The sequence below is a fragment of the Lygodium microphyllum genome, chromosome 10 (genome assembly GCF_053477565.2).
Source record: "Lygodium microphyllum isolate KBCC chromosome 10, Lygodium_microphyllum_v1.1.10, whole genome shotgun sequence".
NCBI lineage: Eukaryota > Viridiplantae > Streptophyta > Polypodiopsida > Schizaeales > Lygodiaceae > Lygodium > Lygodium microphyllum.
In genome coordinates, this window is record NC_141144.1 from 83,942,416 (window position 1) to 84,014,504 (window position 72,089).

General features: G+C 42.3%; 1 protein-coding gene across 1 annotated transcript; it reads right to left on the reverse strand.

The window, feature by feature from the left end:
* Positions 1-17,788: 17,788 nt before the first annotated feature.
* On the reverse strand, positions 17,789-42,595 carry LOC148030228 (uncharacterized). The gene is made up of 10 exons (XM_087686495.1): positions 42,249-42,595; positions 41,445-41,596; positions 21,133-21,204; positions 20,964-21,044; positions 20,816-20,845; positions 20,645-20,731; positions 19,390-19,450; positions 19,105-19,180; positions 18,922-18,995; positions 17,789-18,476 (listed from the first exon to the last, which is right to left on the reverse strand). The coding sequence occupies exons 1-10, from the start codon at positions 42,442-42,444 to the stop codon at positions 18,349-18,351; spliced, it is 957 nt and encodes a 318-aa protein (XP_087542621.1). The 5' UTR covers positions 42,445-42,595; the 3' UTR covers positions 17,789-18,348.
* Between the last annotated feature and the right edge of the window lie 29,494 nt (positions 42,596-72,089).

Genomic DNA, 72,089 nt, shown 5'->3' on the forward strand with positions numbered 1-72,089 from the left:
TCTTTGAGTTGAAGGTCTTCAGTACTGCGTTAAAAATCTTCAACTCTGCATTGAAATTCTTTAGGCTTGTGGAATCAATAAGCGATCCGTAGATCTTGAGGCATTGGGCATGCATCTTTGGAAGATGAGGTTCCAAGATCTATGCCAATGGCCGACCTATCGTGACTTGGTTCAATCATGGTAGCCATCAGCAGGCAGATGGCTGGACATTGGCACATGGAAAAAGTTTTGGTCATTAAAGGATGCCATGGGTGATCCTCTTCAGCAGAGTAGCCATTTCTTGAAACTTGAACATAACCTGCAAGAAAAGTTGTGCACTCCCTAAGGGGTGTGTCTACCTCTCCGTGCAGTGTGTGGTGTCTGTGGCAGTGGAACTGGGAGATGGGTCTAACCTTGGGCAAGCCCTTGGTAATGTCCCACACTTGAGGACCCAGTTAGTATGTCATTGGAGGTGTGGTGCAGGTCTTAGGGTGACAGGTGTGAAGGTCCTGCCCTTGATGTACCCTAAGCGTGAAGTGGGGAAGGGGCTAGGGAGAACCCTAGGTACAATGATGGTGGTACACGACGAGGCGAAGGGGAATTGCAAGTGGATCTTGCGAAGGTCTCACCGCTTATCTTTACTTAATGGTAGATGCATCCCTTAGCTTTGCTATGCTTCGCTGTCGTCTCTTCTTTCCAGTTCACCCTTTTTTTGTTGTCTTGTGGCTTACTTCTTCTTCTTCTTCTTCTTCTTCTTCTTCCTCTTTTTTTTTTTAATAATAATAAATATAAAGAGGCTTAGACATGGATACATGTGATACAAAGGCATGATGGGAGTTTACTCCTCGTCATCCGAATGGCGGGTAGGGGATGGCAGAGAGCAGGGGGCCTTGTTAAGGAATCTACGACTCAACAAGTAGCCCTTGAGGTTGAGGCGGGTTTTGAGAGTGGTGGTGGAAAGGAAGGGGTGGTTGCACTGGGTGAATTTGCTATTGCTCATATCTTCGAGCAGTGCAACACAGAAGGATGGCAAAAGAGAAGCGCGCATCATGAGCCGAGTCATGGTGCTGCTATCTATGGCGTTGGGGTCGAAGTAGAGGGGTGGGAGGTGGCGTTCTTGAGGTGTGGGCTCTTGGTGGACTAGGACCCTAATTAGTCTAAGATAATTATAAGTGGTTATGAAGGCGAGGTTAGGACAGGAGGTGAACTCACTAAGAAAACTATCTATAGAGCTGTACAAATCAGGGAGGGTAAAGAGAAGGGTGTCCCTATGGGAGGTGCTATTGGCATTATAGATAATGGAAAAGTCGAACATGCCGTGGATGGACGGATGAAAGTTGACCCCTACCCTTCGAGGATACAACATGAAAGTGGGGCCGTTTCTCTCAGAAGGGAGGGTGTTACAAAAAGCCATCCACGCGTCAAGGTTGATGTCAAAAATGCATCTTCTCCAGGTGGGTTGGCAATTATAGCCTTCCACCGATCTAGGCACCTGGAGGACTTTATCCTGCCAAAATTCGCGGTCCTTGGCTCCCCAAGCAGTTGGGTTGGCCTCTCGCTCCGCTAGCCACTTGGCCTTGAGCCTTGCACCCATAGCGATTACATCATTTACAAGTTGAATGGGCATTACTCTATTTAATATAGCGGGAAACTCAAAGCTCAAGTCGAAGGGGTCGCGGTTACATTCCTGCTGTTCCCAGATAATCAACTCGGCATGGAATTCAGTAGGGAGATCTTGAGGACGCGGTAGAAGAGGGGGAGGCTGTCTTGGAACAGGTCTAACATTCAGCTTTTTCCTTGCCTTCTCTACCATTTCTTTCCTGCAGTTAGCCTGGGCTGCTTTCCTCTTAGCAGATGTGTCTAGGGGCTGCACTTCCTCTTGTTGTGGCTGAGGGGGTGGTGGGACGTATTCCTCCTCCTGAGGTCCCAAATCAAACTCCAGTTCACCCCCTTCTGCTTGCATGTCTTCTTGTGCCTTCGCCTCTATGAAGCCGAGTTCGTCTATTTCCTACGTCATCAGTCCTACATGTGCAAGATATCTTCTTTGCTCCTCCACGCTCTACGGCAGGCCTCCTAGCTGCAGTGGCACATGCAGGCGTGCTGTGAGGGCTTTGTGTGCAATGGCTAGCTTCTTCTGCAACAGCTGATCATTGGCTTCGTTTCCTTCCGGTTTGGTGGAGTGGAGCAGTGTATTGAGGAAGGTGTGCTCCTGGGCTATCATGGAGAGCTGGGCCACCTCTGCATGATTCTCAGCCATCACCCTATCTCCTTCAGCTTTGGCCAGCCGGCATGCCAAGTCCCGTATTCTCCCCTCATTGTGATTAGCCCATTCTTTTGCTCTTTTTTCCATATCTTCCAGGCTCTCCCCCTAATGGAGGGTCATAGCCATGAGTTGTTGCTGCTAGGCCTCGAGCTCGCAGTGCATGCGGGACTGCTCCTAGCATTCATCGGCGATCTGTGCGTTGAGCTGGTCTAGCTTCACCTTCATCCTTCGCACCTGCTCTTCTCTTAACTGGTCGAGCTCTGCAGCCTCCTGTCTGATCTTGTCAAGCTGGTTTTGTGCTTCCAGGTTGACTGCCGAGAGCTGGTCGTTCTTGTGCCGCAGGTGAGCATTGGTCTCCCTTTCCCCGTTGAGGCGGTCCATCAAGATTTTTCTCCTTCCTTCCCAAGCAGCGTCACATTCCTTCAGGGCCTTTGATTCCTATGCATCCTTATTGCTGGCTTCCTCCCTGAGCGCAGCGATGTCCCTTTGGTATTCTGTTATCTGCTTTGTTTTCTTCAGCTAGAGAGCGACTCGCGATTCTCATTCTATTGCCACCTCCTCCACGGCTGTTCTCCTTTCTTCCCTGGCCCTTTCTAGCTGCGAGAGCAGCTCCTTAACATATTCATTGTATTGTCCTGCTGGAGGTGGGGGGGGGACACGATGGTGGTGGTGATAGCGGCTTCTATTTTTTGCCTCTTTAGCTCCGACCTTGGCTCCATATCAGCCATGGCTGCCCTTTTGGCTCCTGACGCCGGGGTGACCCTGGCCGCTTCTCTTGCAAACTCCCGTTCCATCAGGAATTGTAGCCAAGTGACCACGTTGCTCTCATCGAATTTTGGGATGGAGCCTTGGGTGGCGGTGGCAGTGGGTGTTGTCATGATAAGAGTAGCTGGTGTGGAAGGTATGAAGAGGGGGGGTTGGCATCATCGATTCTTTGCCTTTTCCCTCTGTCGGGGATGGGGGCGTGATTTCCGGCACGCTGGTACTGGAACCAGGTGCCTCTGTTCGGTGTGGGCTCTCTGCGCCTTCCTCGTCTCTTTTGTGCTGCTCCTCAATGGAGCGACGAGTGGCCAGTGCTATTTCTTTCTCTTCCTTCCTTCTCAGCTCCTCTTTAGTCTTCTTTTTTCTCTCCTCCTCATCCCTGATGACTGATTCCCTTTGAGCCCTCTCCAGATCTTCCTTCTCTTTCTTCTTGTGCTCCTCTTCCCTCTTTCCATGCAGGGCTTTGGTTCGTTGTTCTGCATGCCTCTGTGGGGGGCTTCCTTGAGACTCTCCCTCTTCATCTTTGTCAGTCTCCGTTTCGTCAGGAGACCTATGCTGCTCTTCTATGTGAGACGGGGATTGTGACGGTGACTCGTCACTTCCCTCATCGCCTCTCTCCTTGTTTTCTTCTTCTCGTCCTTGCCCTAGTGCTTCTTAGATTATGGTTGTAAGGACGCCTCCAAACCCTATGGTTGCGGCTTTGGAGGATGATCCCTTGCGGGTTGATCGGGACGATGGGGATTCCCCTCCAGCGGCTCTTCCTCCTGTTGCTAGCGCCTTAGCTGAAGCCTCTATGGTTCTCCTCACAAACCCATTAAGGTTCACCTCGTCCAGCGATTGTGCCGCAATGCTGTCGAGCAGAGGTACGTTGATCCGGCTCATTATGCTGTTGTACGTCTGGCTTGAGAACAAAGCGTATACCATTTTTTCCTGCAGCTGGATTTTTGGGTTTGGGATGTCTACCAGGCTAATCCCATCATTGGTATGGACCTTCACCTTGTCCATTTCCAACATGGCATAGATGTCCCTCTTCAGCTTTCTTTCCACCTTATTCGGCAGCCCTAGTGCCCTTTCCACCAACTCCGGGGTCAGCTCGATCTGCACTTGCCTAGTGGCTTCATTCTCGCGCACCGTGATGGTGCCTCTGTTCCTATTAAAGGTGCACAAGAAGTCAGTGCACTCGGTATAGTCCACCCTCCGGCCCACTGCGTCTAGGTACTTCTACAGATGGCACTAATCTATGATTTGGCGAACTGCCGGCTCTTCGATGGCCACGTCTTCAAGGTTGAAGATGTGATGGAACTTCAATTGGTTGAAGGCTCTCGTCTCCACCCTGAGGCCGTACTTCACTTGCTCCTCCTCCGAGAAGGGGAGTTTGCCCACTTTGTCCTGGCTTGCCATGATCGCTACCTGCAAGTTCAGCCATTTCCACTATTAGTGCTTTTTGACAAATAACTTGCTAAAAGAATAAAAGCGTAACAGATTTTATTGAGCATAGCCTTAACTTTTCTTTTCAGACTTTTACCATTACATCTTACCCTTGCATTTCAATTTTAACTAACGTTTCATGCTTGGTTTACTTTTTAGATTCCACCTTATTACCCCTTCCCCCTTTGGAACGAGAAGAATCCGTCCCAAGATTGGAGGTTGAGAGGCCAAGGGCGTTCAGCATAAAGGGCATCGGTCTATTTGTGCAGGAGCCAAGCATAGAAGTTGGGGTTATACTCTAGCTGAGCGTCCCTGTCTAATTCGAATGAGCGGATACCGACATGCGTGATGTATGTCAGAACATCGGATCGCCAGAATCGACCCAACTTGCAATGTGGAGCTCTTCCTCTATTAAGAGGCGGTCAAGGTAGGGATGCCCCTTGATGTGCTCTTCCATGGGTTGGCCACGAAGAGTGGTTAATACTCAATACGAGGTTGGCACGACATAGGTGGGGTCGTACTCTGCTATTTTGATTGCGCGGTGCTGCTCAGTGTTGGTCATTATGCGGCACCCCTCAACTTCCCATTGCAGCCTAAGAGTGTACCAACGCTTCAAAAACGTGGAGTCTGTATTAGCGAGCTTGGATAACTTAGTGATTTTCTGATCAGTGATAGCAGAAGTGGTTCGCTGATCATAGGATGTGATGAGACATTGTTTAATGGCTTGCTCTTTGGAGATCTCGCTGCTGAGCAACTCAGCAGAGCAGAGCAAGAGCCTTTTGCAAATGCGAATTCAAAAGTCTCCCAAGAACAAGGCATATTGCGCACTTCCGTTGCAAAGGGTTCTTCTAATAGACCCAAGTCCAAGCGGTCATAGTTGAGGGCTAGCGACACGAAGGTGGCATCGAGTCGTTTAATGCAATCGACCACATCATCGCCGGTGTCCTCGGCAAGGTCAGCGGCTAGTGCTAGAAATGTTTTTCGTTCATAGGAGGGTGTAAGGCTGACAGGTGGTCAAGGTTTGCTAGAACTAGAGGCCTTGACAATACATAGTTGCGGTTGGGAGTTTCCTTGAGCCTGCAGTTGGGTTGTTTGGACTATGGGTAGTCAGCCACAACGTATGGCCTGCTGCAGTCAGATTTGCCATGGGGAGTCAGCTTGACTTGGTCGAGTGATGCTGCCTGTGATAGTGGCTGTTGCTTGGGCTGATAGGTTTGTGCGACTCTCTTGGGCTGAAGCGTAGATGAGCCGGATGGCTAGGGCTATGGAGAGCACTGCGGCCTATGGTTTTGAGGCGTTGGGGGACATGGGCTGATCAAGCTTGAGGGTGGCGTATGAATAGTGCCCTTGGCCATGGGGAGCTTAGGGATCCACAGCCAGGTATTTCCCTCGTAGTAGCCTTGCACATGCAAGAGGGATTTAGGGACCCATTTTTGCTTGATCACGCGGCGCTTCTTGTGATTGCGTCTAGGTTCTCTAGGTTTAGAGTTCTAGGTCTTAAGAGGATAGGGGCGTCGACTTCTAGGCGGTTGTTGAGACTGTTTAGGCACCCATTGAAGGCAAGGCTGCTGGGCCCTAGCTTTGGCCGCTATGAATTGCGATTTATGGGAGTCGAGGAGTGGCGGTTGCGCACTAACCCCCTCCTTAGTCTTGCCTACGGATGTTTCTACCGACAGCTTTGCAGACGGTGATAGTATCGCGCAGCCCTTGCTGAAAGCTGTGACAATGCACACGTTGCCTATTGCTAGGTGGATGTGCTGCGACTCGTAATCAATATTGCAGTGAGTCTGCTTTTTGAAGGTTCACCCCAGCAATGACTCCGTACCTGCGTCTGTAGCTCTTGGCAACACGTAAAAAAGCATTGGAACAGTCTCAGACTCGATAGAAACAGCGACTCTGCACTTGCCGAGAAGTGCATATGATTGAGCTCCATATGGGTTTAGCTTGGTAGTTGTGGGTTGAAGTAGTGGTTTGCCAAGTTGGATCCAATGATTGTGGATTAAGACATTGAAGTTTGCTCCCTCGTCGATCAATGATTGTGGGTTATGCTCCCTCGTCGATCAAGGCGTTGAAAGTGCATGTTTGCTTGGCAGTGACCGTGACACGGAGGTAAGCGGGTTCTACATCTTCCTCATCATCTTCGTTGATTTCAATGATTGTACCTGCTCGTATTTTGACCGGCGGTTCTAACATTGGTGGCTCATGCAAAGGATGAGTGGGAGGGAAGTTCTTCTTGACACGACTGCCACTGAAGAAGCCTATTCCTTCACCGTCTAGGGTCTCAAGCTCGACATTGCCGGTTTGGCTGATTGCCTGAACCTTGAAGGGTCCGAGACCTCTGAATTTCATTTTTTGTTTATGCTCTTTAAATAAGTAAAGGAGCACTAAGTCACCCTGTTCAAACTCGCGCTGCTTGACATGCTTGTTAGACCAGCTCTTGCGTCGGACTTTCTCACATATAAGCATGTGGGTGGCTAGAAAACAAGTTTTTGATAAGCATTCCAACTCGACCAAGCATTACGTCCATGCCTCCTTCCCTTCCCATCGTTCTTGAAGTGCTATTCTTAGGCTAGGAATGAAGAATTCTAATGGTAGAATTGCCTCAGTCCCATAGGTCAGCCTAAAGGGGGTTTGGCCGACATCCATTTTATACGCTGTGTGGTAGGCCCACAAGGCTGCCATCAACTTATTGTCCCAGTCGCTTCGTGAGGCTAAGACTACTTTAGGCAAGACGTTGATAAGAATCTTGTTAGTTGATTCTACCTGGCCATTAGCCTGAGGGTAGTATGGTGAGGATTTGCGATGGATGATGAGAAAGGTGGATAGGAGATGTGCTATCACTTCATTGATGAAGTGTGTGCCTTGGTCGCTAACCAGTTCGATGGGGCAACCGAAGTGCGAGATCACTTGCTACCATAAAAACTTGGCATTCGTCCTAGCGTCGTTTTTTCGTGTGTCTCTTGCCTCTACCCATTTTGTGAGGTAATCCGTGGCCACTACGATATACTTGGCTTGTGAGTTCTGCCCCGCAGGACTGATGGGTCCTATGAAGTCAACTCTCCATTTTTCGAAGGGTTGGCGAGAAATAATTGGGGTCAACTCCATTTGATCTTTACGAATCGGGACTTTTGTCCGTTTGGCACTCGTCACAATGCTTGACAAATCGCTTGGCATCGCGGAAAAGTGTGGGTCACCATAGTTGAGACTACAGCACCTTCCGTGTTGTCGTGTCTCCACTAAAGTGTCCTCCCGCAATGCCCAGGGCGGCGCCCAATATTGACATCTCAACTCACACCGACGCCACCGTTGTGCCTTAGCCCATAGCAACACCTTAACTGAACCAAGCAGAGGCAACATAAACATAAGGCTGGATCTTCAGGATCAAGCGCCTAAGTCGGGCCTTTTCTATTGGTCGCTCAGGTAGTCCGTGCTCGAGCACTTGGACTATGTCGTCCGCCCAATATGGCATTAGATCGGCCTTAAATAAATCTCTCTCATTGGATAGGTGGAATAAGTGGGCGTCAAGTAACTCGTCAACGATGCCTTGTCCAGTGGCTTCTCCTGTGGGGATGCATGACATGTGATCAGCCATGTAATGATGTTTTCCCTTTCGTACTACCACGGAGAAATCGAACTCTAGGAGCAGGAGGAGCCATCGAGCTATGTGCCCCGTAGCACAAGTTTTGTTTACTAAATAGAGCAGGGCTTGGTGGTCCACAAAAAAGATGAAGGGTGTGGCCAATAGATAATGCCGAAATTTCTTCACAGCGAACACCATGGCTAATCCCTCCCTTTCTGTTGTTGAGTAATTCATCTCCGTCTCAATGAGTTGTCTGCTAGCAAAGCTCACTGGGTAATCTAAGTTGTGCTCACCAGGTTGGCACAACACTGCCCCCACGGCAAACTTAGAAGCATCGATGTGCACGTGGAAGGTAATGGTCCAATCTGGGGCTCGTAGAATTGGTTTGTTGTTACTGATTTCTACCACGGCCTCCAGATTGGCCTCCTCTACCTCTGCCTCTACCTCTTCCAGCATTTGAGTAGAAGACAGATTCTTTTGAAGTTCCTCCTGAAGAAGATGCACCACCATTTCTCTGCTCCTCAGAAATTAGAAGAGCAATCAGCTCCTCAAAATCAGGAAATCTTTCACGGACGGAAATGGATGTTCGAAACTGTGCATAATCCTTTCCGAGACCATTCAAGGTCACGGAAACTAAATCATCATCTTCCACTGGCGACCCAATGGAAGCAAGTGCATCTGCAATCTTCTTCACCTTCATGTGGTAGTCATTGATGCTCATACTTTCTCTTTGCACATTGTGCAACTCTTGCTTGAGCTGCATTTTCCTGGCTTGCGTATTTGTGCTATATATTTTTGACAAATTATCCCATGCCTCCTTTGGTGTACTTGCATCCTGAATATGCACAATCATAGAGTCTGAAATACTGATAGACAGCTAGTATATAACTTTTATGGCTCTCTCATGCCATCCTTTAAATGCCTGCATTTGCTGTTGATTGGGAGCATCAGGAAGAACTCGTTCTTCTTCATTTCCTGCAACAAATTCCCAATATCCTTTTCCCATAAGGAAATTCGTCATTCTAAACTTCCATGCTTGGAAGTTGTTCTTGTCAAGCTTTTCAGTGATAATCTGTGAAAGAGAATCAGACGCCATTACAGAACACTGCAAAAAATTATGTCACTGTAAAAAAACACAGCTTCAGCCTCACAAAGGCAAATCTGCAAAACTGACGAAAGTGGTATTTGACCACACAGTCACTTCCTAGTGACAATTTTGCATCAATAGGCAACAAGGATGATTCTGTAACTTCCAATCTCTCTGCGCACAGGCATACGATGCAATTTCTACAGTAACTTTTCACCGACTTGTAGAACAGTGGTTGCACAGCATAAAACAGGGCCTTTTCCTGAGTGCGTGCAGAAAACTTCCGCCTCCAAAACAGGCCCCGAAATGGCCTCAAATCAAAAAAACAGAGCAACCAAGGGCTAAAGCCTTGTCCCGCAGCATATACTGTCCTCTTGCTACACCGCGAAGGGTGTCTCAATCTGAGACAATGCACTCTTGCACTTTCTGGCTGTGCTACCTGCAGAGACTTGCTCCCAAAACATAAAAATGAAAGCAACACTGGTCCTCTTACCAGAACACTACGAACTTGGTTTGCTTTCTTGAGCTCCTTACCATGAACAAGGCTCTGATACCATGTCAAGATTGTGGGAGAGAAGGAAGGAGTCTCACTTATAGCTTTCTTGCTTGCATAATGGGGGAATACACACAAAGGTGGAGGCTGAAAACAGTTTTCCTCTTCTTAGTTGTGTAAGCCAAAAAGAACTCACATACAAAGAAATAGAAGAACCCTATATATGGGTCTCAAACCAAACTCAACTAACTAAGTTGGCATACTAACTGAGCCACGAACTAGAGTAGATAAGGATAGCTGTCATCTAGCTATTATTCATGGGTGGTGTACCAACCGCATCTGCAACTAACAAGTCGGTGACATAAATGCACAACGGTCACCCTGGCATACCACGAGTGGAGCTCGATATCTCAACACTTACCACTTTTGAAGGGGTTAGGGATTTAGGATTTTCAGTTTAGGATTTCTGTGATACCAACCTCAACACCATAGCTTCACACCTTGCATTAAAATCGTGACACATTTCTCTCACTACTACTATTGCATTGTCTTCTTTTCTGCTTGATTTCTTATTGTAGCCATGTGACAAGCACAATGAAAAGGCTCATATAAATGTGGTGGCATTGTAACCATTGTAATAGCCTTACACAATGCTTTTTTTCTAACAGTCTAAAGAAGAAAATGTCGTTAATGTAGTATACTCACATCTCACATTCTTACAAGTCCCACAATCTAGCAATCCTATTCAATTATCTTAATCCTAAGGATTTTCCTAAAGAATTTGATTGTCAACATGTAACCAACTCTACCAAATAGAGTTGCCAATCTCAAAGAATACCAATGAATATCTTTCCCAACTATGCCATAAGAGAGATGCATGAGACCATAGCCCCACGTATCACAAAGATACCAACAGTGTGCAATATTGACATCCTTAACAAAAGTCTCGGTTATATTTGTACAAAGTGTGATGCTTGATATCTTGTAACAAATGGGTTGTCATAACTCGAAGCATTCCTCAAAGCCCATGGTAGGAACAAATAAAAAAGGGAACCATGCTACTATTGTACTAAGTTGAGGCATCTTCAATATTTCCAATACATAAAGTCTCTCTCTTTCATTATTCACTACATGATCTTACAAATTATGCCAAATCCTCACAACACAATAACTAAGATCTGTACTAGTGTTTTCACCAAGCATTCACAACCCTACAAACCCAATTTGTTGAATCATTCTCCAAACAATCAATAAGGACAAATCATTGAATATTCTTGAATTACCTATTGCTAGTCTAAATTGCTCCCGAACTACATGGTTGCACCTACATTGCCTATTTTAAGCCTCCACTAAGGATTTGTCCATCCATATGAGCCCCTATAGCTAAATCATTGGCAATTTCCATATCGAAGGCAAGCCTTATGCAAGGGACTCCAGCTATGCTCAATCACGTGTAACCCATGGAAGGTTGACATATACTACATTGGATTTGTTTAGTAGTCTAGAAATGACTAACACACTAGTGGGCTTTTTCAATACACTTGAACTATTACTATCAACATAGATGCATGTCCACAAGTAACACACACCTACGCATTCAAGATAGTGTTAAGTTGTTTCCACCCTAGATGAATTACTTGAAATGTAATTTTTGAAGTTGATTAGCCATCACCTTCACAAATACTTTTAAGGGCCCCATATGATGTTGCTTGCAACACCCTTTGAAAACCTAACCTCCAATCATCTAGCTTAGGTCCAAACTATTTAACATAACTTTTAATGCCTCCAAATGGATATTGACAAATTCACTAACAACTCATCTCAACATAAGCTCTTCCTCATGGGAGATATATTACTAACTATTCTAAACCTCTCTCTCTCTCTCTCTCTCTCTCTCTCTCTCTCTCTCTCTCTCTCTCTCTCTCTCTCTCTCTCTCTCTCTCTCTCTCTCTCTCTCTCTCTCTCTCTCTCTCTCTCTCTCTCTCTCTCTCTCTCTCTCTCTCTCTCTCTCTCTCTCTTTCCATGTGCTTTTTGATTTAGTCTCTAAGCAACTAGGCATCTCTATCGCATGTGATAGTACCAATTAGGATCTATTGTTTGCATTAGCTTTTACATAGTGTCTAAGATGGATGTAACTCATGATCTAATAGGTCACTATGGCCTTTTGCATATGTTAATACACCTTTTCATTTCTATGTAGAGGCTAACATGCCAACCTAGTATCCTTAATCCCAACTGCTAACAAAAAAGAAAGTTGCCAAAATAATAATCCTTGAACCCTTGCCACATAAGAAATCATTGGTGCAAATAAAAGACAAGGTGTTTCTTATCAACCATATGTCATAATCCCCACGAAAATAAAAACTAAATAAGACCCTCCCATGAGGCATCCAAAAACCCAATCTTTGGGCTTCAAATTTGATATGTAATGCCTTGCCACAGTGGATAGATAGGACACCTTACAAGCTATTGCCCATAACTTGAAAAATGCAATAAAGTCTCCATACCAATCTAATAAAAGACACAAGGACCACAACTAAGCTTCATTTTGCTCCATTGGTCCCAAGTTGATGATATTCCCACACCAAAATTCTCCACATGAACACTTCATCTTGAAGGTAACAACCTATTACGTGAATAGTACTAGATTGTCTCTCTCTCTCTCTCTCTCTCTCTCTCTCTCTCTCTCTCTCTCTCTCTCTCTCTCTCTCTCTCTCTCTCTCTCTCTCTCTCGCACGACGCCATCGCTAGCACAACGGTTGCCTCTGTCGTCCATGGTGTCTCCTCTCTCTGCTAGCAACTAGATCTAAAGCTCTCCCTTCATCAATACTGAGTTCTCAAAATCAAAGTTCTCACAAGTGAGAGAAAGAGGAGAAGCATCCATATGCAAGTGCTATTCTTATTTTTTCCAAGGCGATCTTCCATAAATTTCAAAACTCCGGCAAGGAAGTGTTTTTAGACCATGGCTCGCACAGTGTTCTCTGCTCTTGGGAAGCTTCTCTTGTAGAAACCCACCTAGATAGCTGACAGGGCCAGAGAAGCAACATACTGAAGCAGCACAATGTAGAGGAGCACCTTGATTGCTCCCATTTGCCTCGACATGGTCGTCTCACCACAATGCAATAGCACAGAAGCATGAGACTACGCCTTGTCTGGATGCCCAAGTCACATGGGGCAACGGCTTCTATCCTAGTTGCAGAACCAGAGGACCATTACAGCCAGCAATAACCTCCAACTGCCATTGATGAGTGCCTTTCTCGGAGTGGATAATATGTCACGCGCAGCAAAGCCAACTCGACAACCACAGGTTCACCTCTCTCTACTGGCATGTTGGAGCAGCCATGTGATGGAGAAATCTCATAGGATGGGATATGGAATTTTTTGGTAACACGTCAAGCATCAATCAATGCACAGAATCAAGAAATCACACGCTTGGCTCTCAAGTGTCAAGCATTGGAAAACAAGAATACACAGTTGGAACAGACTGTGGAGGAACAGGCCAAGAGAATCATAAACTTGGAAACAAGTATGGCAACAATCACATGCATGGAAACACCAAAAACATGGGCCGGAGTAGTAGCACATATTCCCCCAAATGGAGACATGCATGTACTTCATGCAGAGGGTGGTGATGCAGAGGTAGATGGTGTGGATGCATATGAACATAAAGAAAGAGAAAAGCGGGCCCAATACCTGGTTATTTGGGGATTGCCCGAAACAGATGATGAGACTGCACAGTTTCTTACTACGGAAGTCACGAAGTTTTTTGTAGGCATTTTGCCATGGCAAATGTACATGTCTTTGGTGCTCAATGTATGGGCAAGAAGAAAGATGATGAGAAGGCAAGAGCCATTGTATGCACTCTATTGGGTGCACGCAAGAGAACTATACTTTTAGACAGTAGTTGAGTATACCTCAAGGAAACAGATTTTTATATAAATGAAGATTGCACCCCCATGCAACAGAAGGAACGTCAAAAGCAATACAATAAGCAAAAGAAATCTAGTGATAACACTTCAAAGGATGCATAGGGATGCGCGACCCATGGGAGTTGCGCGCTTGTGAAGGGTGTTATTTTGGAATTGCAGAGGGTTTCCATGGCATAAAGGTGAAATCATTAATGCTATGGTTGGCGATGCTGACATTGTGTTCCTCACCAAGACATGGGAGCAGGAGACATGTAGAATTTCATATATCCTAGGGTACATAATTCATAGTGCATATCGGCCACATGTAGGAAAAAGAGGGCAAAGAGAAGTTGCATATACAAATGTCATTTGGAAGGGATAATTGATGTATGTAAAGTAGACCGACATAAGCAGTACATATGGATTATGCTCAAGCACACTACACCGATGTACATTGCAGGATGTCACATTCCACATAAGAAGTCCCCCTTCTATGAACGACATGAAGTGGATTCGCAATAACCTTTTAAAGATTTGAGTATGGATGTATGCACATATATGCAACAAGGACATGTGATGGTCTTAGATGACTTAAATGCATGTATTGGACATATGCAATTTCAGCCCATAGCACGTGATGAGCTAGACAAGGAAGATGTTGTGGACGTAGATGCACATTGGTGTAGATAGCCTGAGGATATAGACATTAACGCTCATGGACGTGCTTTGATGGATATGGTTAATGGTTTGCACATGCCGATATTAAATGGTATGAATTGTTTCCCCAATACTGAAGGATGCACGTGCTACTCAGCTAGTGGAGGTTCCAGTGTGATAGACTATGCAATGGTACACATGAATGATTTATGCATGATCGGAGAGTTCTGGTTAGGTGAAAAACATCCAGAATCACATCATATAGCTTTGTGATTGACACTTGATATTTGCCACCATGTAGGACATGCATGGACACAATAGGTACTAGTGTTTTCCGTATTGATGTAGACAATAAACAAGCATATACTGGTCACCTGGATAGTCTTATGAGCAATCTTACTAGGAGCACATGGGCTGATCTGAGAGATGCAATGTTAAATACGGCTATAGAGGTTTTTGGAAACCAAAGAGTAGTCACAAAAATGTCAAAGGATTGCCATGTAAGAAATGGTTTGATGATGAATGTAAGGCTTTACGTAAAAAGCTAAAAATCCTCCCTAAGGGACAAGAACGAAGTGAGATGGAAAAACAATATAATGCTCTCACGCGTAAAAAGTGACGACAATATGTAGTGGCCAAAGAAAGTGGAGATGCTAGAGAGTTTGAGAAATGTCCAAGGCAAGCATGGAGAAAATTGCAAACCAAACTGTCAAGTGTTATGGGGGACTTTACAGATGCTGACATGCTATCGTATGTTACGAAACTTTACATGCATAAAGGGATACAGCCCATCAAATGTGATGTACATACGTAATCATTTAGTGCTCTGTTCACTTTAAAAACATTGGAGACAGCCCTCAACAAGATGGCTAATGGAAAGCATGTGATACTTTGCAGTTGAATGCGGAGATGTTGAAATGGACAACAAAGGAGATGAGATTGTTTATGTTGCATGTGATACATCATGCTTTTGCATATGGTTTTCCCCAAGAATGGCAAGAGAATTGGATACAAACATTGTATAAGGGAGGAGATCGTAATTTGCTCACAAACTACCACACGATTATGGTTAGTTCAACCATGGCAAAGCTATTCAACACTATCTTGGAAATGTAATTGAGTAAATGGACAAAAAGTAATAACAAACAAGCTTATGGACAAGCAGGTTTTCACCCTGGTCATAACACCATAAATCATTTGGTTACTTTATGTGTGCTTAAGGATAAGAGTCGACTTGAGGGAGCAACCTTGTATTGTTGTTTTGTGGATTTTAAAAAGGCTTTTGACACCGTACCAAGGGTTGGCTTATGTCAACAAATGCAAGAATTAGGGATCCCAAATGATCTATACATGGAAATTTACAAGATATATCAATGAGTGGTGTATCACCTCAAAGGTCGCAACAAGCTATCACAAGTATTTGAGAGTAATATGGAAGTCGAACAAGGTTACCCGCTCTCCCCTACATTATTTGGTTTATGCATTGATAAGCTAGAGGAAATACTTTTCACATCTATGAATGAAGAGAAAGCCAAAAGCCCGCATATTGGTATGTTTGTCATCTTGATCTTGCTTTATGCGCATGATGTACTCTTTACATATACTAAGAAACATATACCACAATTCATGGAAATTCTTGTACGGTTTTGTCAAGATAGTGGTTTGACAATGAATGTATCAAAAATAAAGCTAATGGTTATGCGCACCAAGCAATCAAAGACCCCACCAAATGTACATTATGCGAGACAGTCTAATAGAGGCAGTATCTACTTTCAAATACTTAGGGACTAAATTACCTACAAACCACAAATAGCACACATGTGTGGAGCAACAATTAGCGACAAAAAAAACAAATATTATCACTTTAAAACGACTACAACAGTACAAATACTAAATGTTGAAAAATACTTTGTATGATTTTTAATACATATATTCTACAAATGATATTATATGAAGTGAGTGTGAAAAAGAAGCATCTCCTCATCTGCATGAAATGACATTGAGAAGCTTCAAAAAGCTTTTATTCGTAGACATGTGAACATCAAAAGCACCACCATATGTACTTATGATTTTGAAAAGTGATCGTCCGTCAATTGAGATACATATTATGATCCAAATACTGAGATATGCCACTCGAGTATGTCAAATGGATAACAGTAGGCTCCCCAAACGGATATAAGATGCTAGCACACGCTTACAAAAAACGTAAAAAAATAAAGTGCTTTCAACAAGATGTGTTGGATATGCAAAAATGATTTAAAGGATGAAGAGTGGATAGATTTCTAAATATAGCATCCGAAGATATATGCATAGACACATTTCAATCAAACCTCTTACGAGCGTATCAAGCAAATCATCAAAGTAAGGGAGCAAATGGCAAACTTACTTATTACAGTATGCATATCTATCCTTCACATTGAGAATCCTACATCCAAGCAAAGACACACGCGCAGCCATACATAGCCAACCCGCTCTCAATGGTATTTAGATGGAGTATTGTACGACTTCGAACTCGATCACACACTATTGGTCGAGACAAGTGCATGGAGTAAACATGTAAGAGAGACAAGGTTATGCAAGCTGTGTGGACTACAGTGTAGAATCAAAAGAGCACATGATTATGACATACCGAGCATATGCACATATACGGGCTGACTTTGATATCCCTTTACAAGGGCCACTTCACCAGTTTATATCGAAGTTAAGGACACTCATCACCCGCATGTTATGCTTTCGAGAGAACCACATTGCATAGATCATTCTACTGCCCTGCACTGCTCTGCTCTCTCCCTCTCATAATCAACAACCTTAATTTTTCCATTGCAACATTAGTATTTCAAAGTTACTCGATTTTATATTTTTCATGATACACAACATAATGCCCTACCCCATCTTGCTCTCCACCTATATACATCACTGCACTCACTCCAATATCCTCCACACACCCATCCTCAACAATTCCCAAGTAAACCTCCAGTCCCAATCTGAAGCAATGACACAAAAGATACTAATCTAATATTCCCAAGAGCATATTAGCACTCAATAATATTAGCATATTCAATTATTGCAACAAATAATTGTCAATCTATACAAAAACTTCAACTTTAAACTTTGAGGGATTTTCCAATCAAAGTGAATGTACTTACTGTTTGCCGAACCAACATTTCTATATAATTTAGTTCTACACTTCAAGTTCTTAATGTTCTTTGAGCATGCTTCTTAAATGACTGACTACAAGTTGAATGTAGCATATGTTTGAGCTTTCGAAACCGGTGCAAGAGTACTTCAACAAGGTACCCTTCATCCAAGCTATCCTGGTGGCAATCTACAATGTCTGACCCTTTAGACAAAAGATAACAAATGCCACCCAGACTCTTCAATCACCTTGCTGTTCCACATCATCCAGTCTTGCCCCAGCTCTTTAGGATCCAATATCAAATAGTAGCTACATGCTGCAGGAAACGATTTTCTAACCTTTTCAAGATGTCTGGATTCCTTTCCTCTGTGTTATGCACAGTATTGGACCATTTTGGACTGCAACTCAATGGTGCATTCTTTCACACACAATTTCCTGACATTGTTATGCCTTTCAAACATTCTTTACAGCAATCTCATTATGACCGCTACCAACTGGAGAAGATCAATCTCAGTATCACATTGATCTAAGAGGACATTACAAAACTTTAAGCACAAGTCCAAGTACAATGCTCTTTTACACGAGTGATGTTGATGGTCTATCAAAAGTTCTAATACTAATTCGGATTACCATTCCAATGAAAGCATGGATGCAGATCTGATTTCACAGTACCATCCATTACGTGGAGCATCTTGTCATGATGCCCACCAGCTATTATGATCCCCAGTACATGCCTTTTTAACTTTGAGAAAGAAGGAACCTTTCAAGGTGTTAAAAGAGTAAATTGTTGATTTTGGCAACTGACAACATTAGCATACAGAAAATGGTCTACATTGCAACTGGTCTGACCACATTCATCAGCTATGTATGTTGTTGACAGGCGAGTGTGTCATTCCTTACTAATGCTCTGCATCATGCTTAGAATTTGCCGGAAGTAGAAACAGGAATAGTGTGCTCCTTTTTGGTCTACTTTTCACGTATCAACTACACCACTTGTATAGCCATAAAGTGCCAGCTATTATTCAATAGTTCTACTGACTGCCTAGAAGGCATGGTTATGACGTAACTGATGCTTCTTTGGCACTCTTCAAACTTTTAACAAACTCTGAAAGTTCCACAACTGCTATATCATCCCCATCTTGGGTAGAGACAAGAACTGTGTCAGCTATATTGATGAAAAGACCTGCAACAAACGTATCACCATTTAAAGTAAAATCTACACGTTTACTCAGCTACATCAATTTGCATGGTCATTTATGTATCATATAATAATCATGAATTTTTTCCTTAAACTTAATTTAGTTTGACAGAGCACTTTTCCAAAGGACAGTTCCAAGTAGTTTAATAATGATAATGTGCTATGAGCACCAATATGGTGTCGGAATCAAACTATTTAAAAACCTTATTTCTTAAGGGAGGGGATCTACCCACAAGGAAACCAAATTTCTACTGAGACCCAAACCTATCTATTGGCACCATGCTCAGAAAATTAGGGAAAGGTTAACAAATCCAGAAAAAAGAAACCAAAGAAAGAGCTGAGAACATCATTAGTACTAAACAGAACAATAAGAGTGTACAGATAAGAGACAGGGACGCATTGACTTTACAAATGTCTACGACTAGCATACCATTTTCTACTACCCCAGGAATCATATTGATTGACTTCTCCAATGTATCTGGATCTTTTATTGCCTCAGGAAACCTGCAAAATTACCCAGTAAATTTCCACTGACACAAAAGGGGCTGAAATCTCTGTATCTACTATACAGTCTGCTGAGCAGAACATGAAAACTCATATGGAAGCAATGTACCTCACATCAACCACCATATTTCCAAGATCTGTGATGACAGGACCATCCTTACGGAGAGCACTCCTTATCTCAGGCACTGCCAGATGCACATACAAGTCACACATTCACTGAACCAAATCGTGACTAATTATTTCTCAGAAACCCTTATTTAACACAGATAAATGCAAACACTCCTTTTTTAGTCCAAAGGTGACATCTTATTGTTTTGTTTTTTGGGTAGGAAAGGGAAAGGGATTATAAGGCTGCATTTCTAAAAATTCAGAAGTAAAATGAGAAATCGATTACCTCCCCCCAAAGCAACAAGTTGACGAAGAACAGGAGAAATTGCTGGAGGAACAACTTCAACCTGCATAACATTTTCCAAAAGAATTAATTGGAAACAAACATTGGTAATATGATAACAGCCACTCCAAATACTAAACAGTAAACAGTAAACCGCGAGCCAATGGAGTGTGCACAGAACTCAAATGCTGCAGACTACACTTGGTTGCTGTCAGTAAAGTAAACGACTGCATTGCATGTTTCCATTGTCTTAAGCTGTGATTAAAGTTCATACAAATGAAGTTTTTCCACTTGGTGAAAAAGGGGAATGATGGGGATTTGACATGGTAAATTGCACTTGAAGCAAAGCCTTTTCATGCATAGTCACAAAATGATGGGGGAAGGGGCACAGGCAAAAGCAAGGGGCAGGAACAGGGGGATAGGGACTGCATTTTAAAAAAATAGCTATCATTCTGAAACACCAAAAATTCGAAAAAGGAAACCTATAATATTGAGAATGTGGATCATGACAGCACCCAAAACTTGTGTGTGTGTGTTGGGGTTGGGGGGGGGGCCGCTTTCTAAATAGTGCGTGTGTGCATGTTGAAAAGGGGGAAGGAAAATGGAACATTAAAACTGCCCAAAAGCTCAGGGAAGAACCCATTATTTGGAAAGATCCCCTATCTGTCCATCCAAATTGGATGGGGGAATGGGATTGAGGACATTCCGCTTTTTCGAAATACACCTCCATGTTTCGTTGGGGGATGCCATTCTTGTTTCCCAAGGCCCCTTCCCACCCATTACTTGTGACCATGTCTTGTGACATTATTAGGCAGTCTTCTGCCAACAAGTCGCATACTGGCAGCAACAAAAATTACCTATTCTTCTTGTCCAAAGTGGATATTCACTAGACTGTAGATGAGAAGAGGTGTTTTATTCACAGAGATAACGTGTGTGCCTAGTGCCTGTGCGCATGCTGCATTGCATGCATGCATGCTGTCTCTCCATTCTCTCTTCTTTCTGGTTATGGCAGCTCTAACTTGCAAGAGAAAAGGAGCACGAGAACAAGGACAAGAAGGAAGGAGCTCAAACCACAAGTGTGTTCACAAGAGCATTATTCACAAACAAACATTTTCAGAAACTATTACATATTAATGACAATAATTCTATTATAAAAATAGAACACATATTGCTAATTAATAATTGGTGAACGACTCTACCTGGAGCTGTGATGATAGGCTGTGCTTAGCATAACAGAAAAAGGTCAATGTGGACTAACCGGCACAGGAAACGTCAACCCAAGCTCAGACACAATCTTTGATTGATCCACAATGATCACGCATTGCTTTGCTATACTGTCAACAACCTGTTAGCATGAATAATGTAATCAGAATTTCCTTGCATTGTCATGCTTAAGACTTCCTTGCTGTCTACTGAAAGTATGCCCCACCTTGGTCATGGTATGAGCAGCACCTGCGCCCTGTGCACCACATGCAAAATATTGGCATGAGAACTGTAACAGCAAGGCTAAGCAGCAAATACTACAATTGCAAGCTTAAATTCCACTGCCTACAAAGGCCAAACAATCAAAGACAGACCTTGATAAGATTCATGGAGGGATCTACTTCATCTGCCCCATCAAAAGCCAGGTCTATTGTATTCACATCATTCAAATCAGCCTAATACAAAGTGACATCCGAATATAATTAGCAAATGGAGGAAGAAAATTTTCTGTTTCTGCAAGACATTCAAAGGTATTATACTTACGGTTTTTACACCAAATTGCCGGGCCAAAACCCTAGATTGATAGCTCATTCCAACCCCAACTATGTCTTTTAGCTGGATACAAAGCCAAAAATGCCAGCATTAAGCATAAGGATCATACAGGTAGATTGGTGCACTCGGGGTTACGCAGCTTTATTAAACTAAGAAAACCTTTATTTTTGTGTTTATAAAAGTTTAAAAAACCAATACATAGGTCACACATGCCATTTAAACTGCTACTTCTGCTCACTAAGGGCAAGTTTAAGCTTTTGTTGCTTCACACAGTATTACAACATGTGTCTAATCTTTATCAAAAAAAGAAAAGAAGAGTCACTCTGAAATCACAACTCAATAAGAATAAATCTCATGACACAATCAATAATGGGACAAAGACACACTTCATGTAAGATAAATTTGGGTTTCTATGTCTATAGACATAGTTGCTAGGTGCTAGGGGTTTCTGAAACGAGAGGTATGAAACAAGTTTCATAGGCTTCATACGAGCTTCCTAAAGCATTAGGAAAAGGTTCATTCAAAGTAGAAAATTGTTTTGAAACTTTAAATAGATATAGAATACGACTTGTGTAACATACTTCATGATTTTGTGCAATGAGCATTAAACATAACATCAATGTTTAAATGCATCATGGTCCATTATCCATGATCGACATCAATTTCATAAATAAAAGAAGCATGTATGTGCAACTCCTCAAACGTGACCTTACAATCGATGCCAATCATTAATGATAATCCATGTCAGCATGTCAAATGAAAGGGAAAGAACCCCTCTACAGCTAGAAGGTAAAAAGTATCCATGGATGGAGTGTTCACACCAAAGCTACAAAGAAACACGATAAGTGTAACAAACCCCCCTTGAGTGAATGACGTGTACATATACAAGGAATCAGCACATCAATCACCGAATGGTAGTAAGCTTAAAGCCTTTGCATACTGCAATTCAGCCTTTAGAGCTGCAATTTGTGTCTCATGAGGTCCAATTAACAACATATCATCCATATAAAGAATAGGAACCTATAGATTATCCCCAACTCTGTGGACATAAAGCGTGCTTTCAATGTGTGAATTACTAAACCAAGAGCAATCAAATATGTATCTTTTCTCATATCATGCCCTAGGTGCCTATTTCAAACTATAGAGGGTCTTGTGATGCAATCGACACACTTTGATCTCTGAGCCCTCCTAAACAAAGCCAAGAGGTTGAGTGACATAAACTTCCTTATGAAGATCACCATTCAGAAAAGCAATCTTCACATCCAACTATTGCACGTGCCAATCAAAATAGACACCCAAAGCAATAACACTATGAATGGTGCTTGTATGTGAAGTGGGTGCAAACGTTTCTAATAGTCAATCCCACGTATCTTTGCACATCCTTTTGTGTAGCAATCATTGCTACCATCAAATTTGTGTTTTCATTTGTAAACCCATCTTGTGCCTATAGCACGCTTGCCAGTAGGCAAGCCACATAACTCCCATGCGTCAATTTTATATGGAGTCCAACTTTGACTGTATATTTGTCATCCAATGCTTGTTCTCTGGTCTTGGAAAGACACGTGTTCCTCTTTGCATGCAGTAGCTACAAGTGCCTACACAACCAAGATACCCTCTACATAGCAAGGGGCTACTCTAGTTCTATCAAGAAATGGAGCGGACTATTTCCTGTCCCATAATGCATCCAACAACCATCCAGGGACTTTTAGCCTATCAAATAGTAGCCATCTCATTGGTCACTTCATCATTAACAATGCCATAATCAATGGGCTGAAAATTAGCATGTGACTGTTGCTGCAGATTTTAAGACTGTAAACCCTCAACAGGTTGCTGAAATGTGCCGATGTTGGGTGCACTTTGCTGAAACAATGACAATAAATTGTAAAACGGTGCCATGGGCCCCAAATTGGGCTGATTTTTGCAGTCCATGAAGATCTGACCAGCACGTTCAAGGAATACCATATCTCTACTCATGAGATTGTAGAGGGTTGGTATAAGTTGTATTCTTCACTTTCTAAACTGTAACCAATGAAAATACATTTGACAACCTTGTCTTACAACTTAGGTCTTCATGGTTGTGGTATCAAAGCATATACGGTATATCAAACAACCAAAGGCACGAATGTGTAACACCACTAGCTTCCAACCATACCAAGCCTCATAAGATGTGCATTTAATCAATGCTTTAGTGGGGCTGCAATTCAACACTAGACTACATGCATGATAGCATCAAGCCAAAACTTTGGGGGTAGCTTATGGAGATATGCTATAGGATTTGCAAAAGAAAACATTGAGCGGGAAACCATGTCTGAAACATAGAGAACTCAAACACAAATGCAAAACGAAACAAAAAACACAAACAAAGAAGAGAGAGAACTCTAAAGTGAATGACTAAATTTTGTAAATAAAGAAAAGAGTATACAAGATGCTCTAGGGGAAAGCTGCCCAACAGCTGATGGCTCTCATGGGAGCAAGCTGAGGGAGTAATCATAATGTGATGTCTATCGGAGACGAATCCGGAGAGTTGTAACCACTAATTGGTGTCTCAGTGCAGCAATGAGGAAGCAAATGAGCAAGACAAAGAGTGAATTGAGAGAGAGAAGAGAGAGAGAGAGAGAGAGAGAGAGAAAGAGATAATGCAACGCAAAAAATCTGCAATGAAGAATGATGCATAAGGATGCATAAATATACACGGGTGCAGAGAGAATGTTTGCATATGTCTCCACCTCGAAGATCTCAGTCTCTATCAACCCCGAGGACAGTCTCCACGGTCTGCAGCCTGAAATTTGGGAGCACAACTGTGTTGGACTGCAAAAGGCAGGGCCAATAAATAGACCAGCAGAAATTATGAAAAAATACCAAGTTGGCTGCATTAAATGCAACTGACTGACAGCAGTACTGTCCGACATGACTGCCACGTGTCACTTGCTCTCCTGTTGCACCTGCCACATGTCATCTGCTCCAATTGCTCCTGCCTATCCAAGGAATAACCAGCTGTCCAGCTCTAACATCCCCTCTTAGATCCTGGACAAGGCAAAAGGCTAAGGGATCTGAAGTGTTGTCGAAGTAAAGCTTGGGGAAGTGCCTTGGTAAACAAGTCTGCAAGATTGTCCTCTGCCCTGCGATAGAATGAAATGGTACCAGATCTCAATATGCTTCGTCCGAGCATGAAACATAGGATTCCTGGCCAAGGCAATGCAACTCTCATTGTCGCACTAAAGAACAATAGGACCTATCTGCAAGCAGCCAAGCTCCTCCAAGAGCCTACGAAGCCACACTGTCTCACTTATAGTAGAAAACACCACCCAATACTCCACCTCACTCGAAGAGAGGGCAACGATGGGTTGCTTCTTACTACTCCATGAAACAGCACCAACACCCAAGGTAAAGCAATAACCTATCGTGGACCTCCAATGATCCACATCACCAACCCAATCTGAATCACTCCATCCTGAAAGTACCAAATCCGTAGCACCTGTACCAGCGGGATAATAGATCCCCAGATCAAGAGTCCCTGGTAGAAACCACAAAATCCTCTAAGCAACCTACCAATGCACCATCTTGGGTTCACTCATGAACCCGGCTAGCACACCTACAACATAACATAAGTCAACACAAGTATTAAGAAGTCAGATCAAGTGTCAAAAGTGGAACAGCAATGAAAGCGTGAACATATGCTATAACAAACTACTGAAACACTAGATAAAAGAGAAAGGGAAAGAAAGAACACTCAAGAACACAATACAAATGAGAACTCAAATGTATGCTTGGGAAATGAAATCCATATATCCAACACATGACAATCGCATACAATAGTGAGTCACTAGTTGCGTGGACACTGGCACTGGCTCCTCTCTCCACAGAGTCTCCACACGTGATGGTAGATAAGTGACTAAGTGAGGAGGAGGAGCTTGAATATATAGGACAAAAATATGTCCTCAATATGATCAGGTCGACCAATATTTAATGTTGGTCGACCAACAATAAATGCTAAATATAACCAAAATGAAGATCATTAAAAATGCCTAAAATATCCTAAATAATGTGCCCAACCTCTGCATGCACAAACTCACGCATGAGCTGACATATTTGCTAACACTCTCTCTCAGATCATGGGTGATCTGACACAATACAATGGTACAATGAGAATGAATCATAAACCATACAACATAGAACCACCAAGTAGAACCATGGGTGATCTGATACAATACAATGATACAATGAGAATGAATCATAAACCATACAACATAGAACCACCAAGTAGAACCATGGATACCAGAACCACCAGGTAGAACCATGGATACCCAAGCACTAGGTAATCAAGCCACCACCAAGGTGCCTTAGAGAGAACCTGATGTCGATGTCAATCGTACTAGCTCCTGAAAATAAAGAAGATCATAGCATGTCTCTGTGTTTGTCCCAATGTCTCTCAATAGCATACATAACCATCCTATAAAAAATACCTTTGAAACATACGTCACCATGAAGTCCCCACCTTTGGCCAGACTGCCAAAGTGTCCCCTCATGTGAGCTCATGACAAGAAACCAAGCCTACTCTTTGTCAAATGCACAGCCTATCATGAACCTGGATGTCAATCCTAGCTCCAAGATTTGAATCCGCTAGACTTTAATCGATGCATCAAGGAAGTCCCTCTCTGGATCATAGATGAGGCACAACCGCCCCATCTCACACTCCTCTGGCACTAGAGAGTTGTGAGGGATGCTATCATCACCACCACTAGAAAGCAACTGAGGAAGGGGCCATCAATCCCTTCCTGCAATCCGAAGAAACTGATCCTTTCCACACCTTGGACTTCTCTGAGGTCGGAGGATCGGAGTCGAAGTCTGAGACAGATGATGACTCGTCGAAGGAGTCCACATCCCACTTCCTCTTCTTCTCCTTCTTCTTCCTGGAAGGCGGTAACTCTTTGCAATACTTCCGTAAATGACCTTTCTTCCCACAATGGTAATACTAGGTCTTCAACTTCTTTGAACCCCTCTCTAAAGCCGCAAGAGTCTCACTAGAACCAAAGAAAACCTCCCCTGTAACCGCAATGATGCCTCATCCTCAAGCAGCATCGAGGTCATATGTGTAAAACTAATAGGAGTTGATGATGTCTGCACCCTCAAAGCATTCGCTACTCCATCAAATACCGGAGGGAGTTTGGAGAGTACAAGTCTAATAAGATGAGCCTCTGGAAGGGCAGACTACATTTGCTGAAGTTGATCCTGGATTTGGGTCACACGAAGTAGAAAAGACTGGATAGTATCTTTGGTCTCGAACGGAATTTGCTCGAGCTGTCCATATAGAGTAACTGCCCTCATGGTGGAAGGTGCCACGTACGTTAGCTGCAACTTTCTCCATACTTCAAAAGATGTACAAGAGATAACCGCTAGTAGGACTTCTTTGGAAATACACCGAAACAAGGCCGAGGAAGCACAGTGTAGGGGCCGATAGAGCACGACGATCAAGGCAGACTGTCCTACACGGAGTGAGAGACAGAGAGAGAGAGAGAGAGAGAGAGCAAGAGCAAGCAGTGTAGAGAGTGAGCACGTTTTTTTTTTAGGTACAATGATGAGTGTACCTTTAGGTTTTGAGATAGATATATATGTGTAAGTACAAGTGCTAAGGGTGTGTTCACACCCAAGCACATTTAAAGACACGAAGCCTTTATTCCCAACAACCTCCCACCTAAAGGCAATGTGCCTTAAGAGGAGAAAAAAAAGAATCAGCTAAGTCTAGGTATGTACAAAGCTGAAGTACATATATCTATCCAAATCCCATCATCTGTCGGCAATGAGCAAACCGCTTTGCTGGAAGACCCTTTGTGAGAAGGTCTACAGGGTTATCATCTGTATGCACTTTGACAAGCTCAAGACTTTTGTTGTCAAGTACATCTCTAATAAAGTGGTACTTCACCTGTAAGTGCTTTGTCTTTGCATGAAAGACAGGATTCCGTGCCAGCATGATAGCACTCTAACTATCACAATGGAGAACGGGTAACTCTATGATGCCAAGCTCTCCCACCAAACGTGAAAGCCATAAGCCTCCTTGCATGCCTCAGTGGCAGCCACATACTCTATCTCTGTAGTAGACAAGGCAACACACTTTTGTAGCCTGGAGATCCAAGAGACTACTTCTCCTGTGAAAGTAAACACATACCTAGAAGTGGACTTTCTGCAGTCCGCATGACCAGCATAGTCTGCATCCGTAAAGCCAACAACAGATGCCTTCTGCTTTCCAAAGCAAATGCACAACTCCTTTGTGCCTTTGAGGTATCTCATAATACCTTTCACTGCATCCCAATGCTTCTTACCAGGGGTTGCCATGTATATGCTAACCACTCCCACTACAAAGGCAATGTCAGGACGTGTAGCAATCATAGCATACATCAAACTGCCAACAGCTGAAGCATATGGTATCTTGGCCATTTCAGCCTTCTCATCATCAGATGTAGAGCTATCCTCTGCACTAAGTTTCACATATGGAGGCAATGGAACCCCAATTGTTTCCCCCCCCCCTCCATATTGAAACGCTGCAAAACTTTGGAGATATACTCCTGCTGAGATAGATAAAGTAAGCCTTTCGATCTATCTCTGAGTATTCGCATACCAAGAATGTGATTTGCATCACCAAGATCCTTCATGTCAAAGCTGCCATGAAAACTTTGCTTCAATGAATCCAAGGCATGAGTATCCCTACCAGCAATCAACATGTCATCAACATACAAAACCAAGATAATCAGGCTGCCATCTACTACCTTCTTGGTGTACAAGCAGTGATCCACTTGACTTCTATGAAAGCCTTGGGACTGCATGAATGTATCAAACTTATGATACCATTCTCTTGGTGCTTGTTTCAGCCCATACAAACTCCTTTTGAGTTTACATACCATTTTTTCCTTCCCTTGTTCAACAAACCCTTCAAGCTGCTGCATATATATGTCTTCATGCAGATCACCATGTAAAAATGCAGTCTTTACATCCATCTGTATGAGCTTCATATCCTTAACTGCAACCGAGCCCAAAATGGTTCTCAATGTAGTCATTGCTAGCCTTACTAAAAGCGTGTGCTAGGTTGAAATGGATTGAAAAGGGTAGAGAAATGTACACTCAAATTGTTATAGAAGGCTCTGAGAGGGACCAATTTGTTGCCAATGCGTTACTTAATATGTATGCCGGATGTGGTTCAATTTCAGAAGCTCAAGCAGTGTTTGAAAAACAACCGATTAGAGATGTTGTTTCCTGGAATGTGCTGGTGACAGGGTATCTTGATCACGACCTTGGTATGGAGGCTTTATACTTGCTTGAGCAAATGCAATTGGAAAATGTGCCCCCCACGGTTGTCACCCTCATCTGCAGGTTAAGAGCTTGTGGCAGTGTAGGTGCCATAGATAAGGGACGGGAAACACATGTTACTATTGCTGGCGAAGGTTTTGAAGCTGATCCTTATGTTGGCAACACACTCACAAATATGTATACAAGGTTTGACCTACAGGAGAAAAAATCTCATCAAAGTCAATTCCATGCTCCTACTTGTATCCTTTTGCAACCAATCTTGCTTTGTACTTTGGTGAGGAACCAAAAGTGACCTTCATCTTGTAAACCCATTTGCATGGAAGGGTTTTCTGCCCTTTAGGCAACTACACCAAGTCCCAAGTGCCATTTTTTTCAAGAGATTCCATCTCTCACAACATGGCTTTATACCATTTCTTGCTGTCCTGTCTGTCCATTGCTTCTTTGAAGCAAGACGATTCACTGCAGTTTGTCAATATGACATAATCAACCACATTAATTGCACTAGGAACAAACCTGTCAGGTTGTCTAGTAGCCCTAGGCGATCTCCTAACCCAATGGTCATTGTTTGCTAGCTGTTCCTGCAAATTCCATTTTCAGCATGCTGTCCTAGCATTTCAGCCTGCAAATCAGCATTAACAGCTTGCTGTCCTGGCTGTTCCTGCACATGTAATGGCTCATTTTCATAGGCAATAGCTGGCTGATCATTTCCAGCATCATTTCCTGCACTTACAAGTTCATTTACAGCAGGTATTTGCTGCTGTACAACCGGCACATTTTGATGTCCAAAAGGTATTTCCTCTCGGAATACAACCCTACGGACCTCCTCAGTCTTTTCAGGTTGTTTGTGCATGCGATCTTCCCGGAAGACAACGTCATTGCTGCGTACTACTTTCCTTTTCTCAGGATCCCACAATTTATACCCCATTTCACCCTCGTCATCATATCCTAGGAAAATGCATTTACATGACTTTGGCTCAAGTTTGTTGCATTTTTCCTTACGAATGTGCACAAAAGCCTTGCAACCAAACACTTTCAGATGAGCATATGAAAGTGGCTTGCCCGACCACGCTTCTGATTCATACGCTCTGCAACTCCATTTTGGGGCGGATTATGAGGGGCAATGAGCTCCCTCTTTATCCCTTTGCTGTCACAAAATGCCTGAAAGGCCTTGGACACATATTCCCCACCATTGTCAGAGCGAAGACACTTAAGTGTCTTATCTGTCTGATTTTCAGCCAATGCCAAGAATTTTTTAAACTTATCAAGCACTTCATCCTTGCTACGAATAGGGTAAACCCATACTTTCCATGTAGCATCATCAACAAAGGTGACAAAATATTTATTTCCCCCCTAAAGATAATCCTAGCATTTGACATACATCCGAATGTACTAACTCTAAAGGAGAAGATTTCAAAGAAAGAGACCTTTTATGTGACGTCTGTGCATGTTTGCCATAAATGCAATGATCACAATGCTCAAAATCAGCATAACGAAGACAAGGCAAGTAACTCAAACGAGAAAGCACTTTCATTCTTGTTTGACTCATGTGTTCCAACCGGCCATGCCACAAAGAAACGCTTGGCTACTCCGTCACAGCAACAACATGGTCACGCGTGGATACAAAGTATCAGTCTTGCAACCTCCGTCAATGACCCTAGATCCCTTACAGACCTTCCATTTTCCATCACCAAAGGTGGTATAAAAACCATCATCATCTAGCTGCCTTGTGCTAATCAAGCTCTTCTTGAGCTGAGATACATGCCGTACATGCTGAAGTGTAAAGGCAGAGCCATGCTGAAACTGTAACTGCACACTACCAATACCTGCAATCTCACATGCATAGTTGTCCCCAAGATGGACAACACCATGTCGACCCCCTGTATAGGCAGAAAACCACTCATGATGAGGGGTGACATGAAAGGAAGCGCCTGAATCAAAAATCCAGGTATGCATGTCATCATCTGTATCTATAAGTAAAGCATGTGCACGAAAGTGTGAAGAGACAAAGAGTACGTCACTCCCACTGTCACTGTCATGAGTGACTACATTCACCTCTTCAATTTTTACACTGCTCTTCTTAGGCTGACTATCTTTCTTCTCTTCCTTGCTATCATCTGTCTTCTTGCCTTTTCCTTTCTCTTTCTTCCATTTGTAGCAGTCACATTTAAAGTGACCCTTCTTGCCACAATGATGGCATTCAACATCTTCGCCACGTGATTTACTGCGTCCCTTGCCATCATATTTGCCCTTTTGCTGGGCCCCTAGTATGCAAAGCATTGGAAGACTTACTGGATGCATTGTTCTGCCAATTCATCTCTTCCACAAGTAGAGCACTCTCTACATTAGCATACAAAAGGATCACATTAGAATTGCTCATAGCAGTCCTGAATGTATCCCAACTCTCTGGTAGAGTGCAAAGCAAGAAAGTAGCCTTAAATTCCTCATCAATCATGAACGTCAAGGCAACTAGCTGGCTGAAAATGAAGTTAAACTCACTCAAGTGAATAGACATTGCTGTACCTTTTTTCATACGCAAATCCATAAGCTTTTTCAGCCAATACACTTTGCTTGCAACACTCTTCTGTGCCTACAGTTCTTCCAGTCTAGTCCATATAGCATATGCAAAATCCAAACCTTCAATGTTGAAGAGCAAGGCATCAGAAATCGATAGCTCTATGGTTGAGCGTGCAAGCTCATTCAACTCATCCCAATCGTCCTGATCCATGTCCGCCGCAAGCTTTGCCCCTTTGGTTTTGATCGGCTTTGCCTGCTTCTTTTGTAACAGGATATTGTAGCACTATTTTTGCCACACTACAAAATTATGTGCGCCTTCAAGCTTCTTTATGTGCATCAGATTACTACTGTCATTGCTGCCAGTCATGATTTTCAGCCCAAATGTGACCAAAAAACCAGCAAATGCAGGCCCAAACTGTCACCCAAGTGACCAAGGTACAAACAAGTATCAATCAGCAATAAATGACCACGCAGAAGTACGGATTTCAGATCTATAATTAAATTTTCAGAAGCACCAAACCATGTGCTACAGCATTATCCAACTGATTACAGCTGTTCCAAGGGCATGTGCATCACATTACATGAGAAATCCCAAAATTTCAGCTGCAATTTCTGTTGTACATGTACCCATAGGCATAAAATTTGACACGAACGGTCAAAAGCCCCAAAATTTTGTGCTCCAAGCGTCAAACACACATCTGCATTTCCTTTGTCATGCATAGGACAATCCAATTTTGCCAAAATAAAGCAATTTCAGCAAAATCCCCAAATTTTACCAAGTGTTGATGTCCAAATTGCGCGGAATTCAACCTACATGTGCATAAAATGATCAAATGCTGCACAAATTTTGCCCAAACTGCAAAAGCCCCAAATTGCATGGGGTCCAATGTGCTCAATGTCGAGAAATTGGATTAATTTCAGCCCAATTTGCGCATGTACATTAAAAGCCCCAAATGTCGGGGACAAAATGTCACAAATTAATGCAATTTCTGAGACAGATTTGCTTGTCCTGTATCAAATTCCCCAAATCTGGGAAAAGCCCCAAATTTTTGGGCTAAGATTGCACAAAATATGGAAGCTGTGCCTCCACGCATGAACATATGTCAGTGGGCAAAAGGAATTTCAAGAAGAAATTGATTTTGTGAGAAATTATGCGGGTCCCCTGCCTGTCGCCACTCACACGTCGCGTTGTCAGATTGCATGTCAAAAAAAAAAAAAAAAACGCCATATCAGCTGGTTGCCATGCAGTTGCCCCCGTCCCCCATTCGCGAGTCAATCGTGCAGCCCCTTGTCGTTCTGCAGGTTGATAATTCGCATGGAGCCCCCATCGTGAAGCGCGCTGGTGTCGTGGTCCACGCCTAATTCCAAACTCGTCAGCTGCTCCCACTGTCGCCTGGTCTTCAGCCTGTCGCCTGTCACCTATCGACTATGCCTGCAGCTCGTCACGCCTGCTACTGCCCGTTCGCCTGCTCCTCAACAGTCCACAAGTCTATTACACGAGACTCTGCGTGTCGCCTACACCTCTCAACAGCTTGAGTGAGCCATTGGCTCTGATAACAGTTTGTAGGGGCCGATAGAGCACGACGATCGAGGCAGGCTATCCTACGCGCAGTGAGAGACAGAGAGAGCGAGAGCAAGTAGTGTAGAGAGTGAGCACATTTTTTTAGATACAATGATGAGTGTACCTTTAGATTTTGAGATAGATATATACGTGTAAGTACAAGTGCTAAGGCCTTTATTCCCAACACACGGGAATTGCTCAAATCCCAAGTAAGCACTGCTTGCTCATGGTTGTCTTCATCAAAATCAGGTGGAACAAGAGAAGATCGTTGAGGACATTCAATAGCTCTGCGAACCACGTACCATAACCGCTTCTGTATAAACAAGCCTTCATCACAGCACTCCATGTAAGATGATCAGGTCCGTGTAACTTATCATTAGTGGATGTGCACGGAGGAGCCATCTGGAGAGGATTTAGAAGAGAAGTACAGAAAAGAAGGGATTTGGAGAGGGAACACAACCAAACCACAAGCACAGCCTGCAAAAAATGAGAGTTCACATGCACTATTCACCAAAATCTGACCAAAACAAGAAGAAATCTGCTGCGAAAAGTCAATAAATTAGCTAGAAACTGCTTGAAACAGCAAAAACGGCCTGATAATGCAGTCGCCCCCAACCAACAGGAGATGTAGAAACACCAAATCACAGGCTAGAACTGATAGGTAGGAGAGGAGCTGACGCAAGCGGTACAGATGCTGACATCAGTAAAAACACAGAAAAAGCATGTCCCTTTGTTGGAGCAGCAATCTCCTGATTAGTACTGGTCAAAACAGTCTTGATATCAGCAAAGAAAACACAGCAAGAGGACAGAACCGGAAATCTGATACCATGTCAAAAGTGGAGCAACAATGGTACCGTGAACATATGTTGTAATAAACTGCTGAAACACAAGACAAAAGAGAAAGGGAAAGAAAAAACAGTGAAAAACTCAATAAAGATGAGAACTCATGTATGCCCTGGGAATGAAATCCATATATTCCACAAGAGACAGTCACATACAACAGTTGCTCTGGGAATGGAATCCATATATCCAACACAAGACAGTCGCATATAACAGTGAGTCACTGGCTGTGTGGACACCGGCACTAGCTCCTCTCTCCACGGAGTCTCCACACATGTGATGGCAAATGAATGACTGAGTGGGGAGAAGGAGCCTGAATATATAGGACAAAAATATATCCTCAATATGATCAAGTCGGCAAATGAATGACTGAGTGGGGAGGAGGAGCCTGAATATATAGGACAAAAATATGTCCTCGATATGATCAGGTCGGCCAGCAATAAATGCTAAGTATGACCAAAATGAAGACCATAAAAAATGCCTAAAATATCCTAAATAATGTGCCCAACCTCTACATGCATAGACTCATACATGAGCTAGCATATCTGCTAACATCAAGGAGCCAAACAACTGCCTGTAATGGGTAGCATCCACCAAAGGAGAATCAGAATGAGCAGTAGCTTTCCAATTTAGGTCCATAGGAGTCGTAAGAGACTTACATCTCTCCATCTCACACGTAGTCAAGAGCTCCTGTACATACCACTACTGGGAAATAAAGATCCCCCTCCAAGTCTAAAACCGAGAAAGAAGTGAAGAAGTCCCATATCTGTCATCTCAAACTTCTCATGAAGTGTTGCCTTCGTTTGCTCAACCATCTGAGTAAGGTCACCTGTCACAATGAAGTCATCCACATAAAGGACAAACAACACACCACCTCCACCTGAGGCGTGTACATACAACTGGGGGTCGGCTTTGGAATGCCAATACCCCAATTTCTCCTAGAGGAACGAATCAATCTTCTCGTTTCAAGCACGGGGAGCTCTCGTTTCAAGCACGGGGAGCCTACTTAAGGCCATAGAGAGCCTTCCTCAACTTGTACACCTTACCATTAGAAGAACCAAAGCCTGGAGATTGTTCAACATAGTTCTCCTCCTTCAACTCCCCATTCAAGAAGGCAAACTTCATAGCTAGCTAATAGACCGCCGGCCATCTCCTATGGCTAGCCAAGGCAAGAACTACACGAATAATAGCTATTTGAGCTGTAGGGGAAAAAGTGTCAAGAAATCAATGCATGGGCGCTGTGCAAAACCTTTAGCAACAAGGCGAGCCTTGTGCTTGTCCAACGTGCCATCACTGTGGCACTTGGTCTTGAAGACTCATTTGACTCCAATAATCTTCTTATGAGGAGGCTTCGGCACAAGATACTATCTGTCATTCCTCTCAATCGACTCCAACTCCTGCTCCATTGCTTTCTGCCAATGGTCATGCTGCAAAACTTCCTTCATGGAGGTGGGCTCCCAATTCTACATGACACGAGTCATCAGACAATCTTTAGTGTAAACAAGCTCAATGTGATATACTTGGTTCCTCCAAGAACACCGCACGCCAACCTACGGCTGCCACTCCTCAAGGACCCCCTCAATCCCTACATCACGAAGAATGTCACGAGCCTAACGAGGAGAAGACCGGATCTCGCCTCTCGTCACTCTACATCTACTAAAGTTTTTGGAAAGTCCACCGACGGCGAGGAAGCAATTGTTGAATCCGGTAGCTAAGAACTAAGCTCCTCATCTGAAGAAGAATCCTCAAGAGGCTCCAAAGAAACAATCACTGGTACGCAGCTGTCACCGGAATCTCCAAGAACAGGGTATTATTCACTCCCCTCTCAAGCATTCTCTGGAAGCTGCTTCAAATTTGTAACGTTGTGTCTTCGGAATGTGAACATAGGCATCACACCCAAAAACCCTAAAATAAGAAACATTTGGCTTAGACCCAAAGTATGCCTCATATGGAGTCATACCAACAACAGCGGAAGTAGGGGAATGATTGAGGATGTGAACTCGGTAACCATAGCCTCAGCCCATAGACATTGAGGTGTCTAACGGTGCTCCATCATTGTATGGGCCATCTTGATTACACTGTCATTCTTCCACTCCAAGATGCCATTCTCCTGAGGGGTGTTTGTATTGGCAAACTCTTGGTGAATACACGATCTACACAAAAACGAGCAAGCTCATTAGAAACAAATTCTCTGCCCTTATCCGATCATAAGGTCTTCAACTTCCGGCTCGATCGGTTCTCCTCAAAGAGCAACCAATCCTTAAAGTTGGAGAAAGCCTTTGACTTCAGCTTCAAGAAATAAGCCCGTGTCATCCTGTAGTAATCATCCACAATAAGCATGAAATACAAGCTCCCTCTAAGGGACTCCGTCCTCATCAATCCACAAAGATCGATAGAAACAAGCTTCAATGGTGCTGAAGACCACCTCAAAGCCTTGCTAGAAACAACATCATGAGTCTGCTTCCCACGGATGTAGGATACACAAGGTTGCTAGCTCACCACAATATCTAGCAAACCTTGAACAAGTTGTCCCTCAAACGCCTTCTGAAGGTAATTATAATTGAGGTGGCCAAACCGAGCATACCAAAGCTCGAATTGAGTTTGTGAGGTAAGAAGAAGAGAAGTCAAGGCAAAAAAAGACCGCAACTTGTAGATTCCATTCTCCTCATGACCTAAAGAAAGAACATGTCTCAATCCACGATCAAGAATCCGAAAAGAATCCACATAAAATTCAACCAAAAAGCCGAGGACACAAATCTTGTGCACCAAAAGGAGATGTTACTCGAAAGCCGGCACATAAAGCACCTCGAATGTATGAGCACCACCTTGTCCATCTAAAATAAGATGCATATCTCCCCATCCCTGTATAGGATTAGATGAACTATCACCAATGAGAATCTAGCTATGAGAAGGCTGCAAATGATCAACATTGCTGAAGAAAGAGTCATGTGCCATGAGATACCACTGTCAGCAATCCACTCCCAAGTACATGGGGCCGTCAATGTAGCATCAAAAGCTGTCAGGGTCAAATCCTCAACCGCCTCCAAGTGGAGAAAAGCAGCTGATGAGGGAGCAGCTACAGCTTCAAAATCCTTTGAAGATTTCTCCTTCTTCTCCTTGTCAAGATAATCCTTCGTCCAGCGACCTATTTTGCCACAGATGTGACAAGTAGACTCCTTTTCTTTGTCCTTGTATTTGTCTTCTTCCTCCTCCTTTGGGTCCTTTCCCTTCTTCTAAGAGGGCTGACCAACCAAGGCCTCAAATTTAAAAGCATTGGTCCCTTTCAATTGCTCCTCTTGGTCCAAGACCACAAGAATCAACTCTTCCCACCGAAAAGTCTTAGACCACCTTGAAGCAATCAAGGAAAAATAAAAAACACTGAAATAGAGACATAACTATGAAAGAAGAGTTATCGCCATGTCTTCAAAAGTGATCACCTTCCCTGCGTTTTGTACATGCATCTAAAGCTACCTTAGCTTGCTAATATGCTCCCGCATAGAAGATGACTTGTTGACACTCATGGTCTACATCTGCACTTCCAAAGAAACTCGCTTTATAACGGCCATCCAATTATACATCTAACCAAGCTCTAGCCGTATCTCCCGACCTACCATCAAATGCTCAATATGAGAAATAACAATTGTTGTACATGAGAAATAAAAATGAGCGGATGCGAGCACTGAGTTTATCCCAATATACCAGAGCCTTTGCCAACTCCACCTTATCACTAGAAGAGAGTCTAGACTCGTCTCATGAAGAAGGTCGATGAATAGCCTCTATAATAAGCTCCGCCAAATCATAGGACTCCAAAATGGCAAGCATCATGACCTCCCAAATGCAATAATTATCGCCATCAAGCTTTTGATCCGATGGAAGAGCCGGTAAGACGGACACCTTCCGGTCCATGATCACTTGGAACTTTGTCTCAGTCTCAAAAGGCATCTTCACCTACAATGCCTGCACAAAACACAAAAAACAGCCCCCTCTAACTGTGAAAATACAGCCTACTAGGGCTCTTGACCGCCCCTCCCGCTCCTTCACCCATCGAAGGCAATGAAAAGGTAAAATCTGCACTTGAAGGCCCAAAACATAGCCTTCTTCCTTCTCTAACAGCAAAAACCAGCAATAGCTTCAATAAACCTTCTCCTTTCTTGCACACCCACACTCACCTCAGCCTTGTTGATGTGCAGCCCTCCTCCTCACCCTTGAACGCTGGAAATATAGCCTTGTGTCGCACTGAAATCTCCTCTTCAAACGGGTCCACCCAAGCCTTCAATGCTCTAATACCATGTCAAAGTGAAGCAATGCCGAAGCAGATGACCAAGACAGAGTAAACAAAGAGAGGAGAGAGAGAGAGAGAGAGAGAGAGAGAGAAAGAGACAGTGAAACACAGAAAATCTGCAATGAAGGATGTTATATAATGATGCACAAATATACACGGATGCACAGAGAGAATGTCTGCGTTTGTCTCCACCTCGAAGATCTCAATCTCCATCAGCCCCAAGGACAATCTCCACGATCTGCAAGCCTGAAATCTAGGAGCACAACTGTCTTGGACTGCAAAAGGCAGGGCCAATAAATAGGCCAGTAAAAATGATGAAAAGATACTAGGTTGACTGCATTAAATGCAGCCAACTAACCGCAATGCGACCAACCTTCCAACCTGACTGCCGCGTGTCACCCGCTCCTGCTGTGCCTACCAAGTGTCATCTGCTCTGACTGCTCCTGCATGTGTCTAGGGAATGACCAACTGTCCAGCTCTAACAGTTGGAGCTAAGATGATGCTGAAACTAGAAGGGCAACAAGCTAAAAACCAAGACACAGTAGTCTTTGGGACTAGAACTGGTAAACACAGCAATGTAATCGCCTAACGATGATGGCAATTGATCATCGAAAGCTATAGAAAGTTGTCAGGAGATGATGGATATGGGACTTCTCCATTTCTTTTTTTTTTAAGATCATGAAATTTAGCGAACTCTGAGGGGGATTTTCATCTCCCAACAACACTATGTGCATGAGCTTTTAACTATGTTTAAGATGGAGGGATGCAAGGCTATTTCTACTCCTATGGATCCAAACTAGAAGGCTACGGTCCATACAGATTCACCGGCAACAGAGGCTACCCACTACTATAGGCAATTGATTGGGTCGTTGACATGGCTCCTTAACACTCGGATGGCTTTGTGCTTTCTTATAGGTTTGCTTGTAGGGTTCATGAATGAACCCAAGCTTGTTCATTGGCAAGCTACTATGAGGATTTTGCGGTTCTTGAGAGAGACCCCTGATCTTCATATTCATTATCTAGTAGGTGCTAGCAATTCGGCTTTGATTCTCTCGGGCTAGCCGATTGGGCTGAAGATGTTGACCAACAAAGATCAACGATAGCATATTATTGCTTTACTTATGGTACAGGTGTTATTTCCTGGAGTAGCAAGAAGTCAATGAGATACTTTGACAACCTGTTTGTATATCTGCCTTCTTCATTTCAGGATTCACTAATCGTAGATTTCTGTGTTCTATTGTCTCTTTTCTCTCTCCCTCTTCTCTCGTGTTCATTGTCTTCCATTCTTGTCCATACGCTTCCGCATTTGCTACACTAACAACATTCAAGGATGGTTTGTTACATTTATCATGCTCCTCCATGGCTGGTGTGAATGCTTCCTTATCCATGTGCACTTCCAATAGGTGTGGTACTTTAGTATCCTAGGATTGTTCTCTCATTATCATTCTCACATAATGGATGTAACCTTCCAACAACTTTCCTCTCTCTTGTTAATAGTTGTTCACTTGTTCACTGTGAGTGTGTGCGTGCGTGCATACTAATAAATCCTAATCTAACATTAAGGTCTTAAACTTTACAATTCATTCTCCCTCTTAATAGTGTTTTGCTTTTTCAGTACTAAATTTATATAAAGAAATACTGGTACAAGCATACTCTATCGATTGGGCTATATCCCAAACTAAAAATCTGGCAAATTGCCCACATCCCATACATAACATTTGGTGGATTAGTTTGCATACATGGGGTAACCGCGAAACATTTTTTGCTAGCACTGAAACACGAAACGCCTAAAACATTTCACTAACACACGAAACGCCCTAGGTGAAATGGCTGAGTCTTTTTGGACGAGCAGAACTTGCTTTGGCAAAATTTGGAAAAAATCGTGATCGAATGGTCTACAATTGTAAAACTCCAACATAGTCACAACTCTAGGGGCTTTGTCCAGTTCATCCATCAAAATAATATAACACAAGTAATTAAAGCTCAAGCAAAGGGGAAGTAAAGTCTATGTCTCAACCCTAGCACACACAAAAAAATGATCAAGAGCACATTACAAATGCATACACAAGTTTATCTCTTGGGATTCACTAGGATGTGCACTCAACTATATTTGATATACACACACTTCTCTTTTCCACATACTTCCCACACACTTTTCAAGCACGTGTACCTCTATAATCCACATTCTTCTTTGAAAGGTGTACCCTTGTAGGAATGTGAACTCTCATATTTCCATAACCTAAGATCAATTATCTTAAGGCACAAATTCATAATTCCTTCTATATACTCATGAGCACTTACAATCAGCACACCAAAGTATGAGGTCCAACCAGCATCAATCATTTTTACCAACTTTCATGACCATAAATGGCTGTTTTAGGAGATTTTGGGTTTTAAACACACTACCTCTCAGTTGTACAGTTCAATTAACCAGAGTAAGACTATATGATACGAACTTTCATTCTGTGTCTTCTCTCACTCAGCTGTGGGAATTTAGAGCACCAGCCAGCATTTCCCACATAAAAATGTCATTTATTATCACAGCACAGTTTTCTCTGATCACCCAAAAAAGGATCAGTTCATTTCAAAGCAGCTTGTTTCTTACCTGAAACATCACAAAGTGGCATTTGCAATTTTCACTCCAAAATACCTCATAGCACCTCACTGTAGTTAAAGTAACTGTGACTCCTAAACTGGCTACATTTCAATGGTAGTTTCAGCCATGAGCTACATTACCACTTAATCAGGCCAGCATGGCAGCATTTTCAGGCATATCAGCAGCCCCATGCATAGCCAATCAAGCTTGCATTTCAGCCTGGACTGGTACTCCTGTCAAGCAAGCATGCACTGCAGCCTAAAACAGTCCCCTTTCAGCCTGGAGATTTATGTTAGAAATATATTTGCAGGCAAAAGCAGAAGCACCTCCCAAAAGGCAGCATAAATCAACCAGATCAAGGTCAATTTTTGCTAAACAGCTGCAGAAACCCCCCCTGCCCCCCACATTTGTATTTTCAGCAGCGTAGGCTCCAAAGGAAGGTTCAATTGACTACCTACCCAGCCAGCATCTACTTGACCATGGCAGCATTCTCTACTTTCCTTCAGCAGACGGAGCTGCAAATAGAGATGTGAATCCAACTACAACAGACATGAACGCTCTCTTTACAGGCTCCAGCAATTGGCTGTGTCAAATGCAGGAGTGGGTGTGGCCATGGCTGTATTGTCAGGGGTGCAATGGGGAGCAGGGGAGGAGGGCTAGAGAACACATTGTTTTGTTCATAAGGTCACAATGGAATCAAACTAGCCCTGTCTGCTAAGTAATTCAGACTAATCTAATTACAAACTTTGCATAATAGGGTCAGAATCCTAAGGTGGAAATAGACTCTTGCTCTAATAAGTTGATCCTATTCCATGCTTTTAGAAGAGAAAATTGCTTGAAAATTGCCTTTGCAGTTCCAGAAAATTTGCAACTTTACTTATCCATCAGTGAGATTTAGTTATAGAGGTGTTATAGGAAGTGAGTGCTAAGCACATTTATAGTTATCAGCACAGAATCTTCTAAGAGGAATAAAATACAAGGTCAAAAGATGCTAGGGAAAGGTTTCACTAACTTAAGTTCCAACAGAAAAGCCAGGTAGGCATCAACTAACAAATATTGGCTATAGTAATCAGAGACCCGATCTCAACAGCACATATATGAGATGCAAGTAAAGCTAGGCATATTTAAAGACAAATATACAGTTATACTGCTTCTAAGAACACAACACATAAAGTAGACAAGAATGGACAAACTATGCAAAATTTGTTTACCTTGCCCTGCTGGATAAGTTTACCAAGCTCCTCTATGGCTAATGAGGCCGTGCTTCCTGTTCCAAGCCCAACAATCATCCCTGTTTTTATAAGTTCGACTGCCTTTTTTGCAACAGCTCGTTTGAGCAATATTTGTACGTTGGGGTCAACCGCTGCATCAACCAAGGAGAGGTCCAATCATGTCAACGTGTTGAAAGCTAATCAACCTTCCACACAAACTTGAAAACAAATTCAGGAGAAGTTGAACCCATAGTGGACTTGAACTTGTATTGTGCTGATGTTTCTAAACCTTTATCACAATGACAGCTTCATTATTATTGCGTGTGTCATGTCCAGATCCGGGAACACTTCCAAGTTCCAACCCTTCATGTGAACAGTGCAGCTACAGCATCAGCCAGTTTCCATCCACATAAAGTGCACTTCACCATTGTTGAGAACATTAAAGCTTCTGAAGGACAGCATGCTCACTTTTTTCCTTGTGATATTTTTACCGCTATATTTAAATTATCATACAATGATAATTCTTCTTTCCAGGATGGTTATTCTGTTGTTCGAGCTATAAACAACCTCATGTTTTCTTTGATTTGTGTTTCAATCTTCTTCTATGCCATAGATGCTCAAGAGCGATATGATATTTGGAGGTGGATCCTTGAAATGGCTGAACCGTGCAATACTTCAACGATTTCCCATTAAGGAGCGGAATGATTCGGCCACTCTGCTGGTTCTGATTGGGAGACGCAGCTTTTTTTTTTAAAACCATACTCACTCAAAAGATACAGCAAGGCAGGGAGCTTGAAAACTTACGGGGAACAATAGCGGAGACCTTGAGAGAGCGGGATGTGACAGAAGTGCTCAAGACCAGGCTCCTCTTCGGATGCTTCCAGCAGCTGTTCTTCGTTCTCACGCATGGCGGTGACGCAGGCAACTCCTCAAAGCTTCCGAATGTGCTGGAAGAAGCGAGGTCCAAATCTGAGAGGGAAGAGACCTTGAGGAGCGCCATAAAACCCTGGGTAGGCGCGGGGGGAAGCTGAGAAGCTTAAAGGCTTTGTGCGTACGAGCAAGCCGCTAGCAATGGGGGAAGGAGGGAGACAATGTGAGAGAGGGCTGTGACAGGTTTGGGGGGGGGGGGAGAGAGGGAGAGAGAGAGACGAGCCTCCCGTGAGAGAGCGAAAGGTACGGCAATGGTATATAAACTTGGCATGAGAGAGAGAGAGAGAGAGAGAGAGGACTCCATCAACCTCCTATTAGAACACAACACAACACAAGTAGGGGTATATTCCCAAATGTATCTTAAGCCTAGCCCTTTGCAACCCTTGAGAGATTCCATCATTACAAAACACACCAAGGTGAGAGATGCCAGAGATGCCAAGATGCCAATGCCAATCTAATGACACCACACAATCTCCCATTAGATCTTTTCTATCCATGTGAGTAACTTAATATTTTTTAACAAGTAGCCTATACACATCATGTTTCACTTAAGAAAATTTAAAAATTTTGGCAGGTGTAAAGGGGGTGGGAGGCCCATGGCATGGCATTCTCATGTTTTTCTAATTAAGCATAGACCTACTTATAAATGAAGGATTTAGAAAAGAGTGACAAAGAGGGGTACACTCAAGGATCCAAAATATAAAAAGTTTTACATGACTCAATTGTTTGACTCGTATTTTACTTTTTAACTATTTTACAATATCCAAGATAGAGAAAGATTTGCATGGCTCAATTGTTTGATTCATATTTTACTATTTTATAATATATGAATTTGTGTTATAGCTTCAAATTGCTAAAATTATGTACTTTCTATACAAAAGTGTCGGTAAATCAAGATGGGGTGCATTTCCCTTTAGGGAGGTGCACCACTTCATTTACCCCTTTCCCCTATTCCCAAATGTATCTGAGAGCCCCATGGGCCTGTTGAGACTCTTTAGAGCTATTCATGTTGTTAATATGTGATTCTATCACTAATACATGTAGGAGTACAGGGAAATAGTAGAGCTACATAGACCTTGCCAATTCCCTTCCTTTTCCCAATGCATCCATGTATTTATCAGTGTTTGCTTGTCATTCCAATCAAATTTTGCTACATCCTTGAGAATATCTACTGGTTACTCTTACAATATTTAAGAGATAGGGAAGACTATATCTTTCATGTTGCTTTGCCTTTCATGTTCACCATCCCCCCATTGGAGTGGGACAAGGATTTAAGCTTATATTCTGCAAATATTAGTAGAAAACATGAAAAGGGGTATTCCCAATTGTGTTTATGCTTAATTGACATCCACAATAATCCATAGTAGAGGCATGCTCGTGTTCTTCTACATAGATTGCAAATGAGGGCCTTTTTGAGCTAGTGTCTACTAAGACATGACATGGAACTAACTTTTTAATGATTGGCTATCATAAGAGAAAGGACCAAAAGTGCCTTCATCACACTATCTCACTGAGTTCTTTCATATGTGCAAATATATATTTGAAATATTGCTAATTGTTATTGAGAGGCAATTATATTGTAAAAATGAACGAGGGCACACTAATATGGATGGGCATTGCCCTTTTTCGAAATAGGCAATTGGCTTTTTTAATGATTGACAAGGGTTAAGTTGCAGTATTTAAGTACTTACGTATGTAGTGTATTAGGAGTAGGAAGTGTTGATTGTTTGTTTGTTTGATGGTTGTTGATACCATCTTATCACGCCAAATATTTTTTCTAAAGTTGGTTTGCGCTTGTTGCTTATTGCTTGTGGCTATTTGATCTTTATGTTGCACATATTGTTTGTAGCATGTTATGGACAAACCAATATATGGATATTGGTAGTCTTGTTTTTGCTATTGTTGTTGTTGTTGTTGTTGTTGTTGTCGTCCTCGTCATTGTTGGGGTGATATATTTTTCCATATAATGAGCTATTAATGTATTATAGATAATTTTGGCAATTATTTGGGAATGTAATTAGCTACTCATTGCTCAAGAGTGTAAATACACGTGAGCATGTTTGGGCTTATTATTTTGGTTTCTTTTAGGATATCGATGTTAAAATTTCTTGCTTTAGATGTGGGGTTGTTTTGTTATACATTTGCTATGACTTCATCGTGTATTTGCTCAAAAATGGGTGGTAGATTGTAGGTATAGTTTTCTATAGGATGGTATTATTATGAGAGAGTTTTGTTTTGGTATTCTTGTTATTGAATATTGTCGCTATCATGTCAAAGTGGTCTTTGGATCGTGTTGGCTTGTTTGTTCTTTTATTTTATGGGGAAACCCCTAGGGCAATACAAGTTTGAACCTTGAGTTCTTGAGACTTATCATGGAAGAGCACTCCTACGACACTCTAGATTCATTGGAAGGGTTTCTTTCTAGCCTTGGTTAGCTTTGAATAAGAGCAAGATTGGACCTTGTGAAGAATCATGGGCCACACAAATACTCTTGTTTACATCGTTCCATGGGCTACTAACCTTTTCTCCACATGATATGTTCCAACATCTTGTGTTTGGATTGCATTCCCCTCTTCTACTCCATAGATGGATAGGGAGGTAAAGACCTTAAATGAGATGTTGGCTCATGTTCATGTCCCCCATCTAGCCTCAAGGTAAAACAAGTAGGCATATTGATGTCTATGGTGACAATGGCATTGAGCTCTATAGTACGTGCAGGTTTTGCCCATTATTGGATGTCTATTACCCTTGTAAAGGTTCTTGCCATTCTACAAAGAATTGCCCATGGAAGTGTAGACAAGAGAAGAACCTACCTTGTTACTAAAGGTGGAAAGCAACCTAAACCAAACCACGAGGGCTAGTAAAACACAATTGTACTGGGAGCAAAGAGGGAAACTATTTCTAAGGAGGAAGCAAATGATCTATTTCCCTAGCAAAGTGGCTAAGGGACGAAGCAATTAAAAAAAGCCACTTTGCTAAGGAAATCAAGGCAAGAAGAAGTAACTTCCTCTCAATGTGTGCAGAAAGGACAAGAAGAATGCCGAGTCTAATAAAGGGAAGGCTAAGGTAAACCTAAAATCTCTCTTGAGAAGCTTGTTAAGAAGCCTCTACTAGATCAAAATGTCTATGCAACTTTACAAGATGAAGTTGTCATTGATGAGTGGGTGATATTGGATTGGTTTTATGGAACACAAGATGGTTGGTGGGTAGCCCTTAGTAGTAGACTAAATGTAGAGGGGAATGTCCTTGAGTCAAATCATCTCCTAGTGGTCTTTTCCTTTGGTGGATGACTACTCCTCATGAGGTCCACCACCTTTTAGGTTAAATTTATATTTCCTTAAATAAAAGGACAATATTCTAAATGTTCAATGGGAGTGGGCAAAGGTACGTGGAAGTATATGGACTCTATTCACTTCATGCTAGAGAAGTTGTGGTCGAGTTCTCCCAAGAGTATGGGAAGAGGATGGTTGTCCATCAAAGAGAGACGTTGAACTATGTTGTTGAGGTTAGAACTATTGGTGATGCTAATCTTACTATGGATTTTTATGACTTCCATCTTTGGTGGCTCTTATAAGAAATCAAGGATTACATTCAAGTTCAAGAAATGTATAGGTTTAAAGGCCTCAAGGTATAGTTAATAAGAGCCACATGGGATTTATTAGGGGATGGTCATATAAAGGTCTGTTTTAATTCCCTTAAAGTGACTAAAAGTAATGAGAACATGAAAAGGCAAGAATCAACTAAGTTGCAAACCGGGCCTAAGGAGGTGATAAAAGGTGCTTGCTAGGTTGAATACTTCACGAGATTGGATGACTATAATGGATAGACCCAACAAGGTGACAATCACTAATTTGGTAGTAAGGATGCTAAATTAAGAAGAAACACATTCCCTAGATAGGATAATTAATGAAAAGTGACCAATGGCGAAGCTTTGACATGGTTGACCATAGTACATGTAAAAAATACAAAAGCTTCAAAATCTTTAATGTTAAGGTTCACCATTGTAAGCATAGTTTTTTGCAAATAGGAGCATTTTATGCCTTTTAATTCAATGCGTGATGTTTTATATAATGCAAAAGCTTTCAAAGATTTGGACACAAATCGATGCTTTATTAGATTAACTATAAGTAATTTGTTGGATATAAATTTGAGAAGTTAGTTGACCAAGCAAAGGTGCCATTCTAGCTAACTCCCTCTAATCTATTTTCCCTACCATACATGCTATACTCATAAAGTACAATACTTTATGCTTAATTCTAGATCACTTAATCTCTAGTTTAATGCTCTCAAAAATGCTATTTATCCTAGCATGGCATATTTCTTAGGAAGTTTGGACTCTAATCCTATGCACCACCATCAACTTGTCCCTACTTTGAGTTGGGGTTTTGCAAAAAATACGAAGATTCATGTTATCTTATCCTACTAGCCAAGTCCAAAAAGAAAGAAGTACTTCCTATCATGCATCTATTGCAAGAAATCCTTCCCAAAAAACATGCCTTTATGACTCCTCCATCCGTGGGTGCATTTCCCGTCCAATAATCCTCTCTTGCTCAACTTGTCAAATGTCAATGTAGCTCCAATGACTACTCTCCACTTGAGTACTCTGTCCTCCTTGAAGGGAATATCGATTGCTTAGATACCTTTGAAATTTCCTCTTAGTTTGTCATTTGGTATATTTATCTCCCAAGCTTCCCTCACCTTTTAAAACTTGGAGTTACGGTCAACCAATAGTTGTCTGACACCAATTCCAACTAGATTTTCTTACCCTATAGTTTGAGAGGGGCTTGCTTCATCTCTCCCTCGCATACATCTCGACCTAACACAAATCCCATTCCTTTATATTCTTCTTTTCCAACACATTACTAGGAAATAGAACCTTAAAGTGGCATTTATTTGACTTAAAATGCTAACTACTTATTAATGTTTAAGTCAAAATGCTATGAAAGGTTTCATAAATAAATGCTTTAGTAGATAGGACCTTAAAGTGGCATTTGTTTGACTCTAAGACCAATTAGATAGAAGAGAAGGTGAGCAACAATTTCAAATAGCAAAGGGCTTGACAAATATTTGTGCATGCGGTTTTGTACAATGAGTGATTTTGGTAATGCACCATTAGTTGAAATAAAGGCCTACGAATTCCTTGCTAACATCATAGAAAGGTTTGCAATTTTTTGTCAAAGCTCATTTTCACTATTGTGTGTTTGATATACTTCAAATTGACTTTGTCAAATGCATTTTCTATAGTAATTTGCATCAACACCATCTTTTTCCTAATTAATAATGCACAACTCGTGGCCATCAACACATCTAACACATAGTCCAACAATGATCTTCCTTTTATGAATTCATATTGATGAGGGTTATATGCACTTCTTCACAATAGGGGAAAGCTTATAAGCCAAGGCTTTAGAAATGATTTTGTGTGCTAAGCACATCAAAGATATTGGTCTCCAATAGTTGAGTTATACACATTATACTTGCTCAGGTATTGACAAAATGATGCTTCTATTCCAGAATGTTGGCAATATGCACTGATTGTATGGGTGATGCTCTTCTTAGTTTAAGGCAATATGTATGTCATCATTTCCACTTCCATGCCATTATGGTATATATTAATTAGATTATCATATTGCAGAGTTAGAGTTGATTTCTAAATCCATTATGATTATTCCATAGAATGATTTTTGTACTTGACTAAATAAATATGGTATTGATTTCCTATTAGGGTAATAGTGTGGTCATGGTCAAGGATTACTTCAAGAACTAGAATTTTAGTATTAGTCTCTAACAAAGATAGGTCGTTAACTACAAGAGTAACGGGAGGAGTTCCCTTGAATGGTTTTAACAATTTGATATGAAAAGAATTATGTATTTGCAAGTCCGTAGTAGGAATGCCTAATCTAAATGCATTCTCATTAATCTTATGAACAATTCTAAAGCGGCCATAATACCTTGGTGCTAACTTAAATTTCAAATTATTTTCAATGGATTGAAGCCCACTCTTTTCAATTCTCAACTAAACTAAATCATTTTCTTGAAATTTAATAGCCTTGCATCTTTTTTTAGCTTGATTTGTGTACTACAATTAGGATTGCTTAATCTTTTTGGTGACTTCTTCTAGAGATTTTCTATGGTTAGTAGCCAAAGAGTCAATGTTGGAACAATAACAGAACATCACTAGTAATGGTCGTCATAGGAACATGCAATTTCTTTCCATAAACTACTTCGAAAGGAGCTTCATCGGTTGCAGAATGTGTGATATTATCATAAGCAAATTGAAGTATAGGTAAATATTGGTCCCAATTACTAGGTTGGTCAATTGTGTAGGATCTAAGAAGGTCAAGAATTGTACTATTGGTTGTTTTAGTCTGTCCATCACTCATAGGGTGAAAAAGCTGAAGTAAAATCCATCTTAGAACCTAAATGTTAAAGAAATCTACCCAAAAATGATTGCAAAATCAAACATCACAATCAAATAAGATAACTTAGAAAATCTGTGATGAAAAAATATAACATTAATGAACAACTAATTAGCAGCTTGTGGAATGGAGAAAGTCTTTTCATAGGAAATGAAATAGGTACGTTTACTAAATCTATTGACAATGGTCCAAATCATATCATGATGAGAAGACGTAGTAGGAAGACTAGTGATAAAGTCCATATAAATTTCCTCCCATGGGCCATTATGATTTGATATGGGCATAAGCAAACCATATGTTTTCCCACGATAATGGTTAATTTGTTGGCACATGATACATGCATATACATATTTTGCTATGTCATGTTTCATGGCATGCCTATAAAAATACCCTTTGCATGTAGTGAATGTGGTTTAAATACCTCTATGCCCCATATATATAGGTTGATGCATTTCAATCATAGCAATGATTTTAAAAGGTACGATAACACACAACTTTCTTTCATAATATAAAAATCCATTCACATAAGAATAATGACCAAAGATAGTGGTGTTAGTATATTGAAATCTTTCCCAAATAAAGGAGAAATATGGATTAAAAATATACGTAGGAATAATTGTATCAAAGGTTTGAATTTGAATAGTAGAGATATGATTTATATACACTTTTATCAAATCCAAGCAGATAATGTGATGCAATACTTTTGTATGGCCTACCATTTATTGCATCTACAACAATATTAATATGTTATGGCTGATATTGAATCATAGGGTGAAAATTTTGAATGAAAGAAGCCTATTGAATGTGTCAGTCAAAAATTAAGGATTGGTTTATAGCAAATGTTTTATGGCTTGTTGATTTGTTTTTATAAGAACTTCAAGTCCCATTAGATAATGTTTCCACATTTCCAAACCATGAACTAAAGCTAATAATTCTTCATCGTATGTACTATAGTTTTGTTCATAAGCTCTTAATTTTTAGCTTTCATAGGTGATAGGATGATCACTATGCAACAAAAATCCCTTAAGCCTAAACAACTAGCATTAATAATAGCTAGAAAGAAAGGCTAGGAGAAATCTAACAATTGAAGAATAGGTGCATGGGTCAAAAGGTATTTCAAAGTATCAAAAGATTTTTACTGATTAGGGCACCAACAAAAAATGATATTCTTGCATAGCAACATGGTCAAGGGCAAAGTAATTAGAAAAAAGTTTCTATAGAACCTAGCTAATCCTAGGAAAGATTGAACTTCATGCATACTCTTGGGATTAGGCCAATCTTTTATAGTTTAAATTTTTAAAAAAATCAACAATGATACCCTCAATAGAAATTATATGACCTAAATATTTAATTTGATATTGACATAATAAAATTTTATTAGGATTAACACACAAATAATTTTTGTACAACTAAATCAAAACACACTTTATTCTAATATCTTTACAAATATAATATTTTATCTTTTCTAATAAACACATCAAAATAAATATATTATATATGTGTGTACATAAAGTCATTGTGCTAATAGCCGTATACAAAATATAATGCTTTCAATAATATTTTTCATCTTTTAATTTCTTTTTGATACAAAGGACTCTATCTACATGGGGCTTTATGAGATGGAGTAACACTAGGAAATATTTCAATTTTGTGATCTGATTCTCCTCATAATGGTGGCAACTCAAGTGGTAATCCTCCACAAAACAACATTTATATGAATACATAAACTTTTTCTATATAGGTGATAATACAAAAGATTCAAACTTTTCAACTTCAGTTCACAAAAGTCATACATGCCTTGTGTTGCTTCCCAAGTGCTTACTTAGCTCGTGTATAACTAATTAATGGGAACAATTCAATTTTAGGATCATTAGTCAAAGAAATTATTTGGCCTTGGAATTTAATTATTATTGTGTGAGTATGATAATCAATGTTAGGATTAAATTGATGTTTGAGAAGCATACCAAGGATAATATCTGATGATTGAAGAGGTGCAACTAAGAAATTACAAATTTTTTAAATGTTCTTCCATAGAAATTTATAATCCCTTAATTTTCATTGTACCATTGTACCTAATGCCTTGAAAAGAAGATTTACTATTGTACAATGAAGGACTAATTTCTAGTTGCAACCTCTTAACTATTTTTTTCGAAAGTAAGGTACAAGAACTATCATTGTCATGCAAAATAGTCATACTTGAATCATTTATAGAACCTTTCATCTTCAATAAATCATTTGAAGAAATAGGTATACTTGATTTTCCATCAATAGTTGCTTCTTATGGTAGTGTGTCAACAGTCTAGACAAGAGCATAGTCAGCAAGTTCCCCTTCGATGTTGTGCAATTGAGCTGTGCTTTGGTTGTTGTTGAGTGGTAATGGAACTCAACAATCCACTTGATCATGTCCAAATTTTTCACAATGATGACAAAAAAATTTGCCCTTTTTATTTTGAGCATTAAGATTTGTAGTTTGACGCTTTGCCTTGTTGTTTGATTGTTGTTTGGATACCTTTGCACATTGTTGGTTTATGGCTGGAAATTGGAGGAGTTGTTAGACGGATTAATGTGCTCTCAAGAACTTCCTCAAGCATTCACAACAATAAATGCCTTTACTAAAATCTTTTGGTGTAGATAGAAATATTATTACCTTCTTATTGTTGGACCAATCACATATTGCTTGAAGATGAAACTAGGGTGGAAGAAAAGATTCTTTCTCTTTTTAAAAAATGAGCCCATGCCCTTGGATAGCTTGTGCTATGGCGTAGGACTTTCCACCAAAGTGAAGCTCTTATCCATCAAATAATTGGTTGTGCACTTGATTTTATCCTTCTCAAGAAAAGCTTCTTCAGCAAAGTAATCATCAAACTAGCCTCAAACTAGCTCAATGGAGACAAAATAAAATTTTAAATTAATTTTAAAATCAAGGTTAGAAAATTAAAAAGACTCATGGATTATTTTTGGCTCTTTTAGATTTGTTGAGTGTCAATTTCACCCTTTAGAATTTGAGCAATATGATCATCTTCCTCTTGAGTCCAATAATTTTGTTTATATTCGTGCTCTTGAGGCTGATTTGTGTTGAAAAAGACCACATTCAAATTATGTTGAAAAAGACTGATTTGTTATTGCAAGGAAATTTTTGGAAGAGTTGATTCCATAATCTTCTATTGACTTTGTCAATGTTGGAAAAGAAACTTAACGCACAAAGAATAGGCTTGAAAAAATCCCCTTGCATGTGAATTAGTCTTTAAAGATCTTGCAAAAAAAAAAAAACCTTGAGTATAAAATACCTCTTAGAAACCCACAAAATGAAATTCATTTCCTACATGTGATTAGATAATACTTCAAAACTCATCTACACAAAAATAGGGATCTAGAAATATATTTGCAGATTTGAGAGGGACACTATGCAAATAAATTATTGTGGCTCTTGAAAAATATGAAGGTATCAATGTGAAAAGGGGACTTGACCACTCGTTGGAGTTAAGAAGAAAATATTTGCTTTTCACCTCTTTTTTTTTTAGCTTAAAGAAACATTTGGAGCTGATGCCCTAGACTATGGCACACTCGTCAATGATAGTCATTGGTGGAGAAGTGGAGTTTTGATGGCAGCAATTAGAGAGGCTAAGCATAGGTCGAAGTAGATAGTAGCTGATCTTTCTCTCTCCACTTATAGAAAAACCACTTGTGTGATGGTTTTCTTATAGATCTCATGGTTTTGGTAAATAAAAGAAGATAAAGGGACTTTTTTTGAAACCTTAGATAAGTCAATTTCAACCTTTGAGCTTTGGAAATTGAATCAACCTTGAAGTCTGCAACCTTTAGTCAAATACTTTTGTGTAAAGCCTTAGTCCATTAGTTGTATTGACTTGATGAAATATTTTCTCATATGGGTCAAAATGATGACTTTACGCTTGGTACTAGCATTGTTTGCTCATCAACCAAATCTTGACCTTTATCAGATGGATATAAAGATGGCTTTTTTACATGGAGACTTGCATAATGAGATCTATATGTAGCAGCCTAAGAGCTTTGAAGAAAAAGACACAGAACACCTACTGTGTAAGTTAAGAAAGAGCCTTTATAGCCTTAAGTAGACACCTAGGGAATGGTACCATAAGTTTGATGCTTTTATGCATTTACAAGGATATACATGTAATGCTATGGATTTGTGTTTCTACATAAAGAAGGCTCATGATGGCAACCTTATGATTTTAATACTCTATGTGGACCATACGCTTATTTCTAGAAGAGCTCATGATGAGTTGGATGCCTTGAAAACTCTGCTCAAGAAGAATTGTGTGATGAAGGACATAGGACATGCCTCGCATATTCTTGGGATGTGCATCACACGTGATTGCTCTAAGGGGCTCTTTTATCTATTATAGAAGGAGTATATCCAAAAAGTCCTTGAGTGGTTTCATCTACAGGATGGTAAGCCTATTGGCTGTCCTCTACTTTCTCATGTGAAGGTTAGTCAGGCTAATTGTCCGCAATATGATGTGAGCAGAAGGCTGAGATGACAAAGATCCCTTATGCCTGCACCATGGGCAATTTGATGTATGCCATGATAGACACTCATTCTGGCAAAGCATTTCATATACATTTGTTTCTTAGTGCCTTAATGTGCAAAATTTGCACCAAAACCTACCATATTTGAGACTTCAAATAGCCATAGTTGGTGCCATCCAACTTGGCAATGTTAAACAAAGTTGTATCTTTGAGATGACTAGCCATAATGAGTCAAACAGAGGCAGACTATGAAGAAAACAACCTACTGTAATTAGTAATAAACATGCCAAAACCACTGCCAAAACAAGTTGAAAATAATAGAAATTGCTAAAATGACCAGATGTCCACCAAATAGTACCAAAAGTGCATCAAAATGACATGATTAAGCTCAGTAAATACTCATAGAAGTCCACATAAAACAACTTGTTGTAATAAATCAAAGTAGTGAGAAAAAGAGAGCAAACAATGAGCTAACAATGATCCAAAGTCAAGTATGATTGCATGATCAGATCCTGCATGAAGCGGGTATATAATAAACATTGTAGCAACCAAGATTGTGCCCAAGGGTATATAATGAAAAGTGAACATTCTACGTAAACTAAAATGTACATGGATATCACCAATACCAACTATCTCCAATTCTAGGTCATTACCCAAATGGGCAGATATAGTCATACTAAGATAGGAGTGAAACCACTCTATGACAGGTCACATGATAGGAATCCCCTGAATCTATCAACCAACACTGATTATATGCTAACAAAGCATCATCCAACTGTGAAGCATCCAAAGAAGAAGTTGCCCCTTTCCCTTTTCCTTGCACTTGTCTTTGTGCATTTTATGGCATTGTGGCTGAATATGAAATGCTTTTCCACAATAATGACAAGTAAGACTAGACTTATGACTACGAGACTTACTGTGAGATTGTCCATGTGTCCTAGATTGAGACTTGTTAAAGTCTTTACCACACCATTGCTATCTTGTCAGCCTCTCACAAATAATGTATGTGATGTATGGGAATCGTTCACATTCTTTTTGTTCACCTCTTTAAAAATGCCTATTGATTGGTTTTGGATTGATTTAGCTTTAAGTGAGGGTTCTAATCAAAGTTTTTCATGTGGAGTAATTTGTGCCCCTCTAAAAAGAAGAAAGGGATGGTCAAACCCAAGATCTTCATAAATCAAACAAGCTACCCCAACCACCACTAGGTGTTGGTGATGAGGAAAATGTGTGGGGAGAAGCGATAGGGAGTATGTGAATAAGCAAAGCTAAGCAAGCAAGTAGGACTAGATAAGGAGACTATCATGTGAGTTGCTACGAATATGGTGGATCCAAAATTGACAGCTCCAAAAGACCAAAAAGGAATAAATGAGCATAGATGCATGTTTATAAGAACAAAATGCCAATGTATGGGGTAATGCAAGATGAAATGTAGTTAAGCATAGCCAATTCTTGTTTCCAATGCTCTATGTGTGTGTTGTTCTTCCAAATCGAGGCTTTCTTCTTTTTGTCAATCAAATGATTGTGTGCACAACCAATTTCTTGCAATAATACACAACTTAGTTGGCCTTAGTCATTCTACCTTCTTTGCATGTAAAAGCCACCTCCTACATGTCCAATTGTTGTTGGGTCTTGTGGTTAGGTCTAAGTGAGTTGTCACTGTGTGAATCCAAGTGAGTTCAAACTAAGTGTACCTAAGTTTTGTGCCTAATAGGATAAGAAGGCCTAACTGGGGGTCAAGCAAGTGTGTGTGACCTTAGAAGCTAAATGAACAGGATTCTACTTAGAGATCCTTTGAAGAATTGGTTAGCCTTAATGTTAGTGAGGTGAGGTGGTTGTTAATGGATGCCTCAAAGTGCAAGCTAGAAGAAGACATGTATCTAAGCAAGGTAGAGTTTGTGTGCCTATCCCTAAGTGCACTACTCTTACCAATGTAAATATGAGCAGCAAGTGGGTGATGGTTTAGTACCTAAGCATATTGGTGCCCATAAAGGCTACGTGCCTAAGGACAATGCATATACTTCTAATACCCAATAGAAGATCCAAGAACCTGCTTTCAAATTGGTGGAATTGGAAGTGGCCACAATAATGTATGCAAAGAAAGGAGAACCCATAGTTCCAAAAGAGAATGTTCCCTTTGTCAAGACTGTGAAGTTCAATCTTCCTTGGGAAAAACACAACAATGCAGTTTAGAACAATGAAGTACAAAGCACTACAGAGCCATAGAGAGCCACAAAGATAGTTGCAGAGGCAGAACCAGAGGTTTAGGAGATAGAGGATGCCTAAATACCTCCTCGTGAAGAAGAAGCATAGATGTTGTCGCTCCTAGAAGAAAAAGGGAAGATAAAAGTGGCCATGGCCCCATTTCCCGATCGATTGGAAAAGCCTATGGATCCTATCAAAGAGTATGATTGGTCAAAGACCTAGAAAATTTTAAACCAAACTTAACATTCTGACAGTTGTTGATGTTGTCTCCTAGTTATCGAAAGCAATTCAAAAGCATACTAGCTAGAAAAGAGGCCTAAGAATTATTCCCTCCGTGGTGACCAAGTCTAATAGAGCCTTAGAACCTGTAAAGGAAGTAGATGTGGCTAACCCCTTCTTGGATCCTGGAACCCTAGAGATTGGCGTATGAATTGAAGGATGCTTTATTGTAGATGCATTGATTGATGGAGGCTCGTCACTAAACATAATGATAGATGTGACAATGAAGGATCTAGGCTTACAAGGAATGCAACCTACACAATGGCTTATCAAATTAGCAGACCAAAGTAGTATCTCAATGGTGGCTCTTGTCTTCCAAAGTTACCCTTTCTTAAAGAAGATGATGGCGATGCATCTTACCAATAACCCCCAGTCTTGCAGTTTAAATGGAACGCAAAAAGTTCCTGTTATGTGACATTCTTGGATGCATCTTCAGAAGAAGAATCCTCGAGCCAAGAAATAATTTATCCCTAACCCAAACCTGAAACCTCAATGATACCCTTTCAGCCTCCCAAAGAGCAAGCTAAGCTTTTATTAAAAGACAACAGTAGTTCTAGTACATCATCAGAAGATGAGACCACTCCCTTGTAGGAGTCAGATCTTTACCCAGAAGCAGTCAGTGGGATATTTATCCATGAAGTGGAATGTGAAAGGCAATTGATGTTGGTGGATGTTAACAGTACTGAACGTCACCTGAAGGTGGGTCTAAATCTTCCAGAAGAGGAACTAGTGGTCTTGCGAGACCTACTAAAGGTGAACTTAGATGTGTTTACATGGTTGTATAAAGATTTAAAGGGGATTGATCCCATAGTATGCCAACATCACATCGACCTAGAGCCTGATGCCAAACCTGTGAGGCAGAGAGAGACGTATGAATCCTAGTTATTCTGCTCTGGTGAAGGTTGAACTATTGAAGCTCCTTCAAGCCGAGTTCATTTATCTAATGGCTAATGGTGAATGGGTTTCGCTCATTGTGGTCGTACCCAAGAAGAACGGGAAACTTCGAATTCAAAAGCTGAATTCCAAGATAAAGAAGGATCATTTCCCTATCACTTTCACAGAGACCAACTGTTGAACACAGTGGCAGGCCATGAGCTCTATTCCCTCTTGGATGGATTCAGCACACACAACCAAGTCCAAATCACAGAAGAGGACCAATCCAAAAATAACCTTAACAATAGAATGGGGAACCTATGCTTATAGAGTTATGCCGTTTGGCCTCTACAATGCTCTTGCTACTTTTCAATAAGTGAAGATGGTTGCCTTCCAGAACCATTTACACGATTTCATTGAGGTGTATCTCAATGATTTCTATGTCTATAGCCTGATTCATGATCATTGGGGACACCTAGAGCAGTGTTTTAACAGATGTCGAGAGTATGGGATTTCTCTTAACCCCAACAAATGTGTCTTTGGCATCTCATTAGGAGCTCTTCTGGGCCACATTGTTTATGCACAAGGGATATCAACAAATCCTGCTACAATCGAGAAGATTTCCGCCTTGACAGCCCTAATAAACCTTAAGCAATTGAGGGGATTCCTTGACCATGTGGACTACTACAGAAGATTCATTGCATACTTTGCGACAAAGGTAGCCCTTGGCATAAACTCCTAAGAAAAGATGCCAAGTTTACATGGACCAATGATTGTGACGAGGCATTCAACACCCTAAAGCAGTGTTTGATTGAATCACCCATCTTGCAACCCCCTGATTGAACAAAGGAGTTTCACATGCATACTAATGCATCAGTTGAAGGCTTAGGTACAGTCTTATGCCAAAAGGGCCCCTCTAAGTTAGATCAACCAATCTATTATGCAAGTCGAAAAGCAATTGACAGAGAGTGAAACTACACAGTGACAGAGCTTGAGTGTCTAGCAATGGTATTTGCTTTGGAGAAGTTTCAACATTATCTATTGTTGACGCATTTCAAATTCTATGTGGACCATGAAGCCATGTCCTTCCTGATGAGCAAGGCCAATGTGACGGGAAGAATAATGAGATGACTCCTTTTGTTTCAAGAGTTCGACTTTGAAGTGGTTACCAAACTCGGTCGCTCTCATGTTTTGGCTAATCATCTGTCGCAAATCCCTCAAAATAATGATGAAAAAGAGCAAGATGATCTAGACCTTCCTGATGCTTCCTTATTTCTCCATGGTACACAGACATAGATAATCTCTTGGCAACCCAATAGTATCCCCCTGGCATCTCGAGCTGTGAGAAGAAGAAGCTTCTGTTGAAATTAGCCCCCTACACCTTGTTAGGAGGTGCTTTGTACAAGAAAGGCAAGGATGAAATCTTGTAAAGATGGTGTTTGTTTACTGCAACAACAGCAACAGGAAAAAGTGGGAAAATAAAAAAATCTGAGAAGCAGGAAAAGGGGTAGGGCAAGCATGGAGAAGACGCCCATAAGAATAATAAGTCCAGAAAAAATCCAAAATCATGGAAACAACCGCCAAAAGTCCAAGAGGCAGCCGCTGAAGTCTAAAGGAGTTAAAAGCAAGAAAGCGCATCTTTAAATGCAAAGGCGCTCTCAAATCCTTGTAAAAGAGCGCCAAGCTCCCTTCTGTGCAAATTTGAACTTAGAAGGGCAATAGGACTAGCTAGGAAGTGAAAGAATGGAGAAAAAGGGCCTAGGCCATGGCCAGCCATGTAAAAATTGAGGATGACCACCCGTGGGAAGTAGGGCATGTATACAAACTTGAAAAGTGAATGAGAAGCTCATTCTTGTGTGTGGCGAAAAGCTTCTTCTTCTTCTCTCAAGCACAAGCACTCACTCACTCACTCCCTCTCTCAAGCATAAGCAAGAAGGCAAGAAGAAGAGAATAAGAAGAAGAAGCTTGAGTGCCACATTCACTGCACCTAGGGTTTCCACCTAGCCCCTTCCCCACCTCACGCTTAGGGCACATCAAGGGCAGGACTACCAGACCTATCACCCTAAGCTCTGCACCGCACCCATGACGATGCACGAATTGGGTTCTCAAGTGTGGGACAACACCCTGGGCTTGCCCAAGGTTCTGCCCAAGGTTCGACCCAACTCTCAGTTCCACCGCCACGTGCACTGCACGCACCACGGAGAGGCAGACACACCCCTTATGAAGTGCACAACTTTGCCTTGCAAGTTAAGATCGGGCCGTATCAAGGAGAAAGCACGTCAACCAATGGATCCACCCCAACACCATTTTCAATTTCAAGAGCAGATCTTTGTCAAGACACCTTTCCGGAGAAACCCAATTCAACACCATTTTCAATTTCAAGGATGAATCCCTCCAACACCATCCTTGGCAAGGGCATGTATACAAACTCAAAAGGCCACCCGACCACCAACACTACCACCTTCCAAGCTACCACCCATCAGTGCCATGGGACTGGCACTTGGCTAAGAGGGGGCAATGTTTACTGCAACACCAATAACATGAAAAAGTGGAAAAATAAAAAAATCTGAGAAGCAGGAAAAGGCATAGGGCAAGCATGGAGAAGGCGCCCACAAGAATAATAATTTCGAAAAAAATCCAAAAGCATGGAAACAACCGCCAAAAGTTTGAGGCGCAGCCGCCAAAGTCTGAAGAAGTTAAAAGCAAGAAAGCGCACCTTTAAATGCAAAGGCGCTCTCAAATCCTTATAAAAGAGCGGCAAGCTCCCTCCTGTGCAAATTGTGAACTTAGAAGGGCAATAGGACTAGCTAGGAAGTGAAAGAATAGAGAAAAAGGGCCTGGGCCATGGCCGGCCATGTAAAAATTGAGAATGACTGCCTGTGAAAAGTAGGGCATGTATATAAACTTGAAAAGTGAATGAGAAGCTCATTCTTGGTGTTGCAAAAAGCTTCTTCTTCTTCTTCTTCTTCTCTTCTTCTTGCCTTCTTGCTTGTGCTTGAGAGAGGGAGTGAGTGAGTATGAGGGAGTGAGTGTGTGAGAGTGAGGGATCGAGGAGAAGAAGCTCCCCATCTCCTCTCTTCATCTTCTTTTCTTCTCTACTCTTCTCTTGTCTCGTGCGACTATGGAGGATGGAGCTTGTTGGAGAGGGATTGAGGTTGCTTGAGCTTGCCTCAAGGATCGTGGAGCTACCGACATGCATGGGAGAGGAGGGTACTTGATCGAGCATCAAGGTAAGCTCACTACACCCCATAGGTAGGGAGGGCACGTTGGCTATGTGAGAGGTAGCCATGTTCACTTGGCTTGAAACGCTTGACCAATAAGCGGTCCGTAGGTCTCGAGGGTTGAGCTTGTAGCTCCCTTCATTTTGGTTCCATTGTCGGGACCGACAGAATCGAGCCTTGAGCGCCACGCACTTCGAATAGAGCATAGAGGTAGGGCTTTCAGCTTGAACCGGTACTTGAGATAGATAAGAGATTTAGGTGGTTTGATCTTCGGAACAAGTAAGTATTTTGGTTTATTGTTGAGTAGCCAGGTAGATAAATCAATCTCAGCCACTGTTTTTTATTTTTGTTACGTTAGGATAGGATTAGGATCAAGGAAACATGGAAAACATAAGGGTTTTCTGCTGCTAAAAACAGGGAGAAAGGGGCATAAAATCTAAATCTTGAGTAGATGGGTGCAAGAGGGGCAACCATAACGTTGAAGGAGACTTGAGTAGGGCAATAAGAGGCTCAAAAGGTTAGGGAAGCCTCATTTTGCAGTCGGACATTGAGAGAGAGAGCTTGAGAGAGAGATTGTGAGTGCAGGTATAGAAGGGATTCGATCCTATCATTTTGCTATCACCTAGCCATTCCAAGTATTCCTTGACCTTCTCTAAGTTGTACTTGTTTGACCTGGAAAGTTGGAGCTTGTACCAAGACCCCCACACGTAGCATTCGTCGTTCGCACCCTCCCCTCGCGACTACACCGCGACAAATGCAACTAGACTAGGCTGTAGGTGTCTGAGTCCCATAATCCAACACTTAGACCGTCCGACTCTACCAGTCGGACCATCTATGGTCTGGTCGGACGCATTACCTTAGACTTGGACCAACTACGCAATAGGATCGGACCACCCAGAATCGGACGTGTCCGATCCTGGGAATCAGACCATCAGGGCAGAATATTTCAAATTGGTAAGTGAGCCATCTCCTCAGGCCAAGGCCACTCCGAGGCCACTCCAAACACACCCCCAAACATCCTTGAGTATCTGACCTGGCTCTCAAAAGCTAGAAATTAGAGAAGCCACATTTGGGCAGTCTAGAGTCAATCTCTAGTAGTAGGCCATAGAACAGACGAGACTTAGAGCTAAAACTGACCCTTAGATATTCCAATCTGGCCTTGACGGAGTGTAGAGTGTGTAGCATAGACCCTAGACAATATGAGAGGACAACCAGAAAATGCACTTAGAGCCATATTAGGCTACGAAAGAAAAGGGAAAAAAGTGAGAACTGCATTGTTCATTTTGCATTCGCACCCCACGCTGATTTCATCATTTAAAGTGCACTAAAATAGAGAAAACCTGATTTGGCACTGTGCACTGGAAAGCACTAACCACAAGTGTGAATAAAATTGACAGCTGCTTTCAATAACAAGGAACTCACATGATCTAGATGCCATCCCAGCCACATTGAGGGGTGATACGCAACCAACCACATAGTATGGGCCACTGACCAAGTATATCCCCTGCCCTGAGGATGAGTGAGATTGGATGCATGTCCTTGCAACCATTGATCTCCCATTCTCAGACGATGAGGAGTATAAACAAGTCACACAAGCCATGTGCACGCCAGATGAGGACACTCAATACCACTCTAGATGATGGCAAGGAGTGCATGCAGTCGGCCCAAACCTGTCACTTTCCATGTCCCAAATAATAAGCTAGAACTCCAGGAAACCCTAGAGTATTTGACAGGTAGATTGGAGGGTAATCCTTCTGCTAATCTCTTGCCCTTCAGAGACCTCCTGGGTGAGCACAAGTGGAAGTGGACCAAAGTTCATGACCTGAACTTGCTATACAATTGGGCTCTAGTCACCGATGAGAAAGAGGCTAGAAAGGAGGACCTAGGAGACGATGAGCAGTCAGGGAGTGATGGTTCTGACAATGAATATGAGGTTTGTTCCTCCATCAATGAGAAGAGCAAGGAGGAAATGGATACCGTGGAGTACGATATTGATGGAAGGGTGATAGAGCAAATAAGAGCAGACTCTAGGCCTCGAGAAAGGTATGCATATGAGATCAAGAGAGGAGTTATGAGATTGGATTGTGGTCGCTCTTGGTTGGAATGCATAGGGGAAGTGGATTATGAGCAGGATGGAATTGCCCAACCACCAGTGGTACCTGTGTTTAGGATAGACGCACCTACTGAACTATGACCACCCCGGGAGACTCCTTCCTCCAATGAGGTCTGTGAGTCCAACTCGAAGTCTGAAATTAGTACAGAGAGCGATCTTGAAATACCCATGCCATCCAAAACCAAAGGCACTAAGGGGGACTTGCCAGTCCACCTAAGGTGCCATCGGCTAAAGAAGGAAAGAAACGAACAAAAGAGTCAGATGCACAACGACAAAAGAAAACACAGGACCTACCCAAACGCTTCACTAAGTTGAAGAAGGGTGATAGAAGAGTGGTGGTCCTGCTAGGAGCAAAGAGGCAGGGCCAGACCAACGAGCCTATTGAAGGACCCCCCAAGGTCAAGGAAGTCAACCTGGCAGGGGAAGGTGAGAAGCCTCGACTTGTATTCATAGCAGACGACTTGACCAAGGATGAGGAGGCTAGCCTTGTTTGCCTGGTCTCTCGATGAACTTAAGGGAGTCGACCCCAGGGTTGTGACCCACAACATCCCTATGGTCCTTGACGTTGTCCCTGTAAAGCAACACCCTTATCCCATGAATCCAAAGCATGCCCATGTAGTAAAAGAGGAGATTGATAAACTCATGAGAGCAGGATTCATCTATGAAATAGAGCACATGGACTCGGTATCACTAATAGTGATTGTTATGAAGAAAAATAGAAAGATCCGAGTGTGCGTCTACTACAAGAAAGTCAATGTCGCTATGAAAAGAGATAACTACCCATTGCCATACACCGAGCACATGCTTGAGACGGCAGGTAAAGAAGCCTATAGTTTCATGGATGGCTTCTCGGGCTACAATCAAGTGCAAGTACACCCTAACGATAGGCACAAGACTACCTTCGCTACAGAGTGGGGGTATTCCCCTACATCATTATGACCTTTGGGCTAATGAATGTGCTCGCAACCTTCCAATGCCTGATGTGCACGATCTTCAAATACATGCTCAGACACGAGCTAGAGGCATTTGTGGACAATCTATGCGTACAATCTAGTTGGGCGGAACACTTAGAGAAACTATGGGCAGTCTTTGAGCAGTATCCACTTTATAATCTCTCATTGAACCCCTTGAAGTACCAATTTTGGGTGAAACACAGATGCATCCTAGGGCACGTCGTGTCCAAGAATGACATCGTCACTAATTTCTCGAAGATCACGGCTATTGTCGACTTGCCACCACCCAGCAATTATAAGGGTGTTCAGTGCTTCTTAGGTCACATAGGGTACTATCGGCGCTTTGTATTGAATTATGCACTAATCGCAAGACCATTGTACAAGCTGCTGATTGTATTCGAGTGGACCGAAGAATGCCAACGTGCTTACGAAGTATTGAAAAAGGCTCTTACCATTGCATCCATCTTACAAGCCCTAGATTGGACCAGAACACTCCATGTGTATATAGATGCATCTAAGTTTGCAATTGGAGCTGTTTTGTGCCAACCTGGCGAACACTACCTTGATTACCTAGTGAGATTTGCTAACAGGCATCTCATTGACACAAAGATGAGCTATTCCACTACGGAAAGGGAGGGGCTAGCCATGATGTTTGCCATTAAGAAATTTAGACATTATCTTTTGGCCACACCCTTCACCTTTCTTGTTGACCATCAAGCATTGCTCTATCTAGTAAACAAGCCTTGCACTACACAAGATGCATTGCATGATGGTTATTGCTTCTTCTAGAGTTTGACTTCTTTGTGGTTGTATGCAAAGGGAAACAACATTACATGGCATATCACATGTCCCGCATACCCACAGGTGAAGCCACTGGACAAGGCATAACGTACGACCTTCCAGATGCACATTTCTTTGGCTTGTCCAGTGACAATGAATTATTCAAGACTGATTTAACACCATACTGGGCTGACGATGTCGTTCACATGCTCGAACATGGTCTACTCGAGAGACCTATCGAGAAGGCCAAGCTTAGGAGGCTTATTATGAAGATCCAACCCTATCAGAGCTTATTGTTGGCCAACTCTATAGGTTAGGGCAAGACGGGTTGCTACGCAGGTGTGTGTGCGAACATGAGATGCACGACACGTTGAGAGAGGCACATGCAAGAATCGCTAGGGGGTATTTCATTGGAGACACGACAGCCCACAAGGTGCTGCAGTCTCAACTGTGGTGGCCCACGCTATTCGTGATGCAGCTAGATTTGTTAAGCTCAGTGATGAGTGCCAAAGGACCAAGGTCTCCACATGCAAGGACAAAATGAAATTGATCCCTATAATAGCACGACAACCTTTCGAGAAATGGGGCATTGGCTTCATTGGGCCCATTAGTCCTATGGCCCAGTATTCACAGGCTCGATATATCATCGTGGAAATTGACTAATTGACAAAATGGGCTGAAGCAAGAGCCACAAGGAAGAATGACACAAGGACCACAGCAAAGTTCTTATGGGAGCAGGTCATCTCGAGATTTGGTTGCCCTATTGAGATAGTGAGCGACCAGGGCACCCACTTCATCGATGAGGTGATTGCCCACCAACTCTCAACCTTCTTGATCATCCATAGGAAGTCTTCACCGTACTATCCCCAAGCCAATGGCCAAGCAGAATCAACGAATAAGATCCTGGTCAATGTGCTCACAAAGGTGGTTTCCATTTCTCGGAGCAATTGGGATAACAAGCTCATGGCAGCTTTATGGGCCTATTGAACAGCCTACAAAATGGTTGTGGGACAAACGCCCTTCAGGCTGATATACGGAACCGAGGCTATCTTGCCTTTAGAATTTTTTATCCCTAGCTTTAGGATAGCGATGCAGGAGCCTTGGGAAGGGAAAGAGGCTTGGGCTAACCGTCTTATCGAGTTGGAATGCCTCACTGAATCTAGACTCATCACCACCCACGCTCTAATTTGTGAAAAGGCACGAAGAAAGATGTGATTTGACAAGCATGTCAAACAACGTGATTTCGACCAGGGTGACCTTGTGTTGTTGTACTCTGTGATGAAGTTCCGAGGGTTAGGACCTTTTAGAGTGCATGCCATCAGTAGGACGGGCAATGTCAAACTTGAAACACTGGAAGGCGAGGGCGTAGGATTTTTCAATGGTAGTCATATGAAGAAGTACTACCCTCCCACACATCCTTTACATGAGCCCCCTATGTTAGAGACCCCTGTCAATGTCTACATCGCAACCATCACCGAGATAGAGGATGATGAGGAAGCTGTTGCTTCAGCTTGTTTACAAATCATGGCCACAGCCCAAAAGACACATTCTTTTGATGCTTTGATCGACGAGGGAGTTGACTTCAATATCCTAACCCATGCTCATTGGACCCTCATTGGTTAACCCCAGTTGCAACCAACTAACGCTAAACTTAGCCCATTTGGGGGTGAATCCTATGCACTCCTCCTTGAGAAGTACCAAGTTGTTGTCTCTATTGAGTCTGAAAATTTGCCAATCATCTTTTATGTGTTGCCCAACATGAAGGAGGCAGGCAAGGCATCGCTGCTAAGGCACACTTTCAAGAAACAAGCCCATTGTTACGTCAATTATGACCTGTAGCGTATCCACCTTGCCATAGGAAATGTGCACATCGTGACAACTTTCAACAAGGGCAGTGTAGATCCCTCCAAGACTGCCACTCCACCAATAGAGAAGACCATGCCAAAGGCTAAGGAGGGGGGTCGTGATGTGTCACAGCCCACTCAGCTTACAAAACACCACCCCACCAAACCCACTCCTAAGGTTAAGCAACCTACATTTCAATGGGTACCTAAACATCAAGGGAGGCCTTCCCATAATAAGCAGATGCGACCCGGCAGACCTAGGAGCTCTCATGTAAAGCCTAGAAAGCAGCCTAGATGCCACAACCGTAAACACACCCTTAAGCCACGATGGGTCCCCATATAACCCTATTATGTGCTCAAGGATACTATGAGACCAATAGTTGGATTTGGGTGCTCAAGACATTAGTCCTTAAGAACAAACCCCTTACACAGCTTGTGGCCACACTTGCTTCAAGCAACATGTTCACTAAACAACCAGCCATGCCTGAGACCCAAGCTATCAAATCTATGATAGCCAAAAAGGCCAAATCCCCAAAACCTAAGCCCATTCGGCCAAAGCCACAATCTACTGGCTCTAATCCAGCCACTACTGATGCCAGAGCAAAGTCTCTAGAGACTCGACCAATCAGTCCCGTGCAACTTGAACCCACTATGTCTCTCGAGATCTCACAAACCCATCAACTTACGTAGTAGCTAGATGTCCCGCAATCATCTAATGCGACCGACTCTTGCATGCTCAAAGCAGCTCACGATGAAGGTTGCACATCTTCCAAGCTGCAGGACACACAAATAACCTTCCAATTGGATGATCATTCCAAGGAGCAATCTAGCGGAACACCATCACTAATGCATCCATCTAGTTCTATTCCACCGTAGCCACCAACAAGTCTTAGGCCTTCATATGAGGGACTCTCATTTCTTGCTATGGCCAAGGACCTTGCTGCCAATTCAAGTGATGACTTGGTTACTTGCATTAAAATGCTGGACATCACATTCACGACCTTCGCTCGAAGTTATGAGTGGCTAGACCTTGGCCTTCTTGATGAGCCACTTGCTTCTGAAGTCCATGCTTTACCATGCACTTGGGAAGAGTACAAGCTCATGACCATCAAATTTCCCAAGGTTGCAACTGAGCTTATTGCTAGCAGTGGAGTCTCAAAGGAGCAAGCAATCATCGACAGGATGTTGACCTCATACCGAAAGCCTGTCGGCTTTGCACCAATCCAAGAGCTTGAAGAGCTCCTGAGTCTTGCAAACTCTACCTCTTTATTCTTACAGCAATGGTACATCCTACGCCTTGAATGGGAGCGAAAAGGTTGCCAAATTATGATGAATGTCGAGTAGCGACGCGCAATCAAGGCTGTGGAATATGACCCCACATACGTAGCTCCTACTTCTTTAGGGTTATGGCCATCCTGCATAACAAACTGCTTGACGACCATTTATTGGCCCATCCTTACATTGACTAAGTCCTTACAGAAGAAGAACTACACGTTGCTAGCTACCTCAAATCTAGCGATGTGCTACATGATGTCCTAATGTATATCATGCAAGCATCCATTAGAATGCATAAACTTGACCATCATGCCCAATTGGAATACAACCCAAGTTTCTACCAGTGGCTATTGTCAAATTAAACACACCACACTGTGCTTTAACGCCCTTGCCTTGTCCTATTCAATCCTAGGAAGGATTTTCATATTTTCACGAGGGGGAGGGGGTAAGGTAAGGTGATCAGGAAAACATAACACAAAGGAAAAACACAATGAAGAGTTGAACTACACGTAAAAACTTAAGAGCAAAGCGCACTTGGAAAATTCATGTCTTTTCTTTCAGTTTGTTATTTCTCAAATTTCACATTCTCATGCAGCTTTTCTAATTGTTCAGTTCTTTCATAATGCCATAATTCAGTCTTGCCTACCCTAGCAATACTAATTATGGGTATTGTTGCATGGCAGGTACCCACAATGGCAGGACAGAAAAAGGGCGGTAAGCTTCTGTTCATAGAATAAGAACAAGCCAAGTACGGGATAAGTGTGGAGACATGAGGATTTAATTAGTTCACCTTCAAGCACACTCTAATCCTGGACGAAGCCATCCTAGAGGAGCCAGCAGTAAAGTAGCTGGTGGACAAGTGTACTCTCCGGAAGTATGTGGGAGAAAGTGGGGCAAGCGGTGGATTACAGTGCTTGAGTAGAGTTCCTGAGGAGTTTTGATGCTCGTAAATAGGAACTGTGGCACCGTGACAGTAAGAAGAGGGGATGTTGCCCACCAAGTGGAGGTACCGCTTAACACTGAAGTGGTGGAGAAGGTCCTTGGCTTGGTCCCCAAGGTTGTGAAGCATCATAGAAGAGATGTATATGTCATGCTTGGGATGAACAGGAGTGAGGGGTGCACAATGGATGGAGTAAGTTTGGCAGATATCCCAAACCTGGAAGTAAAGATGCAAGTAAAGATGGTCCACGCCCTCTTCTCAGGACAGAGATACAATGCTTTGATGAATAGGATCAGTGTCCCGGTGTTGGAAAGCATAACAGCAAGGTCCCCTGAGGAAGTGGATTGGAACAGGCTCGTCGTCATAAAGACCATCGAGACAACAATAGTTGGAGGACAGTTCCCAGCCTCTACAGCGAGATCAGCCCGCAAGAAGTCCTTTGCCAAGGCTTCTACCATCAGATACAGTGGTGTATTGATGGCCATTATTCATGAGGCCACCAAGGAAGTAGGGGGAATTGAAGAGATAGTAGCACCCTCCCAGCCACTGCAATGTGAGGAAGACAGATCCAGTGAATGCACCACTAGTGAGACAGAGAAGAGCTTGAAGCACCATCCACTCAAGCTGAAGCTAGGGCACAAGGAAAGGCGAACACTACCAAGATCCAAAAACAGAAGAAGGAAAAGTTAAGCAAGGAAGAGAAAGCTGAGTTGAAAAGAGCACAAGAAGAGCCCAAGAGAATGGAGGAGGAACAAAGGAGAAAAGACGAGGAAGAATTTGAAAGGATCAGAGAAGAGTCAAGAAGAACCGAGGAGGAGAGGAAGAGAAGAGCTGAAGATGAAGATGAAGAACTGAGGAGGAAGGAAGCTGCGGATTTGGCAGAGGCAACTCACAGGTCCGTGGAAGAGACCCATGGAGGGGGAGAGATGAGCCCACTGAGCCGACATCACAGGAGTCGGTGCCAGCTATGGACATGGCTCAATTAATGGCAATGATATAGCTCCTGGCTAACAAAGTGGTGGAGATTTCCCCCGAAGTAAGAACAAAGAGGCCAGCTGTAGCAGATGAAGAATCATGGCAAGACCCTAAGTGACAGAAGCTGGAAGTATCAACCACTATGGCCCCTCTCATAGTGTTACCAGTAGCAGACTACGACGCTTATATGGCTGAACTCCTCACTCAGTTGAGCCAGGCCAGAGAGGAAAATAAAGCGGCCTTGGCAGAGCTGGATGTTGAAAAGGAAACCTCGGCAGCTTTGAGGCTCAATGTGACCAAGCAAGCCGCAAATCATCAAAAAGAGCTTAAGGCCCTAAAAGAGCAGTTGGATGCCAAGACCAAGGAAGCTCAAGAGAATGAGGATTCTTTGAGGCGAAGATTGGAGGAGGAAGAACTAGATGTGCTAGCTCTTCTAAAGAGTCAAAAAATGTTAATTCAGCAGTATGATGAGCTAATGGAAAGGACGCTCGCTTGGAGAAGCACTGGCAGGAAGAAAGCCACGAGTCAGAAGAGCAAGGTCAAGAGCAAGAGGATACCCTAGCGTTCGGGCTGTGGTATGAAATAGAGGAGCAAGGAAGACTAGAAAGAGAGATCCAAGTCCTAGAGCAAGAAAGGTAGGATGCCACAGGAAGAAGCACACAAGAGTTGAAAGATGACTTGGAAAACACAAAAAGTGATGTGAAAGCTCTCATGGCTATGGCAATAACAGAAAGAAGACTGCACTTTGCAGAGTTAGAAAGCCGTGAGTAGATCCGAGAAGAATAGTTAAAGAGAGTCGCAGACGCAAAACTACATTTTATTGTTGCGAAACAAGGAAGGAAAATAGCACAAGAGCAGCTGAACTGTCGCAATAAGGAGAAGACATAGATGCTAGAATTAGTGAATGAGCAGCAACAGGTGGTAGTGATGCTGTCTCGAGAAATGGAACAAGGAAGAAAAGAGATGGAAGAAAAGGCATGGCAATGGGAGCAGCACAACTTCGAAAGAGTGCATGGACTAATAGAACGCCTGGGGGCGAGTGAATGCAAAAGAATGTTTGCAAAATCAAGAGCAGAGGCTGCTGAAGTGTGCTTAGACACTCAGAGACAAGCCTTCTTGAGCATTTGTTGAATGTCACCCAAGTTGAAGGCGAGGACTCAACTGAAAGGATGAAGAGGAAGTTAGAATTGACATCTTGTGCATTGAGAGACGACCTTCAAGAACACACCCTTCCAACTGGCACAGGTATTACTGCGGCACAACAATACAGTTACCTATGGCAAGCTGGCCTTTCCGTTGACGAGCTCAAGGAACTAGGGTTTGAAGGACAAGTGCAACCGCCACCACTTGAAGACCAGTCAGTGGTAGAGCAAGCCACAGAAGAGGGGCCAGACTTTGAGTAAGAATTCGAGGAAGAACAACACAGCGAGCCCAGTCTGCCCCTGCCTGAATTGCAACCGGAAGATCTAGAAGGGGCACAAATTCCTGAACACTTGGTAGCAACCCAAAGAAGAAGGCAAGAGCTTGCGAAACAAGCCCAAAGGAGAGCGAGAGTATGGCCACAACAACTTCCTGAAGAGGCCATGCCGATACGCGAGGATCCCCATCCCGTCAGTTGGTCTTAGGAGTTGACTATATAGCGATAGCAAGAGTCCCAGACATGACCATTTAAGCTATCCTTTTCTTATCCATGACCTTTGGATCGTGTTCTACCCCTGAAGATGGTAACAAGAATCAACAAAATGGCTAATGACCTCACCAAGAGGTGGATAGAGGAGAGAAACATTGCAGTTACCAGATGGAGGCAGGAACTGGCAGATTATTGGCAGGACAAGGTGAACTGAGTTCCCAAGACCATCCAAGGCTACGAGGCGCAGCTGAAGTGGAGGAGGAGGATTTGGGATACCAACTCTGATGCCTGTATTGCTTTCTGCAGCTCATTGCCTGAAGAGCGGAATGACCCCATCTACATGCCTTACCCCCGCAGACATGGAGTCGACCATGACATGAACCTGCATGGGCCCCTGGACTTTCCAACAATCTACAATGTCAATGCACGGACACTAGAGGGATGCTTGGTTTTAGATTGGAGGATATCCTCCCATCCATCAACCGCATCCTTGAGGATTTCTCCTCATGTCCAGACCCGGCATTTTTAGTAACCTGTAATTACCTTAGGCTCATTAAGTTCTTGCTTAGGCAAAAGCCTACAGCTGAGGAAGCCCACCTTCCCCCGCTCTTTTTTTATATCAACTTAGGCATCTATAGTCACGCCATGGCTAGGCTCATGATGAGGGCGACCTTAGTCTCCTCCTTTTGCACGGAAATCCTAGAAGATATGAGCCATACCCGCTTCACGAGGTGTAACCATCCATTTTTATCATCAACACCTCTGAAGGTAAGAGCTAGCATCAAAGAATATCTGCAAAGCGGCACATTTTTTACTAAGTGCTTGAAGCCACCTCATGGACCATCCGAGGATGATAGGAATATAGCATAAGAGCTCTTTTTGTATTCCAGTCTCGCAGCCATGATCAATCAGTCATCCAAAAAAAAAGAGAAAAAAAGAGAGAGAGAAAGAAAGAGAAAAAAGAAAAAGAAAAGAGGCCAGTCCTAGGAATGAAAAGAAAGAGGGCACTAGAGGACAAAAAGGTGAAAGAAAGAGAAAAGCAAAGGTTTGAGCTCCCCATGAAACATCTTGAGTGCCACATTCACTGCACCTAGGGTTTCCACCTAGCCCCTTCCCCACCTCACGCTTAGGGCACATCAAGGGCAGGACTACCAGACCTGTCACCCTAAGCTCTGCACTGCACCCATGATGATGCACAAATTAGGTCCTCAAGTGTGGGATAACACCCTGGGCTTGCCCAAGACCCAACTCCCAGTTCCACCACCACGTGCACTGCACGCACCAGGGAGAGGTAGACACACCCCTTAGGAAGTGCACAACTTTGCCTTGCAAGTTAAGATCGGGCCGTATCAAGGAGAAAGCACATCAACCAATGGATCCACCCCAACCCCATTTTCAATTTCAAGGGCAAATCTTTGTGAAGACACCTTTCTGGAGAAACCCAATTCAACACCATTTTCAATTTCAAGGATGAATCCCTCCAACACCATCCTTGGCAATGGCATGTATACAAACTCAAAAGGCCACCCGACCACCAACACTACCACCTTCCAAGCTACCACCCATCAGTGCCATGGGACTGGCACTTGGCTAAGAGGGGGCAATGTTTACTGCAACACCAATAACATGAAAAAGTGGAAAAATAAAAAAATCTGAGAAGCAGGAAAAGGCATAGGGCAAGCATGGAGAAGGCGCCCAC

Excerpts from the sequence above, each read along its gene's own strand:
- LOC148030228 (XM_087686495.1), bottom strand. The coding sequence starts at position 42,444 with ATGGCGCTCCTCAAGGTCTCTTCCCTCTCAGATTTGGACCTCGCTTCT. Across the intron at positions 21,205-41,444 it reads AACTTATCCAGCAGGGCAAG|CTAAAAGACATAGTTGGGGT; the intron begins GTAAACAAATTT and ends CTTTGTATCCAG. Across the intron at positions 18,477-18,921 it reads TCCTGGGGTAGTAGAAAATG|GTCTTTTCATCAATATAGCT; the intron begins GTATGCTAGTCG and ends CGTTTGTTGCAG.